General features: G+C 41.5%; 4 protein-coding genes across 7 annotated transcripts; 2 read left to right on the plus strand and 2 right to left on the minus strand.

The window, feature by feature from the left end:
• Window positions 1–23672: 23672 nt before the first annotated feature.
• Window positions 23673–27187, plus strand: cryaa (crystallin, alpha A). The gene is made up of 3 exons (XM_047354738.1): window positions 23673–24052; window positions 24259–24381; window positions 26671–27187. Exons 1-3 carry the CDS (start codon window positions 23855–23857, stop codon window positions 26878–26880), a joined length of 531 nt encoding a protein of 176 aa, XP_047210694.1. The 5' UTR covers window positions 23673–23854; the 3' UTR covers window positions 26881–27187.
• Window positions 27188–27557: 370 nt separating this feature from the next.
• On the minus strand, window positions 27558–34565 carry LOC124861206 (heat shock transcription factor 2 binding protein). Of its 2 annotated transcripts, none has more exons than XM_047354736.1 (10): window positions 34424–34565; window positions 34152–34242; window positions 33906–34041; window positions 31419–31522; window positions 30070–30219; window positions 29654–29798; window positions 29424–29541; window positions 28204–28307; window positions 27870–28067; window positions 27558–27774 (listed from the first exon to the last, which is right to left on the minus strand). In XM_047354736.1, the coding sequence occupies exons 2-10, from the start codon at window positions 34200–34202 to the stop codon at window positions 27761–27763; spliced, it is 1020 nt and encodes a 339-aa protein (XP_047210692.1). In that variant the 5' UTR covers window positions 34203–34242; window positions 34424–34565; the 3' UTR covers window positions 27558–27760. The 2 variants fall into 2 exon arrangements, with proteins under 2 accessions (XP_047210692.1, XP_047210693.1); XM_047354737.1 differs by having other exon boundaries at window positions 34152–34210; window positions 34424–34521.
• Window positions 34566–34703: 138 nt separating this feature from the next.
• On the plus strand, window positions 34704–41990 carry ankrd10a (ankyrin repeat domain 10a). Its single transcript, XM_047355609.1, has 6 exons — window positions 34704–35239; window positions 39017–39169; window positions 39246–39337; window positions 40101–40312; window positions 40426–40485; window positions 40607–41990. The coding sequence occupies exons 1-6, from the start codon at window positions 35042–35044 to the stop codon at window positions 40948–40950; spliced, it is 1059 nt and encodes a 352-aa protein (XP_047211565.1). The 5' UTR covers window positions 34704–35041; the 3' UTR covers window positions 40951–41990.
• A 3542-nt stretch (window positions 41991–45532) lies between these two features.
• ccdc14 (coiled-coil domain containing 14) lies at window positions 45533–58114 on the minus strand. 3 transcript variants are annotated; one of them, XM_047355608.1, is made up of 13 exons: window positions 57861–58114; window positions 57716–57759; window positions 57562–57637; window positions 57202–57274; window positions 54926–55027; window positions 54525–54629; window positions 52799–53266; window positions 52592–52688; window positions 52427–52494; window positions 48449–48592; window positions 47855–47957; window positions 46260–46383; window positions 45924–46163 (listed from the first exon to the last, which is right to left on the minus strand). In XM_047355608.1, the coding sequence occupies exons 1-13, from the start codon at window positions 57882–57884 to the stop codon at window positions 46062–46064; spliced, it is 1530 nt and encodes a 509-aa protein (XP_047211564.1). In that variant the 5' UTR covers window positions 57885–58114; the 3' UTR covers window positions 45924–46061. The 3 variants fall into 3 exon arrangements, with proteins under 3 accessions (XP_047211563.1, XP_047211562.1, XP_047211564.1); XM_047355607.1 differs by lacking the exon at window positions 46260–46383 and having other exon boundaries at window positions 45533–46163; window positions 54926–55018; window positions 57861–58107; XM_047355606.1 differs by lacking the exon at window positions 46260–46383 and having other exon boundaries at window positions 45533–46163; window positions 57861–58105.
• Window positions 58115–60948: the final 2834 nt, after the last annotated feature.

Below are 60948 nucleotides of genomic sequence, written 5' to 3' on the forward strand. Positions count from 1 at the left end.
TGGAGGCGCTACCAGGAGACAGGCCAGTACACCAGGAGACGTGGAAGAGGCCGTAGGAGGTCAACAACCCAGCAGCGACGAAGTAGCCAGCGAAGTGGTCGATGGTATGGAGGCCTGCATCACAAGAACCCACAAAGTCCAAAATGTCACTCCATATTCTTTGGCACCTTAGAGCAGCCGCTTGGGCGGATGGAACATTAGCCTCTCTCTCCTGAACCGAAAACATGGGTGGCTGGAAACCAAACACAACATGAAAAGGGGACAAACCAGTGGCACTCAGACTCACATAAGATACGAAGTTTGGTTTCTACTTCTTGGTTGGCTTTCTCAGTTTGGCCATCAGACTGAGGATGAAACCCTGAAGAGAGACTAACAGAAATTCCCAACAAAGAATTAAACTCCTTCCAAAAACGTGACACAAACTGAGGTCCTCTATCAGAAACAATGTCATTAGGGATTCCATGGAGCCTGAAAACTTCTCCGGTCGATATTTCACCCATCTCCTTAGCAGATGGAAGCTTCTCCAAGGGCACCAAATGAACCATCTTTGAAAATCTGTCAATTATGGTTAGTAGTACAGAGTTACCATTTGAAACCGGTAGACCTGTCACAAAATCCATCGCAATGTGCGACCATTGGCGAGGGGGAATGGGCAATGGGTGCAACAACCCCGCAGGAGGGCGACGAGAAGGCTTGGTTCGATTACATTGAGTGCATTCAGAAACAAAGTCTTTGACATCCTTGACCAGCGATGGCCACCAAAACTGAGACTGAACTGTCTGAATAGTTCTGCTGATTCCAGGATGACAAACGAGGCGAGAGCAATGACAAGACTCCAATACCTTTGGCACAAGGCGTTTAGGAACAAAACAGCGGTCCGGTGGGCATGATGGTGGGATAGGCAGATCCCTAATGGCCTCCTGGACCTCTCTTTCCACCTCAACTCGGGATACAGACAACCTGACGGTTTCAGGAAGGATTAACACCTCTTCACCCGCACACTGAGATTCTGCGGGCTTTTGAATCCGGGATAGGGCGTCAGGTTTGCCATTTTTACTCCCTGGCCTGTAAGACAGGGAGAAATTAAAACGACCAAAAAACAGAGCCCACCTTGCCTGCCTGGAGTTCAGCCGTTTTGCTGATTTCAGGTACTCCAAGTTTTTATGGTCAGTCCACACCATAAACGGCTCCTTAGTCCCCTCCAGCCAATGTCCCCACTCTGTCAATGCCAACTTGATGGCCAGTAACTCTCTGTTTCCCACGTCGTAATTCTGCTCAGCCTGAGACAGAGTCCTTGAGAAAAAGGCACATGGGTGAACACGATCATCCTCACCTCTTTGGCTTAATACGGCTCCGACCCCAGTACTTGAGGCATCCACCTCGACGATAAAGTGTCTCTCTGGGTCAGGAGACCGTAACACTGGAGCTGACGTGAAGAGCTCCTTCAACTTATTGAAGGCCTTCTCTGCATCCTTATTCCACAAAAATGTTGTCTTGGAAGAGGTAAGAGCGTTCAGGGGAGTAGCAACCAGTCTGTAATTTCTAAAAAACCTTCTATAGAAGTTTGCGAAGCCCAGAAATCTTTGAAGTTGCTTGCGATCAGTTGGAACAGGCCATTCCAAAACGGCCTTTACTTTGGAGGGATCGACAAGCACTTGATCTGGGGAAATGATGAAGCCCAAAAAGGAAGTGGTAGTTATGTGGAACTCACATTTCTCTGCCGTGACGAACAACTGGTTTTGGAAAAGACGCAGGAGAACAGCTCTAACATGTTTTCTGTGGGTTTCCAGATCTTGAGAATAAATCAGTATGTCATCAAGATAAACAAATACGAATTAACCCACCATGTCTCTTAGAACGTCATTGACCAATGACTGTAAAACTGCAGGAGCATTAGTAAGTCCAAATGGCATGAGCTTGTATTCATAATGGCCCGTAGGCGTGTTGAAAGCCGTTTTCCACTCATCTCCTTCTCTGATTCAGACCAGATGATATGAATTCCTTAGATCTAGTTTAGAAAATATCTTGGCTCCCTGGATCTGATTAAAAGCTGTGTTCATGAGTGGTATGGGATATCTATTTTTAACTGTTATCTCATTAAGGCCTCTATAATCAATGCATGGTCTCAATGAACCATCCTTCTTCCCAACAAAAAAGAAACCAGCACCTGCAGGAGAGGAAGAAGGTTGAATGTGCCCTGCCTTTAATGCCTCATCAATATAATTCTTCATGGCCCTGTGCTCTGGACCAGACAATGAAAAGGTTCTGCCTTTAGGGGGTGATGTGCCAGGAAGCAAATCAATAGCACAATCATATGGTCTGTGGGGTGGCAGAGCTGTGGCCTTGACCTTATTAAATACTTCCTTTAAATCATGGTATTCTTGCGGTACCTTGGATAAATCTGGATAGGTTTCCTCAACCTCATTCTCCACACTGACCTCCGTAGCAGCAGACAAAAGACAGTCAGCGGAACATGACTCAGACCAACCTAGAACTTCTTTTTTCTTCCAGTCAATGTGAGGGTTGTGTTTCTGCAACCAGGAGGCCCCTAGGACAACAGAAAGTTCAGGTGAATTAATCATGAAAGTTACTTTTTCTTGATGATTACCTCCAACTGTTAAGGTAATCTCCTCTGTCCTGAGATGTGAATTGTTCATGCTGTGACCATCCAAAGCTAGCACGTTTCTTGTGTCAGCTGACGGAATAAGTTTTATGCCGTTCTTATTTGCGAAGGTTTCGTCCATGAATTCAGTGTCTGCTCCTGAATCAATAAACACGGCCCCCTGGAGAGACATGGAAGAGGTTTGAAAACGAGCAGGAAACAAGAAGGAGGAGGCAGTTAGTTGACTTCAGCTCAGCAGAGACTTCCCTTCCTCTGCTGAGCCTGTCCTTTTAGTTGACACCTGAGTGCTAAATGTCCCTTCTCTCCACAATAAAAACAGAGCTTGAATCTTCTCCGACGATCTTTCTCCCTCCTTCTCTCTGCCAGCCGAGCATCAATGCAAGCAGCCAGATCCTCGAGTTGTTCCAGCGAAGAAGGATAGTCATGGGTCGCTAACTCATCCTTGATGTCTGCATTTAGTCCTTTCATGAATGCATCCATCTGTGCTGCCTCATTCCAACGGCTCTCTGCAGCCAACAAATGAAAGTCAATTATATAGGACGAGACAGGCTGATCACCCTGTTTGAGGGACAGTAATCCTCTTGCGGCCTCACAACTTGGAATAATAGGGTCAAAAACTCGAATGAGTTCCTTAGAAAAAGTTTCATAGAAGTTACAAGATGTAGACCTGTTTTGCCATTCAGCAGTCCCCCACTGTTTTGCCTTTCCTGCCAGCAGAGATATAACAAAAGCCACCTTGGAACATTCAGTGGGAAAGGATGACGGCTGAAGCTCAAAATGAATTTCACACTAAGTTAGAAAAGCTCGACATTGGTCTGAGTCTCCCCTGAACATCTCAGGCGGAGAGAGGTGTGGCTCCCTTACCTCTGCTGTTGTCCGTGTCACTTGGGCGTGGTTTCTTTGTGACGGTGGCGGCTCGAAGACAAGATTGATAGAACGTAATGTGGAAATTATTTCCTCCAAGCCGGAACCCAACCAGGAAAGGGTCTCATCAACATGGGTACGCCACTGTTGTGCTGGCGATGGGTCCATTTTTGGCCAGATTTTTCTGCTATGAATCAGAAAAAGGCCGACCCAAGATTCAGCCAGACACAGTACTGAAAGTTTAAAAGGTTTATTCAGCCACAGAAAAACGTCACACAGGTAACACTCCTCACAGCTTCCAGGAATCACTGAGGCAGAAAGAGGGATTAGTGACTTGTAGTCTCTCCAGATTTTGCAGGGATCAGAAAAGTCACTAACCTGCTTTTGTCTTGAGTAGAACTTTGAAACCCGGAGGGGAAACCTCAGTGGGCAGCAGGCGGTGATCTCCACAGCTCAGGTAAGAAGTGACTCCAGGCTGAATAATCCGAGGGCTAGGCTGGCTCAATAATCCAAGGACAGAAACAGGGTCAACGATCGGAACAAGAGGCGTCAGGCAAGGGGCAAGCAGAGTCATAAAGCAGATGCAGGAAATTACTAGCAAAACCTAACCCAACATTGTAGAAGAACCCTAAATTGAAGTTGCACCTTGAAAATAACTTTATTTAAACAAGACAACAGAGTGAAATCATTTATAACAAACTAAAAGACTATAAAATGTTAGGCTTAGAGCAACGGAGGAACCCAGAATGCAGACTAACAGGCAGCATGACAGTAAGTGCAAAAGGATTTAACAGGCAGATGAGGCCAACAAGAAAGGCATGACATGATCGAGAAAAACAAGACATGAGCATGATTGAGACAACTATGAGCATGATCCAGAAAGCAAGACATGAGCATGATTTGAAAAATGTTTCCGCGAGGAATAAACAGAACAGGTGTGTATATATGGAGAGTGAACCAGGTGAAGCAAGACAGATTAACTAGGTGCAGGTGAACGTGGCTGGAGCAAAACAGACTCTTGAATACAAACAAACAGAAACTAGAACAAAATGAAACTAAAGCATGACCAGATCCAAAAACCAAACTTGACAAAACATGAACAAGACTAAAACATGACCAGAAAAATAAAACAGAAACATGATTCAAAACTTCAACTGTGAAAAAACATATAAAGAAAAAACCCGAAACTAAACACCCCAAATTATAACATAAAAGGCTTTAAAAACATATAAACATAATTATCCAAATGACTTTTTATGAACAACTCCTCATATGGTTAAATAAATCAGAAGCAGCATTACACCCTTCACAATCCCAACCATACACAGACACAGACACACGATTGTCTTATATGATTTATATAGTGCTGTTAAAAAGGTTTTTGGCCCCTTAAAGATCTCTTCTGTTTTTTTCTGTTTTTCACACATTTTCACACATTTAAATATTTCAGATCATCAAACAAACTTTAATATCAGGCAAAGACAGCATGAATAAATGCAATATGCAGTTTGCAAATGTTAGTATAAACATTTAGGTCATCTCTGTGCTTGTTTCATAATCCATCACGTCTAGTTTCTTTGCTGCCATTTGATTTTGTTTGCTTTAGGGCCCAACCTTAGACATAGCTGAAGGAATCTGGGATTAATTTAACCATTAGAGGACTCCTGCGGAATACTTTGGGTGACAGTAAATTACTGTCATTGGTTAACACACAGAGGTATAGGAAAAGATTCTTCCATGTGTGTGAGTTAGTTCAAATCACAATCTAGATGCTGCTTCCACCTCTCTGCCTGTTCAGACGCTTTTCTCCTAAGCTCCCTGCTTGCTTGCACTCTTTTACTCCTAACTTTTTATCTCTTAGCCAAAATTACGGAAATATTGGACTAAAACTACTTCTTACCAGCGACTCCCAAGGATTATTATTATTTGTTTTTTAAAGGATTTTGATGTTTTTATAATCGAACTCGAAAGCAGGAGAAGTTGATGCCAGCTAATCAGCACAACATGCCTCCTTTCACCACAGAGGACAAAGTTTTACAGAAATTGGCTGTTTTGGAGATGAAAATCCACCAACTAGCAGTGAATGTGGAGGTGAATATGGGGTAAAGCGATGATTCAACTCTGCCTGTGATCCCAAACATTGACAGCCAGCTCAACAACTCTGCCAGCAATCAGAACACTGAGAATAAACCTACCGGGAGACCCCCCCTGGCATGTTTTAGGGGCATGCCCAAAAAATCAAGGTGGACGACTCACTGGAAGATCTCAGCAATTAAATAAATTAGAATGGCCAGAATTACAGAGAAATGCCCCCATTTCCCCTGGGAAAAGGAGACTTCGACAGCGAGCTGCTGTCACAACAACTGATAGGAGTGAGACAGCTGGAAATAATGGAGTTCCCTCCAAAACAGATTTGCTCCACTACAGAATGAAATCCAGGACAATGATCCATCTTCTGAGAACAATAAATGGGTTGAGAACAACATTCATTCTAAAACAGTCTTCTCTTAAATTGCCAGAGAAAAAGCACCCCACCAGACCAAGACCCCTAATAGTGGGCAACACAGCTGTGGATGGGATTAAAAACTTCTGCAACAAGAAAATCACAGAAGTTATGATTGGTACCAGTAACGTGGTCTCTGATATCTCAGAGAATATTCTTGCAATCACAGAAAAGCGCCTGTCTCTAGAAAACCTTATTATACACTGTGGAGCCATGGATGACGTGGCTAAGAAAAAATCAGAAGGACTGAAGGAGGATTTCACTCGTCTTCTGAATATTGTTGGAGGTCTCAATATCAAGGTGTTTCTCAGCGGACCCTTTGCACCGATTTTCTGTGGAGATGAGGTTTTTCCAGACTTCTGATGATTAATAAGTGGTTGAAAAAAACATGTGCCACTACATCTGTGAACTTCATCAACAACTTTAAGATTTTTTGGGAAAAAAGACAACTCTTTAAGCAAGATGGTTTCTGCTAGAATAATCCAGGAGCCAGACATCTCACATCTAATCTCTTCTATTCAGTAAATAATTAACCAGCAGCTTCGACCTTCAGCAGAAAACATGGAGTATCAACAACAATGATAACACTGCCTCCAACAGTTCCAACAGAAACAACCGGCCAGTTGGCTGAGAAAGAGAGGTCATCACAAAAGGTCTCCCCGTCAAAATCCACAGGAGAAGTGGACCCCCCCATTATACCACCATCCCCCCAAACCCAGACCCACACCAACACCCCCGGTAAACCCCCTCACCCCAGACCCCGACCCAGACCGCACAGAACTCTCCCATCTCCCCACTGAGCCGCTTTTTGCTTTACTGGATTCTGATAACATGAAAGGAGCTCTGAAAATCGGGACCCAAATGGTTCTGACATCTTCTCCATTCAATACCCCCCGTGGCCGAGGCCCTGCTACTAAACAAACATCTTCCAAATGCCGCAGACCTCCACCACCTCCTAATCTATCTCCTCCTCATCAGGACCTTTAAATCACTTCTCTGTGATACAGTCTGGGCCCCAGTGGTAACTCTATCAGAAATGATCATCTCCAGGAAAAACTTGGGCCCCTAATAGGAGATAGTTGTAAAATCTCTGTGCTTATACGTGACAGAAAGAACAATGCCAAAAGGATAAGAGACAGTAATAAACAATCAATGAAAGCCATAAACTGTCAGGTACAACCAGACACAGAGTTAATATCAGCAACTAAGTCATATAAACTGACTTTATTGAACATTAGATCTCTCCCATTCTGATAGAGGCGACGCCTCTGAACTACAATTTTCTTTGTGAGAGCAGACAACAAAGAAAAGGTGGAGGGGGGGCCACTTTGTTTAAAGATTTATTAGAGTGTAAAAAAGTATTTCTGGGCAAATTTGACTCTCCAGGTAAAGAGCCCGGTCCGAACCATGTTCTTGAATATTTACAGGCCTCCTAAGTCCAAAACAAACTTTCTCAGTGATTTTAATGAGCTTTTATCTGTGATATGTGTTGATTATGACTGTTTAATTATTGTAGGAGACTTCAACATTCAGATGGACAATCCTGAAGACAGAAGTCCAATAGATCTATGTGACACTCTTAGAAATGTTGGTTTGACTCAACATGTTAAACAGCAAACGCACAAACAGGGACATATTTTGGACTTGATCATCACTAAGGGTCTAAACATTTCCAAGGTGTCTGTAACTGATGTTGCTCTATCTGACCACTTTTCTGTTATTTTTGAAAGCATCATCTGCAATGACTCAGTTTACCAAAGAGACATGATAAGAAAACGCATCTTTAAGGACGGTGCTGCTGAAACCTTTAACCAGATTTACTCTTCTACCTCCACTTTGCCCTGTAACACTGTAGATGAGCTGGTAGATAACTTTCATTCTAAAATCTCAGACATCATTGATTCAATTGCTCCAATTAAAGTGAAAGTCGTTTCTGGGAAGAAAATGTCTCCATGGAGAAGTGCTCCACCAGTCAGAAGTGAAAGAAAGGAGTGTCGAAAAGCTGAACGCAGATGGCGAAAGACTGGACTCCAGGTTCACTATATTATCTATAAAGAGAGACTATACAGATATAACCTACACCTGAAAAATGCAAGAGAATCTTTCTTTTCTGAGATCATCAGAAACATGTTTTTCTTTTCTGCTACAGTATTGATTGTTTAGTGGCCTTATTGCAGGCTGCACGGTGGCGCAGTTGGTAGCACTGTTGCCTTGCAGCAAGAAGGTCCTGGGTTCAATTCCCAACTGGGGGTCTTTCTGCATGGAGTTTGCATGTTCTCCCCCGTGCATGCGTGGAGAACATGCTCCATGCTCCCTCCCACAGTCCAAAGACATGCCTGTTAGGTTAATTGGTCTCTAAATTGCCCTTAGGTGTGTGTGAATGAGTGTGTGCATGGTTGGTTGTGTGTTGCCCTGTGATGGACTGGCGACTTGTCCAGGGTGTACCCTGCCTCTTGCCCATAGACTGCTGGAGATAGGCACCAGCTCCCCCGTGACCCACTATGGAATAAGCAGTAGAAAATGACTGACTGACTGGCCTTATTGCTTTCATAATGATGTTTGGGTGATTGTATCTCTTATGGAGATTTATGTACATTAAAAACATTGCTGCTTTGTACAGCTGGGATTCATACTACAAAAATAATGGATGGCTTGCAGCTGGAGCTGAAACAGAAGTCCTTCCTAACAGGAGTTAGATGTTTTGAGAAGGAGATGACTTATACAGTCCATACGTATATGGAGAAAGTTGAGAGGTAGGGCATATCCTGGACATTTTACCGATCTAGGACGGGGCCTTAATAATAATTGAAATCTTACAAAATGTTGGAATAATCTTCAGATATGTCACCAAATCTTCAATCTTTAATCCCCCTCATCTCAACAACTAATTTGATATAATCTGATCTTTGAATCTTCACATAAATCATGCCTGACTGTATAATGTTTGTCTATATGTTAAACAGATAACTGTTCAGTGCTGTGTTTCCAGATTTAAGGTCTTCATACACACTGTACAGAAAAAAAGGATTTACAGCCATTCTGGGTTTTTTCATCTTTTTCTCAGTTTCAGATTATCAAACAACATTTAGTGTTAGACAAAGAAAAATACACTGCTCAATTCAGGTCAGTTTTATTTATATAGCCCCAATTTCCACATGTCTCAAGGCGCTTTACAAAGTAAATTCAATCTAATCATACAGATTTTTAAGTTGGGTACATACATTCCAGTTAATCCTAACTATCAAACAGTGCACTCAGATTCAGTTTATTATGCTCAAAAAACATAAATTTACATTTTTTAATCAGAGCATAATATCAAGTCAGTTAAACTTGGAATTTTTATCTAGTCAATTAAATAGTAAAGGGTGTTGTTAAGCAGTGTTTTGGTGTTAATAAAATTACCAACAGGTGCACTAAAGGGGCAACAATAAAATGACCCAAAAACAGAAATAAAACTATGCAGGTGGAGGCTCAACTAGCATTTGCCAGAGAATACCAGAATTGTCATGTTTGGCGCTGCTGCCCTGTTTGTTTTTTTCTCAGATGACAGCAGGTTCACTCTGAGGTCATGTGACAGATGTGAAAGGATCTGGAGACGCTGTGGTGAACGTTATGCTGCCTGCAACATTGTTTGGAGGTGGGTCAGTTCTGTCTGGGGAGGCATTTCCATGGAGGGACACACAGACCTGGACAGGATAAACAATGGCATCCTGGCTGCCATTAGGTATCGGGATGAAATTCTTAAACCCTTCGCTCATGTGGCAAGAGCATGCAGGCAGTTCCTGGAGGATGAATGAATTGTTACCACTGACTGGTCTACATGCTCCCCAGTCCCCCTGAGTCAACACCAACAGGTTGCACCTCAGACTGTCCTCACTTATTCCTTTATCAGGATTTCGATGGAGGTATCCCTGGAAACCATCCATCATCTCATAAGTAGTATGCCCTGATGTTGTCAGGCATGCATACAAGCATGTGGAGGCCATACAAACTACTGAGAACCATTTTAAATTGCTACAATGACATTTCAGCAAATTGGACTAGCCTGCCCCATCAGTTTTTCAGTTAAAATTTCTGGGTGACTTCAGATTAAGCCCTCTGTGGGTGGATAGTTTTCATTTTCATCAAATAATGTGGCATCCTTTTGTTTCTTACACATTACCCATTCCATATTAATGTGGATATCCAGGATTTTCTTCTTCTAATTGAGATCTGATGCGTTTTCAAAGTTTTCCTTAAATTTTTTGAGCAGTGTACAAAAAGCAGTTAAATTATTATTTTATTTATTAATGGTTAAAAGCTATCCAAACCAACCTGACCCTATGTGAAAACATTAGTACCCCCATTGACAAATTATTTATCAACTGTAATTGGTCACAGATTTTGGATCACTTTTACTGAGCACACCCAGGTCTAATTACTACCGCACCCATAGAATCAAGAAATGTAAACTTAAATCAAACCTATCTGACAACATGAAGCAGGCTAAAGATCTTAAAAAGCAACACATCAAGATGCAAATAAATTTAAGAACAGACAAGAAACTAAGTAAGTGATATTAGTCTTTACAGGATTACAAAAGCCCTTTTTAAGGCTTTGGGACTTCAGCCAACCACAAACAAGCCATTCGCAAATGGAGAAACCATGGAACAGTTGTAAACCTAATTTGGTGACCAAAGATACGCCAAGAGCACATAAACGGCTTGTCCAGTGGTCACAAATGAACCAAGAAGGAAAATGTTTGGCCAACCATGTATAACCATCAAAGGTTCATTTGGATTTTTTCAAGTGAGGTTGTGTGAAGGTGTTATTGGTAACAGTTCCTTTACCTGTAGTAGAATAATTTCATACCATGGTGATCTTGTTGTAAAAGCAAGTACATCCTCAACGTGGTGGAAGCTAACTAGCTAAGCAGACGTATACTGCATCAATCTGCCTTATTGTCTGATTTAGCGAATCAACTGATAAGGCAGATAAGCAGACAAGTTCTGAGCCAGTTTTCAAGTCCAGAGTTTAAAAGAGAACACATAGAGTTAGTCACAGTAGAAGCTCTGCCAGTAGCCATGTCTAGGAGAGAGAAAGGGTTAAACACTGAAAGATAGGGCCAAGTGTATCATCTGTAGAAGGTGAAGTAAGAATTATGATTATTGATTAATTAATATTTATCAAGAATTATAATTTGAAATCATAATTTGAAAAAAAATTATAATTTCTGGACCAAAAATCATTACTTACGAAATAGAAATCAGAGATGTCCTCTGGTGTTGTGATTATGGGCTCAAAGCTCTTTAATAATTACAATTAGCTATTCATCATTAATAATTGCTAATTAACCAAAACCACCAACTGTCACTGTTTATTCAACCTCTTCACCAAAGGTGGAGGAACTTCGACCTTGTTTTGACAGATAAATCTCTCTTGTACGAAATAAACACAAATGCTTCTCTTAATTATATAAATAAGGATTTATTGAAGCCAAATAATCCTGATATACCATTATTCTGATCCAAAAAGCATCACCTAACTAACAAGCACTATTCTACTCAAAGGGAATAAAAATGACTACCTAACAATAATAATAAAAGAAAAATATATGCGCATTTAGTGTCTATGAAGATCAAACCAGTAGTTTTATGGACAAAATGTGCAATTTGGGTTAAATGGAAAGAAATCCTCCTGGGTGTTGATGTCTCGATTGCAGTGATCAGCTGATAAAACAGAGGGGCCACGCCCCTTTAGCCACTATCAGCTGATGGCCTGAAATCTTGAACAAAGAGACACAAATTCTGAGGCAGGAACTCAGTGGAAAAACTCCAGCAATAAAACTGGAACAAAGGAATGGTCAGACCACGATGCCCAGACCGCAGTTGCTTCAAATGAAAAACTTTTAAAAGTCCAACTTCTAACTCCTGGCTGATTTGGGATCAGCCGGACAAAACATGAACACATATGATTCAGCAGCATTTGCCCTATATCCCTACACCCTATATCACCCTATATCAAAACACCACTCAGCATAAAACACTTCAATCAGTATTGCATGCAACAAGTTAATACCTTAGATTAACTACTGGTGATTCTAAATCACCCTAACTATTCCTCATCCTGCCCAGACCTCTAAATGCACCTCTCCGGTTTAATATGAAAAGAACAAAATTACTTTGACGTTGATTTCTTCTCTTGTCTGGTTGAGGATGGATCAAGTCTGAAGAAAAACGAGGAGGGGATCATGCGTCCATGATCACCTCAAGGAAAAAACAGTAAACTTCTCGTCCATCCAGGAGGGGAAAATATGAAGAACCGTTAGTTGACTGAATCAACAAGGAGGAAACTCATCTCCTTGGAAATAAAACCTTTGATTCAATTCAGTTCAGTTTTATTTATATAGCGCCAATTCACAACACATGTTGTCTCAAGGTTCTTCACAACAGTCAGGTTCATACATTCCAATTAATCGTAACCATTGAACAGTTCAGTCAGATTCAGTTATTTATTCAAATTGGATAAAAAGTTTTTCTATCTAAGGAAACCCAGCAGATTGCATCCAGTCAGTGACTTGCAGCATTCACTCCTCCTGGATGAGCATGTAGAGACAGTGGACAGTAACTGGCATTGACTTTGCAGCAATCCCTCATACTGAGCATGCATGTAGCGACAGTGGAGAGGAAAAACTCCCTTTTAACTGGAAGAAACCTCCAGCAGAACCAGAACCAGGCTCAGTGTGAGCGCCCATCTGCCACGACTGACTGGAGGTTTGAGAGAACAGAGCAGAGACACAAAGAGAACAAAGAAGCACTGATCCAGGAGTACCTTCTATGGGAAGGAAAAGTAAATGTTAATGGATGTAGCTCCTTTAGTCGTTTCATCTAGAAAGAAAGAACAGATAAACTCTGATCCAGTTTTCAAGGTTAGAGTCTGAAAGAGAGCACATAGAGTTAGTTACAGTAGAAGCTCAGTCAATCGCCATGTCTAGGAGAGAGAAAGGGTTAAACACTGAAAGACAGGGCCATGTGGATCATTGGTAGAGGGTGAGCATTAAGTTGTTGCCAGCAGAAGCTCGGACAATTCCCCTCTCCAGAAAGGTGTCACAGGTAGAAACAGGGCCAGGCCAGGTGTAGCTTCTAGGAAGAGAAAAGAGAGAACAAAGTTAAATGCTGAAATAACAGCAAATAATGCAGAATTGGAGAGTAGTGTGAGAATGTAGCAAAGAGGGTGAAAGTGGTCGTTATGTCCTCCAGCAGCCTAAGCCTATAGCAGCATAGCTACAGAGATAGTTTCAGTTCAGATTATTTAGTTAAACGGCGCTTATTTACAACAATGTCGTCTCAAGGAACCCCACAAAGGGTCCCACTGATGGTCATTGTTATACTGAAAACCACAAGGATTGGGATACCTCCCTCTGTCAGACTGATTATAACCATTGGAAAAGAGAAGGGGTCACACAGGTAGCAGAAATGGAGGGTGTGTTTGCACCTCAACCATAACTGAGCCGGTTTAGGCTAAACCTGACTCCCCTTTACTCCAACCAACATGGAGGGAAGAAGGCTCCCTCCCTGATAAACTAAGCCACTCTAACTATAAGCTTTATCAAAAAGGAAAGTTTTAAGCCTAGCCTTAAAAGTAGACAGGGTGTCTGCCTCACGGACTAAAACTGGGAGCTGGTTCCACAGGAGAGGAGCCTGATAACTAAAAGATCTGCCTCCCATTCTACTTCTAGAGACTCTAGGAACCACCAGTAAACCTGCAGTCTGAGAACAAAGTGCTCTGTTAGGAACATATGGACCAATCAGATCTCTGATGTATGATGGAGCTAGATCATTAAGGGCTTTATATGTGAGGAGGAGAATTTTAAATTCTATTCTGGATTTAACAGGGAGCCAATGAAGAGAAGCTAAAATAGGAGAAATATGATCTGTCTTTTTAATTTTCATCAGAACTCTTGCTGCAGCATTTTGAATCAGCTGAAGGCTTTTAACTGCATTTTGTGGACATCCTAATAATAAGGAATTATTATAAACAGGAATCTGTCAGACAAATAAGATTTAAACCAGCCTAGTGCTGTTCCCCTGATCCCTACAGCATATTCCAGCCTTTCTAAGAGAATATTGTGATCGACTGGATCAAATGCAGCACTGAGATCTAACAGGACAAGGGCAGACACAAGTCTATTATCCGAGACCATGAGTATATCATTAGTGAAGGGAAGAAGTTTGAAAAAAGTCACAAATTGGCACTAAAGTAGCTTTGTTCCAGTTTTTCTAAAGCCAAAGGCTGGATCTGCTAACCGAAGGTGTCTAAGTGACTTCTACCAGATCCTGTCCCACAGGAATGTCAGAGTTACAGAGGAACAGGCCAATTATCCAACAGCACTTTGATATCTACTTATACACCGGTGTTCAAGCAGGATTCAGGACCACGAAAGGACTAATTAAAGTTTTGGTCATCTAAGGGTGCCTCGAAGATCTTCTATTCATAAATCATGTTGATGTATTGCAGAATGACAATGAAGGACCAAAATTAGGCACTCTGGCATGCAGAGAGTCTGGAGATCAAATCGCAGACTGACCGAATGATGACATTGTTCTTAGAACTGAAAAAGGTTATTTTAACTTGACTGAAAAATAAAATAGAGGGGAAAAGACTGCCCATAGATGAAGCCCATAGCAGCCAATGCAGTAAATTATCTTCTTTGTAGTAGAGCAGGAAAATACATCAAGGTTCTACAGCCAGAGTTTGTGATTATTCCAGAGTGGTTCTATCCATCCATCCATCCATCCATCCATCCTCTATACCCTCTTATCAGTGCAGGGTGTCAGGTGGGCTGGTGTCTATCTTCAGCTGTCATTGGGCAGGTCACCAGTCCATCACAGGGCTTTACAGACCAACACAAAAAATCTTGCAAGCCCACTCTCATACCTGAGGTCTATTTAGAGTGACCAGTTTCCCTAACAGTCAGGATTTTGAACTGTTGGAAGAAGCTGGAGTAACCAGAGAGAACCCACACCTGCACATGGAGAACATGCGAACTCCATCCCCACTGGCCAGCTTTCGAACCCAGGACCTTCTACCTGCTGCAAGGCAACATTGTCAACACCTGCTCCACCGTATAGCCCGACTGGGTAGATGTGAAACATAATTAAAATCACTCTAAAGACTTTATATATTTTTTATATCCGTGACTGTGAGTGGTTTTTTAACGGACTCCCTACACAAAACAGCAGCTGATTCCTGCCATGTGCCAACGGGCTTCATTTATTTGGTTTTATTAATATTTCTGAAAATATTAGCTTCATTTGTATGTATACTGTATTTGAATGTAAACAGCAATTACTGCTGCATCATTTAAAGTTAACAGAAAAAAAATCAACTTTCAAGGAATTTAAACTGGGAGATAATGGAAACAACAGAAATGTTTTACACCTTAAGATCAAAAATCTCCACCTTTAGTTTAAGGTCCATGCAAAAATCACCTAAAGGCCACCAGGCCCATTTTCTGGTGTACATTTTTACCCTGGTAATCTGATTTGGTCTTGGATTCTGCAGGAAATGACAAGGTTAGTAAAACAGTCTCAGAAAACCATCCTGAGTCCTGGAATAGGCTCCTGCTGTGGAAACACACCTTGTTCTGTTTGTGTTTTCTATGACTAGGTAAAATGCCCTTTAAATACATGTTTTAGAATCATCTTTCACCTGTACAATATATCCAAAAGTACAAACATCCTGTTCCAAAGTGATGCAGAGAAATGCATGATTTTGTAGACTAGACATTTTTTATAGGAGGATGTTAAATAGAAAGACAATATCTCTCAAATCATTACTTCTCTTTGTTGTAAGAATGTGAAATCATTCTCCTTACATATACAAATAGGAGAAAGTGTGCTATCTTCCAATTCTAGGGTTTTATGTGTCAGGACATAATAAACATTATTTAATATTTACCAGGAACTGAAGTCATTCAAATGTAATCTCAGGTATACAAAGACAGATTCCACACTTTCTAAAACAAAGAGATCTGTGGTAAAGCTTCAGAAAATACTTTACAAGAATTGTAAAATACCAATAAACACATGTCCAGATTTTCACCTTTTTTGTTGCTTTGATATAACAAGTGATTAGTCACCTGTTATGTAAAATGAATGACCACATTCTCGAAGACTATAGATTAAATAAGGGGCCAATTTTTAGTTGCATTAATAATCTCTCAGATCCCAGATCTTATGTAATTCTGCTCAAAAATGGTGCAGTTATAAAAGATGAATCCAAGTCTGGATCAGATAGTGAGTGTTCAGGGCAGAACCCAGGCAGAACCAACGCTCTGTGCATCAGGGTAGGAAACATATTTTTATCATTTCCCAAAGGCAGCTGAAACAGAGAAGTTGACAGTGCTTGACTGTTTTGCATAAACTAGCTTGTACTTCCCAATCCCAATAACAAAGGATGGGGTAGAACCCATGTGGTTACATAAACATGTTGGAATTATGCTGTAAATAGAGGGGAAAAAACACAGATGTAGTGTACAATGTTTGTCTATTTGAAACCAGAATCAAATAAAAAGTATTTTTTATTGAATATTAAATAATATTCAAAGCAGACACAAGAAGCGTTTGAATAATATTTATACACATATGTACTAATATTCTTTCAATCATATGATTGAAAGCATTTTAAATGCTGAGAGCACCACCTTGTGTATGACCTCCGTACTCCGCTTGTTTGTGCTGCTGTAGATCATCTGGGTTCAGCTGTTCCAGAAGAGAAACACAGCAGGTGGAGAATTATCTGTTATTATTCCTGAATATCATCCCTGATATAAGCACTGCTCACTGACGTTTGCAAGTGGAAATGATCTAGCACCAAATAGACAACTGATTCCTGGGATAAAGCTAACTCTCCAGCCTCTTGGCCCTGGAGACACTTCATGTTTATAAACAGCTGTGAACATTGTTTCAAGAAGTTCAACTTATAACTTTTAGGACCGTTTTGAGACCATTATGATTTTAATAAGCTAACTTACTGCATATCTTTGAAAAATCAAATATAACCTGTCACCTCAGCTCTAAGTGATACTGCAGCTTACCTTTCTTCCACTCCATCCTACAGTAAAGAGAACACTTCATTGACAATAGTTTTTTTCTCTTAAAATCTTTAGTGTGCAGCCAAACCCCCTTAAAGGTATGCTCTACTGCCATGAGGAAGCTACTTTTGAATAACCTAGTAAATGAGTATTTAATCATCAAGTAAAACATTCGTTAGTGAAGCCGAGAGGCCACCTGGTTGGTGCACTCATCAGGAGGGATTCTTGTCCATTCTTCTTTGCACATATTCTGCTGAAGGTTTTAAAGTTGTTGCTTGGCAACCTGAAGTTTCAGCTCTCTTCATAGATTTCCTATGAAAAGATGGATTAGGTGACTTCAGGACTTCCTATTGATCTCACCTTTGTTACCTTGGCTGTGAGTTATAAGTCAAGATCTATCTTCAGTCTTTAGACTCATTTCAGGAGGTTCTCATACAAGATTCTACAGAACATGGTCCTCGTTTATTGTTCCTGCAATGCAGCAGAGTTCCTGGAGATGTTTCCATCTCCATGATGTCCCAGCTCTCTTGAGATCATTCACAAGTTCCTTCTATGTAATTCTGGACTGATCCCTGACCTTTCTCAGGCTTCTCCTTACCCCATGAGGTGAGATGTTACATGAAGCTCCAGAGTAGGGGCTTTAGACTCTTGTACTTCTTTTTCTTCTTCTTACTGATGGTAAATGATTCAATACTTTTTTCACTCAATCAAAATTTATTTATAGCTCTTATTTAAACTTTTCTGGATTTGTGTCACAGTTAAAATCAAACTACAATAAATGTTCCAGCTGCACAATACATCAAACTGCAGTCACCACTGTAAAATCAGTGCATGCAATTTGACAATTTCAAAGGATTGCTTGGATGCAATATTTGGTAGGCTGCAATATTTCAGGTGCCATGCGTTAAAACCTAATATACTTGGCCAGTTAAATGGACCTTGACCTATGGTCCTGAAGCTCAGGGAGAGTAATGAAAACATCATGATGATGGAAACAAATGAGAATATCATGTTTTTCTAACATTCTGCATTTCTAACATTAGATCATTCAATCCTCTATAATGGGGCAACCTTACTAATTTAACAGGTCAAGCAAAAATTGACTGAAATGATGCCATCAACTGAATGTAGCTGTATTGCATTATAAATAAACGGTATGCCATTTGATCTGAATCTGACTGAACTGGATGAATGGGAAGTAACTGAACCAGTTTTTCTCTAATGCAAATGAGGACATTTGTAATGAATGGCACTATTTAAACACAGCTACCCAAAACTGATTTAAATTTAAAAAAAGTGTATAGGCAAAAAAAACCTGCACAGTTATCAAAGAAGTGACTTGGCTCATTTCTGCATCTTCAGTTAACTCATGAACAAAAACGACCGACAAAATGGATTTCTTTGCTTCCATCAGGATTCTCAACAACCTCCTGCGAAACCTCATGTTCTTAAATGTTTGCGTCACTGAACATCCAAAAAATCTTTGAATACTAGAAATGCCTTTCTGCTAGGTTTCCACATTGTTGGCTAAAACAGCCTTTCAGAGCTGGGCCAGGACAGAGCATACAGGCATTGTCTGTCTCGTTGATAAAAAGGGAGAATGCTGACTATGCCTAACTGCATCCACACCCAGTCTGTAGCTGCTAAAAGCCCGGAACCCAAACAAACTCCCCAAGCTACCCCTAAAACACCCCAGCCCTTTGCTGCCTGGCCCAGCCAATCTTGGCCTGTGACTGCATGGTGCCACTAAGCCCCTGTGTTGGTTAGCCAAAGCCCAGTGGGATTACACTAATGAATACAACGGGAAACCAGTGGTGGTGAAACAAGAGGCTTGGGACAATCCCCAAACATCTTACTTCTAACACACTACAACTGAGAGCATGAATGCATATATTGTATTGGACACTAAGCAATATGCTCCCCAGATTTACAGTATGTGTGAGCTTCTTCCTGTTATTTATCCACAAACACAGGTTTCCTTCATGCATTGTTTTTTACTCAGGAATTTTGTTTGAATACCATAGTAAATAACATGTTGAATGCAGTTGTGAAGCAATTTGATATTATCCAGTAATACTGAATATCTCTCCAAGTCCAGGAGAAGGAGCAAGACAGATCCCAGTCAAATCACCAGTACCATTTCTATGACGACCACCTGCAGGACTCCATCTTTGAGGACCCCTTTGTGTTACACAAGTTGCCTCATCTTTTTAGAGAAACCAGTTGAATTGTGGATGCCACTAAGGGACACTGGGAGAGGTGTCCCTTAGTGGGACACTGGGAGCTAGTTCTTTTCCTTATCTAGAGCAAGTGAAGATCAACACAAGGATCTTCACTTGCTCTAGATCCTTGTATTTGGAGGGTTGAGATATTCCATTTGCTAACATGGAACTTTATAAATGGAAGTTGTGTTATCATGTTGCTTATTAAAGAAATTGCTTTCTCCTTGTAATCATTTATCTATGGCTTTTTGTATTTCTTTCTGGAAATTGTTCAATCATACCTCTACAAGTACTTCAACTCAGTTCAGTCAGGAAAGATTGACCCACTTTGAAATCTTCTTCTCATGGGTTGTTCCAAAATACATGTACAGCACAGACTAGGTCTCTAAGATCATCCTCAATATTTCTCCCCTGGTATCTCCTTACCTTTTAGTTACACGTTCTATATGTATTTGTGTTCTCACAAGTTTAATGTTCTCGCAAACCCAACCTCAAAATCTAAAATGGCTACTACTCACATAATGCCCAAATCATACCTCCTAGTCCTCTCTGCTTACAACTTACAAAGCCATTCCTAAGGCTTTGGGACTTCAGAGAACCACAGTGAGAACCATTATCCACATACGGAGGAAACATGGACCAGTGGAGAACCTTCCCAGGAGTAGCGGACTTACCAAAATTACTCCAAAAGCAAATTAACAACTCATCCAGGAGGTCAAAAATAACCCAGAACAACAACTGAAGCTCTGCAAGCCTCACTGCCTTAGTTAAGGTTAGTCCATGATTCAAAAGAGAATCAAACCAAACCAGTTTGAATAAGACAGGGCAAAAATGACTACAGAGGTCCTTGGTCAAAACCATTGCTTACCAAAAGCCAAACCCCCTCTGACATTTACCAAATACATCTTGAGGATCCCCCAGGACACACAGGAAATTATTTTATGAACTAATGATACAAAAGAGAAACCATTTACAAGGTGTGCTTCTGCAGAACCTGGGCAACTTGTCATAACTATTAGACCCATAGATTCTTCTCTCTACCAGGAAATACTGAAAGAGAATGCCTGGCCATAAGTTTGTGGACCCGAAGCTCAAGCTCACTTGGGTTATGAAGCAGGACAGCGAATGTAACGCACACCAACGAATCCACCTCTGTATGGCAAAAAAATAAAGTTTTAAAGAATTCTAGACAAAGCCTAGTCTTACATCTGATATAGGTGTTGTGGGATGACTTTAAACAGGCCATTCATGGTAAAAACCCTACAATGTGGTTAATTAACACAATTCTTCAAAATCCCTCCACACCGATTAAAACAACTGATTTCTGTATTTTCTCAGGTATCTGACATTTAAGTGTGGTAAACAAGCAAAGTCAGAATAAGTCTTTTTGAGGGCAAACAAACAATGAGTGTTCATATTGTCTGAATCCATAAATGCATAAAAATACAAATTTGGGAACTTGTATTCCAAAAAGGAATTAGCCTAAATTAAGAGGTTTCTATCCATTTCTCCAGGATTTGGTGGAATTGCCTTTTAAATTGTGTGATTTGGGTAAAATTGTTTGGGTTTCTTTCCATGAATTTTGGCCCATTCCTCCTGACAAAACTGGGTCAGATTTGTAGACGTCCTTGCTCGCAGACCTTTTTAGTACACTTGAAAACATTGACATTGTTGTTCTTAAGCCTCTTTGTAACTAATTTGTTGGTATACTGAGGGGCAATGTCGATTTGAAAGACCTATTTATGTCTTAATGGGAAACAAATTGGCCCTGGATGATGTCTTGAGATGTTGCTTCAGTATCTAGACAGAACGTTCTTTCCTCATGATACTATCTATTTTGTGAAGGGTGCCAGCCCCTCCTGCAGCAAAATACTCCTTCAACATGATGCTACCACCACTGTACTATATAGTTAAGAAGGTATTTTCAAGCTTCCCCTTTTCCTCCATATGTAACGATGGTCATTATTATATAAACACTTCAATTTTAGTTTCATCAGACCACAGGAGATGTCTCCAAATTTTTTGCTATTTGTTCCTGAAGACATTTGCAAACCATAATGTGGTTTTATTATGTTGTATTTGGAGTATGGCTTCTTCCTCTCTAAAAAGCCTTTCAGCCCATGTTGATACAGCAATGCTTCACTGTAGATAATGAGTTTCTCTTAGCAGCTTCAGCAACATCTTCCCAAGGCCATTTTCTGTTTCTGCAGGTTGATTCTCATATTTCACACCAAAACCCATTTATCTCTGGGACACAGAACCCATCTTCTTCAACACTATGATGGCTAGACATTCTCATGCTATTTATACCTGCATCAAATTGAACAGATGAACCAGACTTGTGGAGGTCCTCAGTTCTGTTCCTGATATCTTGTCTGACTTCATTGAGTTTTTCCTTGATGTCACACAATGAAGCAAAGTGTTTTAGATGTTGCCTTAAAATACACTGCCTGGCCAAAAAAAAAGTCGACACCAGAAAAAAAAGGTCACACACTCTAATATTTCATTGGACCACTTTTAGCTTTGATTACAGCATGCATTCGCTGTGGCATTGTTTCGATAAGCTTCTGCAGTGTCACAAGATTTATTTTCACCCAGTGTTGCATTCATTTTTCACCAAGATCTTGCATTGATGATGGTAAAGTCTGACCGCTGCGCAAAGCCTTCTCCAGCACATCCCAAAGATTCTCAATGGGGTTAAGGTCTGGACTCTGTGGTGGCCAATCCATGTGTGAGAATGAGCATGTGTCTCATGCTCCCTGAACCACTCTTTCACAATTCTAGCCCGATGAATCCTGGCATTGTCATCTTGGAATAAGCCCGTGCCATCAGGGAAGATAAAATCCATTGATGGAATAACCTGGTCATTCAGTGTATTCAGGTAGTCGGCTGACCTCATTCTTTGAACACATACTGTTGCTGAACCCAGACTTGACCACCTGCAGCAACCCCAGATCATAGCACTGCCCCCACAGGCTTGTACAGTATTCACTAGGCATGATGGGTGGATCACTTCAACTGCCTCTCTTCTCACCCTGATGCCCGCATCACTCTGGATCAGTGTAAGTCTGGACTCATCAGACCTTATGACCTTCTTCCATTGCTCCAGAGTCCAATCTTTATGCTTCCTAGCACATTGATGCCCTTTTTTTCTGGTTATCCTCACTGATTAGTGGTTTTCTTAAGGCTACACAACTGTTCAGTCCCAATCCCATGAGTTCCCTTTGCATTGTGAGTGTGGAAATGCTCTTACTTTCACTATTACACAGAGCCAGGAGTTCTACTGGACTTTTTTCCAGCCACATTTCTTCCTCGAAGACGATGGGTCCTCACTATCCTTCCAGTTTTTAATAACACGTTGGACAGTTCTTAAACCAGTTTTGGTAGTTTTTGCAATCTCCTCAGATGTTTTCTCTGCTTGATGCATGCCAATGATTTGACCCGTCTAAAACACACCGACATCTTTTCCACAACCACGGGATGGAGCTTTCTACGTGGTTGTTGAAGAAATAAGAAGCAACTCATTGCACCAGTTGGGGTTAAATAACTTGTTGCCAGCTGAAAAAGAATCGCCCATGCAGTAATTATCCAATGGGAGACTCGTACCTATTTGCTCAGTTAAATCCAGGTGGTGACTTTTTTTTGGCCAGGCAGTGTATATCCAAATATATCCAGGTGTGACTTTAGTTACCTTAAATGTTGTAAATTAAGAAACTTACAGAGCCATGACAGCATTGTCTGACCCCTCCCAAATGTTCCTTCTCATTTTTCTGGCATTAATATCTGGATTTAATGTCAGACAGAAAAAAGAAGCCATGTGCGTTTTTATTCAGTATTTGTAAATACCTGGTTTTGACCATATATCAATCCTCTGGGGATTCGTCATGTTTACCTTTGGTAGGTCCCACTAGATTTTTCAGTGTGCCTTGATATTTACACCTCAGTGATAGGTTCTACTTCCTGTTCACCATGACGGACTCTATGTTGGCTGTTGCTGCATTGATCCTGGAAAGCATTGTATCTAAATCTGCTCTGCGTCCACCCAGGCAACAGTGCAATCCAGCAGCATTATGTCACTGACTGATGGAACAGATGTGTGTGTATCTGCTTCAGGCAGGTAAAGTTGTTCAGTGTGTCTTTTAGCTTCCTGGGCTTTTGTCCCTCATGTAGAATTTCTCCGTTGACCACAGTTTGTTTTGGCAGCCACATACGTCTGGTGTGTTTGGAGGGCATCGGGTCACCCCAGGTTCTGGTAGTCCCCCGCCCCCATTCAGTCACCTCTGATTCTGCTGACAGGGCCCAACCTACCATGAGATAATGCCATTCCAGAGGGATTGTTGTTAAAGCCTGTCTTTCTGGTACTCAGGTATATAAAGAGTTGTCAGTTGTGGAGCAAGTCACGAAGCACTGTGGAAACATTCTTCACTCACAGCTTCTTTTTCGCCCATCTTGTTCTTCTATTTCTGCTCCAACTCCAATCTCAGACCTACTGGACTCTGAGCACTGCAGGTAAACCTGCCAACCTGAGCCAAACCGAGTGAATCTAGACCAAACTGTCTCCAGTCACTATGGACATTGCCATCCAGCACCCCTGGTTTAGACGTGCCATGGGCTCCATCTACCCTACCCGACTCTTTGACCAGTTTTTTGGAGAGGGAATTTTTGACTACGACTTTTTCCCCTACACCTCCTCCACCATCAGCCCCTATTACAGACACTCACTGTTCCGCAACCTTTTGGATTCCTCCAACTCCGGGATCTCTGAGGTAAACACAGTCATGATCCTAACGCATTTTCAACACACATTCAGAAGACAACAGATTAACATTATTTAAGCTCATTTTAGTCCTCTTCATTTTAGCTGGAGTGAAATGGATCTTCTGCTGTGCTACAGAAAACATAGTTATGATATGCATAATAAGGTCTTTTGACTGTGCCAGCTGACCCTCGCTACGCTGGTGTATTTCTTCAGGTGAGGTCTGACAGGGACAAGTTTACAGTCTACCTGGATGTCAAGCACTTCTCCCCTGATGAGCTCAGCGTGAAGGTGACTGATGACTACCTGGAGATCCAGGGCAAGCATGGAGAAAGACAGGTGATGCTCTTAATTTTCCTTGAATAACAACTAACATTTGGTGAGAATGACAGAGAGGATTTAAACCCAAAGGTGATCTGTAGTGTAATGTTACCAACTAGTAGAATTGTAGGGTACCTGCACATTTGGACAATTCCAGATTTGTCTTAATGCAAATTTCCAGAGTTTTCAGTCCTTTATTTCCATTTTCAAATAAAAAAAAACACTAATGTTTACCTAGAATTTATATCAGATAATTTTACAGTGGGTAGGCTTTAAATATGGACCCTGCAAAAATACAGACATAAGAAATTTGGATAGAAGAAAGGCAGGTAGGACACAAGGAAAGAAGTAAGGAAATAAAGAACAGAAGAATAGACATGGGGAAAATGTGAGGATGAAAAAAGACAAGAAAAACACCATGAAAGTGGGAGAAAAACAGACAAGAAAGGTAAAAAGGAAGGACACAAAGAGAGAAACGAGGTAGGACATAAGGAAGAAATTATAGAATGAACACAAGGACACAAAGAAAGCGTTAATGAAGGACATGGAATGAAAGAAGAAATGACAAGTAAAAAAGAAGAAAGGACACAAGAAGTATAGAAACAGGGTAAGAAGGATGGTAGGGAGGAAGGAAGGAATGACAGAAGGATACAAAGAAGAGCAGAAGTAGGAAAGACAAGCAAACAAGGAGGGTCACAAGGAAGAAAGGAGAATACAATGAAGAAATTACAGAAGGACAGAAGGTCATTTGGGGTGAGGGCTGAAGCAATAGAGGAAGAACACAAGATAGGAAGAAAGAAAGAATGCAACGAAGAACAGTTCACAAGAAAGAAAGAAAGAAAGAACAGACCTGGAAAATACTTCAGTCTTCCATGCTTTTCCAGACTGCCTCCTGGATTTGATCTGTGAGTTGGTTCTCTAAAGGTTCTAATGAGCAACATTAAGAGTGAATACTTTGTAGTTCTAAGAAAACACAGTAGTGCAAAAAATGTGTTCATTTATAAAGTAATGAAAGTATATTGAACACTATTGCCAAAAGTATTGGGTCACTCCACCAAATCAATGAATTCTGGTGTTCCAATCACTTCCATGACTGCAGGTGTGGAGAAACTTGACTGGCCTACACAGAGTCCTGACCTCATCCTTCTTCAACACCTGGGATGAATTATAGCAGAGGCTGCAGTCATGGTTTTCTCATCTAACTATGAACACACCTAAAGCTTGTGGAAGATGTTTACAGAATAGTTAAAGTTCCTATGGCTGGGAAGGGGGGTCCATCAACAAATTGAACGTATTAAGAATAGCATGCCATCAGAGTTTAAGTACATGTAAAAATCGCAAATACTTTTGGTAATGTAGTGTATCTTATGTTCTTGTATATGATGTAACAGCATCTAAAGCACCAGATTTTGCATGGATTGTCCTGTCCCAACGTCAAACCTTTTCCTTTAGTCTGCAGCTGGATGAAGCAGATTCCTTCCACAAAACAGAACCATGCATGTTAGGTTAACTGGCACTAGTAATGTGCTCTTAGAGAAAATGATGGATGGGAGAGCAGGAAAACCCCTGTTCCTGCTGTGATTGAGAGCATCATACGCTAGTCCACCTTTAAGTGAGCCCACTCTGTTTTGTAGCCACAAATGTCATCAGCAGTCGTCAGTATGTTCAATTCAAGTTTATTCCAGTAAGAATGAAATTGAATTCTAACTCATTCCACAGAAATCCAACAGTTCCCCATATGAATAAATTAGATGCACTGTATGGTTCAACAGTGTAACTGTATCCCATTTCATTTACCTCTTTGGTGCCAAAACCCAGCAAAAGGTAATCTTAGGACCATTTACAGAAAAACAAACAGACCAACAACAATCAGACATTCACATTCTGAGTCCGAATGCAGTCAGGAAAAAAGAGACCTCCAGCAGAACCACAGGCAGGCTTAGCATGCCTGGACCAGCTGGGATGCCAATCAGATTCTTTACGGTCCAATGCTATTCAATACAAGTTAAAAACTGCATTTCATGGGAAGCCATCTATTTAGAAAACCAGTTGAACTCATGGGATCTTTACTTTGACTGAGGAAAACCATCAACCAGAACCAGATTCTGGGAATGTTGTTATGGCTTGTATTCAGATCTGGTAAATCACAAACTTTGAGACTCTTTACAAATACTAATTTACTCTAGTTTAAACTTTTGAGGTTGAGCTGGAGTAAAGCCTGGTCCAAATCATCTCTTAAAACATTAAAGATTTGTCTTTGGTAACCCTTGACCCATACTTCATGGCAACAACCACTTTGTATTTCAGGATGACCACGGTTACATCTCTCGCGAGTTTCATCGCCGGTACCGCCTCCCCTCCGCCATCGACCAATCGGCCATCACCTGCACCCTGTCGGCTGACGGTCTGCTGACTCTGACTGGTCCAAAGGTATCTGGGGGGAGTGAATCTGGTCGTGGTGAGCGCAGCATCCCTGTCAGCCGTGACGATAAGACCAATGCTGCTTCATCCTCCTAGAGGGCAATGGGTTCAGGTCCCAAAAAATCTGCTAGTCTGGGATGGACCAGAGATTTCTTCTTCTACCCTTCCCTAAGAGGACCCACTTGTTCTTCTTCACTTGATCTAGTTCTTATATAGCGCCCTCATGAAGAACTATAGTATCGTTGTTTTTAGGTATAACATAGATCAACCCATCAGGGTTGTTAGGTAAGGGCCTCTAAACCCTTTCTTCTTTTGTCCTATCCTGTAATGTAGTGTACACCTTGTTCACTCTTAAGATGTTAATACTGAAATAACATATAATAAAGCTGTATAATCAACAAAATTCAACTCATCTGTTGATTTATTCCCAAGACTAAGTGGTCTGTAATAATTTGCTCTTCATGGTAAAGTAAGCACGTAACATCTGTTTAACATTTGGTCCTTTCTTGTTTTGGTAAGTTCACTATGAGATTTATGACAAGAGAGCTTCTAGAACCACCTCCTTCATCAGGAAACACCATCTATTAGACCTTATGGGTCCTTTACATCATTGAAAAGGAACTGGTGCCCAGTCTTTAAAGGTTGCTACAGTTTCACGGTATTTTTAGCTTTGATTTCTGCACAAAGTCCAACCACAGCATTATTGAGGTCTGGTGTTAACTCAATGGAAGAGAAACACCACATCTACTGGTAGCAGAAAGCAACACTCTGAGTGTAAGCATCATCTTTATGTCTCATAAATCTGACTGACTAAATCATGAACAGTTTAACAGTGAAACAATAACAGTGTAAAATAATTAGACTTTAAGAACACTGTCAGGTCTCTATTTTCTGTTCATCTTCCACATGGAGCTCAGATCTGACAGAAGGACATCAGCGGATGAAAATGCAGAATCCACACTTCACACTTCTGGGTTTATCTCCCTGGTCCTGGAAACATACAAGTTTTTAGACACACTTATAAGAGAATAATATTAGACAACATTTAAAAATAGCTATTCCATCTTCAAGACAGAGATAGTTACCTTGGAGGGCCTGCAGGTCCTCCAAGGTCTGCTGAGCAGTTGCTCTTAGGCTCGGCTGCATACTGGAGGTGAGCCGGCTGACCCGAGCCCGGAGTTCTGGATTGAGCAAAGAAGAGCCGAGAAGGAGCAGCACGTCCTCCTCCAGCAGCACCGACTGGAGGAGACGTAGACAATGGAGACTCACCTCCCAGTGCTCAGCTGGCAGGGGAGCAAATCAGAGAGCGGGATATTAACCGTTTATTCTTCTGTTCCTTGCTTATCCTGCTACCTGTTCAAGCTATGTTACTGCATGTGTCTTTTATACAGAGGATGGAAATATCTAAAGCCACCCTACCATCCAACAGCATCCAGATGAGGGGAATGAAGTCTTTATTTTCAGTGATGTACTTCAGTCCTTTGACGCTGATGCTCACATTATACAACGTCATCAGCATCAACCTGCAGGAGAACAACACAGGTTCCTTAAAGTTTACTGCAGCGATGACAACATCGGATCAAATGGATAATGTAGCTGACAGAACCGATACACTGATGGTCAGTAGGCCTGCGTACAACCCCATTAGAACCACAAACATCGGTGTAATTTATTGGGGTTTATGTGGCAGGCCGACACAAAGTCTGCTGTGTGCTCATAAAGACTGAAACTTTTGCCCTTTTTGCTTTTCAAGCTCAGTTAGATTGGATGGACAGCATCTGTAAACATCAACCCTTGCCACAGATTCTCATTTAGTTTTGGGTCAGGACTTTGGCTAGGCCATTCTAATAAATGAATCTGCTTTGATCTAAACCATCCCATTGTAGGTCTGGTTGTATGTTTAGGGTGCTTGTCCTGCTGGAAGGTGAACCTCCACCTCAGTCTCCAGCCTCTGACATGTTTTCCTCCAGATTGTACTGGATTTAACTCCATTAAACTCCATCCATCTTCCCATCATCTTTCTCAGGAGTGGTTCCTCAGGTAATAAAATTAAAGTAGCTTGATGTCCACACAGGATGTGAGAAACATCTAATATAAAGGGGGAAAAATCTTGTGAAGGTGATTCTGAGTCTCCTGGCTGGAGTGGTGCTACACAACTTGGATTAGGTGGTATAATGATGCCCCCTGCAGATAAAAACTGGCACATGCTTAGTATGTTCACTTCAGAAACATTTTCACCATAGATACAGAAATACAGGAAAACATATGCAGCTATCAACAGTCCAGCTGAACTCAACATATATGTATGTGCAGTTGAATCCAGATATTTAAATGCAAAGTGTAAAACAGATGATATGACATCATCATCTGGGCTTTCCCAGTTTGTTTAAAGGCAAAATAAAGTGTAGTGTATGTAAACTTCTGAATTTCAAGAAAGTAATGGAACTTTCCCTTTCTTATTATTTTGGCAAACAGGAATAATTACAATAATCTGCACTGTTTTGTGTCTTTTGAACAATGTATGAAAATATCTGGTTTCACATCAACATTTTGATGCATACTTTAAATGATAACTACAGAACAACTCAATAAAAATATTCTTCATGCGTGGACCTGTGTTATATCACAGTGCAACATACACTTTGAGTTTAGGGCAGACACTGGGCTTCATCTGCTGCAGCAGTTTCATCAGCAAGTCCAGCAAGATGTTTCCTGAGCTAGACAGGAAGTCCCGCCCGCATGTTACTGCCGCTATATCTGGTCAGAGGAGAAAAACAGGACTGATGTGCAGAGAAATGACCCGGTGGTAGCGTAGTATTCAGTCAACCATATTTATAAACCAAACAATATTCAAACATAACGGACTCACTTGTGATCGTCCCAACCAGAGCCAACACAAACTGGTACTCATGGGATTTGTGGTCCTCAGGCTGAATTTTTATCTCGTCCTCCAGAGACTTGACAAAGCTCTCCAGAGTCTGGACAGCTACAGCCAGGAAGGAGGGAAGCTTCCCCTGTGCCAGACAGACCCAATAATATGTAGATATGAACACATTAAACAGCACCATACCTGTCTATTATAAGCTACTTTTTCCACTTCATCTGTAGGTGATCGTTATGTTATTTTCTCTACACTCACAAACCGGTGAGCATCGCTGAGGCAATAAGGGGTTCAGTGTTTTGCACAGGGAGCCTTCAACAAGTATAAATACAGTGATCATTAAGACATCAATCAGCACTTCTTGGCTGCTTGTCACAGGGATGAGTGCGCAGTGACGGACTCACATCAGCGAGCCAGGTGGTCACCGTCTCCTCCCTGGACGAGCAGCTCCACAGCAGGCCGCAGGCTGCAGATCCCATGGTGGAGCAGAAGTCTGCCTGCTGCTGCATCTCTGCTCCACTCTGCCACAGCTGCTCACGCAGCAGCAGCTTCTCCTGCACACACATCGGACAGAGAAGGTATGGTGCTGAGACACAGTAACAGGTTAAACACTGCAGACATAAAGAACAGGAACTCTTTATTACACACAGGAACTATAAGGTCCTAGATTCTTTTATTGATTTATTTAAAACTGTAACATCTAAAGTCTTATATTTGGTACAGGAACAGAAATCCTAGATAAAACTTTTCATATGGTGTCTTGCAAAGGTTTTTATACCCTTCCAAATTTCCCTGTTAGATTGTTCATGTTATTGGAATTTTATGTGACAGACTAAGACAAGGAACTGCAAGGTTTTTAACATGTTTGATACGCTTGCATTTGTGTTTCACCTGCCACCTAAACTTGCAGGCTGAGAGAGTACAGCATTATCAGGACAACAGCCCATGGTAGCTCAGGAGGAGCTCCGAGGTCCACAGCTCAGGTGGAAAATCTGTTGATAGGACAGCTGTTAGTTGTGCACTCCTTTAGGGGACACAGGAAACACGTGGAAGAAGGTGCTCTGGTCAAATAAGACCAGAATACAACATTTTGGCCTCCATACAAAAGACAATGTGTGGAGAAAAACTAATACTCCACCCTGAACACATAAAAAAAACATGGTGGTGGCAGCATCATGCTGTTGGGATGCTTTTCTTCAAGGACAGGGAAGCTGGAGTTAAATCCAGGACAATCCTGGAGGAAAGACTGTTGCAGAAGACCTGATCCTGCAGAAGACCTAATGAGGTTTACCTTCCAGCAGGAGAACCACCCTAAGCATCCAGCCAGAGATACAATGGAATGGTTTAGATTAAAGCATATGTTAGAATGGTCTAATCAAAGTACAGACCTAAAGCCAACTGAGAATCTGACTGAGCTTGAACTATTTTGATAGAAAAACAGGTTAAGATTTCAGTCACTAGATGTACAAAACTACTAAAAACGTACCTGGTTCTACAAAGTAGAACGTAGCAGAACCGGACTCAGAGGCTGAATAGAAATGTGTGCAAGTTTTCCAATTAGCATTTGGAAATAAATGAAAAACCCTGCGTCATTCTAACAATGTTTGGCATTGCCCTGTGATCACTATAAAAACTACAATAAAATACACAAAAGCTTGTGGTTTAAGAGGACAAAAAGTGAAAAAGCTCATGGGTGTGAATACTTTTTTGAAGCAGTGCACATAGTGTGACGAAGTGGCTGCCCTTGTCTCACCTCTCTCTCTTTCTGGCATTCAGTCTGTGCTGCATCCAGCCGGGACTGAAGATGTGAGCATTCCTGTCTCAGCCGATTCTGTTCCTGCTCAAGGTGTTCCTTCTCTAAACACAAACCCACATTTCCAGCTCTATGGATTACCGAGCTCCACTCATGGTACACAGTACTCACAAAACAACCTGTTTGTTGTCATATCAAGATGCTCTGAGACTATATTGTTCTAACCTGGAGCTCATTCCTCCTACTTACCGCAGTTTTTATCTTGGTGGTTGGAATGCAGATGAATATTTGTAAAAAGAGCTCAGTATGACTTAATATATTATTGAAATAAGTCATATTAGCCACAGTGTGGCTAAGATTCTGGCCATGGACCAGATCTTTGACCTTGCTAAGTGGGTGAGTGGGTTTGGTTTTGTGGATCTGTTGGATGCTTCTCACAGTGTCCCTCAAGGTACTTTAATCATTGCATTTTGGGGATGATGATTGTTTTATTGGCTTCTTCAAGTCATGACCTGACTCAGTCTTAGATGTAAGGTGAGGAGTTCCATCATCTGGGGGAGTTCACAGTAGGGTCGCTGCTTCTCTGTTATAAAAGGAGTCATTTGAGGTAGTTTGGATGTTTGATCAGGATGCTTCCTGGACGCCTTCCTTTGGGTACTTCCCAGTCAGAGGAGACCCTTGGGCAGACACAGAACCCGCTAGAGGTACCACATATCCCTTTTAGAGCATCCTTCAAGATGCTGAAGGGTCGGGCAATTCTGGGCTCTCATGGTTGACATGCCACTTTATTGTTTCAAGGGAGACTAGAACTCCGATGAAGGGGCAGACCTCGGTATTGGTCCAAACATTTAGTAGAGAGGGCCACTTGCCTCATGGAACAGCTGAGAGGGACCTGGAAGTTTGGTTCTCTGGTCTACAAGTGTTTTATTGACCTGGAGAAGACTTAGGACTGTGTCCTTTCAGGCTTTTTTGGGAATGCTGGCAAAGCTCTTAAGGACTTTCTTGTTCTTGTAAAACCAAAACAAGACTTGTGTCTGCATTCTCGGCACAAAGTCCAACTTGTTCCAGGGCAGGTTGGACTCCGCCAGGACTGCCGGTTGTCCAAGATTTAGATTGTGGGGTTTCGGGTCTCTGGTTTGGGAACCTAAGGGTCTCATCTTTGGTTTTGGCAGATGATGTGGTTTTGTTGGCATGTGTAGCCCCTTACCTTCTGCATGTAACTGAGCAGTTTGAAGCACAGTGTAAAGCAGCGGGAATGAGAGTGAGCTCCTCTGAGTTTTAGCCCATGGTTCTCAACCAGAAAAGTTTAACTGTTCCCTCTTGTTTAGGAAAAAGCCATGCGTCAGGTGAAGAAGATTCAGTATCTTTGTGTCTTGCTCACAAGAGATGGTAGGATGGAGCTGATACACAGTAATTATGTAAGTGTTGCTCCACTTTGTGGAGCAAACAATTAGCTCTCAAGTTAACAATCTGCCTAAAGCCATTACCTATGGTCACAAGACAAGGGCCATGGCTGAAAGAAAGAGATCCCGGATTCAAACCATTTCTAGGGGATCCCTTCTGATCCAGGAACCTTGGGCTCCTCCAGAATGAGCTGGAAAGTGTTGCCAGGACAGAAGGGAACTGAACGCAAGTGATTAATTACCACAGACGAACATGGGGTGCATAGAGGTAACAGAAAACATCTAAGTGAACTGAAATAAGTAAGCAATGACACTACCACAAGAACATAAACATGAAGCAATTAGATCTACAAGGAAATATAAACCAAAACATCCAACATAGGAATCCAGGGAAGTCATCTAAATAACAGGAGTGGAATGATGAATCTGAACATGAACTAGAATAACAGCAACTGAAGAAAGTAAGAGGAAACAGACTCAGCACCTAGTACAGTCAGATTATGACAATGGATGGATGTGTGGACATAATGGTCAAATAAACTTTTATGAGATCACAGAATATGTCTGCAACATTTAAGGTCTTTCCATAATCTCATTTTTTATGTTGCTTCTGGAGTAATGGCTTCTTCCTCCCTGAGTGGGCTTTCAGTCCATGTTGGTACAGGAGTTTTTCAATGTGGATGATCTCTCTAACTGGCTTCAGCCAAACACACATTTCTCACCAGAACCCGTTCATCTCTGGGTCACAGAACCCGTCGGCTTCCTGAACAGCATGATGGCTGGACATTTGCATGCTGTTTATACTTGCAGATCATTGTTAGAACAATTATGGTGGCACCTTCAGACATCTGGAAATTGGACCTAAGGATGACCCAGACTTCACTTCTGAGGTTCAAAGGTATAATAATCTTAATGTATGTAGACTTCTAAAGTACTGATGTGTCTATTATAATTCTTGCGTTTAGTGAATAATACCTTTGGTAAATATAACAGACCTAAAAAAGAAATGTTTAGTCTGATTTAAGGTCAGACAATGAGAAAAATAACTTTACATGTAGATTATTTTTGTTTCACAGCAGCATACTTGTCTCTGCTCTTCGAGCTTTGTGAAGCATCTCAGTCAGATCACCATTCAGAACTCTGGGCAGGAACTCCCTGAGCTGCATGACTTCTGTAATTAATTTCTCTAAATCCCTCTTACGCACTCTGACAAAAGCATCCTGTCAAGAAAAGAGAAATATTGAGTAAAAGCAACAGATACAACCTGGTTGACTGAACTCAGCTGAACTGAAAGAAGGATTTACAGGTTTTAATGGTTTCCTTCCCTTACCTTAGCCCTCTGGTTCTGGTCCATATATTTCCCACCAAATAAAGTTGACATCTTCAGTTCTGATGATTACGGATACCAGAGTTCTTCAATACTGTTCACATTTTTTACAACAGAATAATCAGATTTGTCTCAACAAATGTAGCTTTAACACTCAGGTTTGCTAACAGCTATCTTAACCAAGTACTAACTAAGTTATTAAACCCGGCATTACTTATTGAGTCAGAGATAATCATATACGTAATATACTAATATTAATAATAATAAATGTTCACCTGTAAATAAAATTCCAGCTGCTATCTCAGTAAATGTTACAGTGATGTCCCTGATCGAGTTTTTGCCAGAGCTTGTCCAACGCAGAGGGAATCCCGCGAGAAAACTCCAGTCCGGGTTTTGGGATTCTCCACACGTGCATTGAGGCTTATGCTGCATTCAATGTGTCTCGGATATGTGAGCTTTTGAGTTGAAATCATTTCCGTCCTTTTCGGCTTCGACGTAGGCTACAGAATAGAATATTGTTTACAGTGTTGCTTTGCGGTTAAATAAAAATATGCATTGGACAGTTCAGTGTAGTTCTCCCAGTTTAGGCTGCAGCATAGCTCAACTGCTAATAGTGTCATTTTATTTGTCGTTTATTTGTTTTTGAGTGTGTACGACTCTCTAAAAAAAGATTGCTTAAATCGTGGCTCAGAAACCATACAAACCCACTAATTAGGTATCCGCCTGTTTATAACAATTCTTCTGATTTTACTTCTCAGAGCGGGAAATCCTGAGTTTCCAGCACCCATTGAATGTAGCATTATCCCCTTTTTCTTTTGTGTTTGAAACTCTCTTCTGAGACCAGAAGTGCCCCAGAGAAACGCTGTTATCCACGCAGCGTGAACAGCTATCTTATGTCTGTGGGAGTGGGAGCCGAGCTGTCTCGTGATGAATGGTTTTTTAAACAGTTTCCCATCCACCGCGCGTGCCGGGATGGAGATCTTATAGCTTTGATGTCATTGTTGGAGCAGCTGTCAAACCAGGCTCATCTGACCGCTGAGGACTCCTGCTATGGATGGACTCCCATTCACTGGGCTGCTCACTATGGACAGGTGGGATTTAATTAGCCGACTCGAAACTCTTTCAGTCCATTTTTCTAAATTAAACCAAATAAATAACGCCCCTCTAATTAATAAAATATATTCAATTTAACTTTAGCCACAGCGTCCGTAACTGTGTTCGGAACTTCATTTAACTTCTGCGGGAACAGCAACATAAACCGTGTAAAGACGTGTTTGTATGAACTTAAATATGTGTGTTTTCTGCTCGTCACTTCTCAATAAAGTTTTGGTATGTGAAACGAAAAAAAGAAAGTAAGCGGTGCTGTGCTCTCGTTGGTCCCAGGTGAGCCAATCACTGCCCTGGCGCGAAGATGGAACCCGGAAATGCAGTTTCTGTTTTCACAAATGTATCTAGATAGGTTAGAGTGATCAACTATGATTAAAAATTGTATTAATTTAGTAATTAGTTTAAGATGTGATTCATAATTCCTGGTTCAATTTGATCTCAGCAGTTTCCAGTTCTTCACTTCATTTTTCACTTTATCCCCTATTCCATTTTCTAAATGTTTTGTCTTCTTTTCTTCTGTGTGTCCTTGATCTCACTCCCCCAGTTCTCTTTGTGTAGTGAAGGATAATCTCACATTAAATGGTGGATCACTGAACTGTAGCAACTGGTAATCTACTGAATTATATGCACCAAAAGTTTGTCACGATAAAAAAAAAATTTCTAATCGGTTTATCACAATCTAGCAGAGGGGTCATTTTGTTATTTAGTTCTGTTATTTACTCATAATGTATTGGATCTACTGAGTAATGAAATTAATAACTAGCTTTTTATTAACCCCACTAATGTGTTTTGAATGATAAATGAAAGAAACTCAGTTGAAGAGAATACCAGTGTTGGCTTTAATGGTAAACTTAGAGAGCATGAAGAAGAATGAGTGAACTCCACTTGGTTGCAGTATCTGTCTCTGGGAACCAGAGCTTGTGGACCTGCTACACTCTTGTCTGTGATGCTCCTGGTAGTTAATACAGTGCCTTGTGAAAGTATTCGGCCCCCTTGAACTTTTCAACCTCTTGCCACATTTCAGGATTCAAACATAAAGATATAAAATTCTAATTTTTTGTGAAGAATCAACAAGTGGGACACAATCATGAAGTGGAATTAAATTTATTGGATGTGTCAAACTTTTTTAACAAATAAAAAACTGAAAAGTGGGGCGTGCAATATTATTCAGCCCCTTTACTTTCAGTGCAGCAAACTCACTCCAGAAGTTCAGTGAGGATCTCTGAATGATCCAATGTTGTCCCAAATGACTGATGATGATAAATAGAATCCACCTGTGTGTAATCAAGTCTCCGTATAAATGCACCTGCTCTGTGATAGTCTCAGGGTTCTGTTCAAAGCGCAGAGAGCATCATGAAGACCAAGGAACACACCAGGCAGGTCAGAGATACTGTTGTGGAGAAGTTTAAAGCCGGATTTGGATACAAAAAGATTTCCCAAGCTATAAACTTCCGAAGGAGCACTGTGCAAGCAATCATATTGACATGGAAGGAGTATCAGACCACTGCAAATCTACCAAGACCCGGCCGTCCCTCTAAACTTTCATCTCGAACAAGGAGAAGACTGATCAGAGATGCAGCCAAGAGGTCCATGATCACTCTGGATGAACTGCAGAGATCTACAGCTGAGGTGGGAGAGTCTGTCCATAGGACAACAATCAGTTGTACACTGCACAAATCTGGCCTTTATGAAAGAGTGGCAAGAAGAAAGCCATTTCTCAAAGATATCCATAAAAAGTCTCATTTAAAGTTTACCACAAGCTACCTGGGAGACACACCAAACATGAGGAAGAAGGTGCTCTGGTCAGATGAAACCAAAATCCAACTGTTTGGCCACAATGCAAAACGATATGTTTGGAGTAAAAGCAACACAGCTCATCACCCTGAACACACCATCCTCACTGTCAAACATGGTGGTGGCAGCATCATGGTTTGGGCCTGCTTTTTGTCAGCAGAGACAGAGAAGATGGTCAAAATTGATGGGAAGATGGATGGGTCCAAATACAGGACCATTCTGGAAGAAAACCTGTTGGAGTCTGCAAGAGACCTGAGACTGAGACGGAGATTTATCTTCCAACAAGACAATGATCCAAAACATAAAACCAAATCTACAATGGAATGGTTCACAAATAAACGTATCCAGGTGTTGGAATGGCCTAGTCAAAGTCCAGACCTGAATCCAATCGAGAATCTGTAGAAAGAGCTGAAGACTGCTGTTCATGAACGCTCTCCATCCAACCTCACTGAGCTCCAGCTGTTTTACAAGGAAGAATAGACAAGAATTTCAGTCTCTTGATGTGCAAAACTGATAGAGACAAACCCCAAGAGACTTGCAGCTGTAATTGGAGCAAAGGGTGGCGCTACAAAGTATTAACGCAAGGGGGCCGAATAATATTGCACGCCCCACTTTTCAGTTTTTTATTTGTTAAAAAAGTTTGACACATCCAATAAATTTCATTCCACTTCACGATTGTGTCCCACTTGTTGATTCTTCACAAAAAATTTGAATTTTATATCTTTATGTTTGAAGCCTGAAATGTGTCAAGAGGTTGAAAAGTTCAAGGGGGCCGAATACTTTCACAAGGCACTGTATGTTAACCCACAGTTCTTCAGCTGGGATGGTCTCTCTCCAGAATCTCTGGCCCATAATGTCTTGTTGGGTTCCTCATTTAGACATGTGAACCATATTGCAACCACTTGAAGGTAGCTATTTTCCTGAACAAACTAAACGATCAAAGCTGGCTTTAACATAAGGATTGGATGATGAACAGAAACAAAATATTTTGGTCAATTAAAACATTGCAAACAAATTGTAATCAGGGTGATTCAGACTTGATGAGTTCACTTAGTCCTGCTTCTGAGTTTCTCTTCTCAGCGTCTTCCTCGCCCTGGCTCAGCATCGCGAGCCCAGAGACATCACCCCATCGTGATGTCATCATGCGAGGAGTTTTTCTTCACGTCTCAGAGAATAGTTTAAAAACAGACTTATTAGGGAACACTATGAACTATACAGAAATAAATGCTACGCAGGAACAGAGCAAAGAATGGATTCGGTTTAAATGCATTCTTGTATTTAAAGATTAGAACAGAAGGAACAAACATTCCTGACATACAGCATTTATTTCACCTCAGTGTAATGATGAAACCATGTCAACAGTCTGTTTGCATCTGGGTTTTAGAGTCTCTTTTCACCACACTTATGTACTTTTCTTCTTAACTTCCTTCATTTCTTTCCATCCTTGTGTCCTTCCTCCCTTTCCTCGTGTGCTTCCTGCATTTTCTTACTCATGTCCTTTCTTTCCATTGTTGTGTTTTACCTCCTTTCCTTTCTCCCTTTCCTTCTTCCTCGTTTTCTTGATTTCTGTCTTTCTTCTTCTTTTCCTTTTTCCTGATTTGCATCTTTTGTTCTTCCTTCCTTCCTGTTTCAGCTCTTTCCCCACTGTAGGAATATAGAAATTGCCAGTAAACATTAGTATTTTTATATATTCTAAAAGGACTGTAAAATATAGGAAAGTTGTGTCTGGAATGTTGATATGAGAAAGGTGCTGGAAACCCGGATGGTTGTGTATTTACACAGTTACTCTAACAAAATAATTGGGTTGAAGTCAACAACAGTTCTTCTTCCTCACTGACCCTCCAGGCGTCCCACATACATGCACACACTAAGACCAAATCTAAAAGCAGTAGCTGAGAACCAGCAGGCTGGTGTTTCGGTCATTTTGGGAACTCTACACGTTATTGTCTGATGTTCTCTTCAACCAGCTGGAGTGTGTGGTGCACCTGGTGCAGATGGGATGTGAGGTGAACACGGTGACGAGCCGCTTCAACCAGACGCCAACTCACACCGCTGCGTTTGGAGGACACCCTCGCTGTGTGGTGTGGCTCACTCAGGCCGGGGCCGACATCAACAAACAGGTCCGTCTGTGGATCTTCTGCAGCTCTTCCATGACCACCATCATAATTCTGATCATTGGTTGTTTTGTCTTTTCAGGACTGTGTTGGTGAGGCTCCCATACACAAGGCAGCTCGTTCTGGAAGCTTGGAGTGTGTCCAGGTCCTGTTGATAGCTGGAGCAGAACCACAGTGAGTAAGATGGGCCAACATTTTCTGGAACATCTAAGGTTATGGGTTGGTTCCAGAGAAACTTAACATAGTGTAAACAGGTTACTGAGGGGTCAGGACATATTTCTAAATGGGTGACAAGGGCCAGGGAGACAGTGGTGGGGTGTGTGGTAGGAGTGACAGATGGGTTTAATGTCACAGAAATGCTGACAGATGAGATCAGACAGGAGGCACCATAAACGATGTTTGTTGTGAGAGTAGGACACAGGTGGAGGAAGCAGAGGGATGTTCTGGAGGGAACCACCATGAGAGACAGGATCCAGTGACAGGGGAGCTGCAGGGAGTGGAGGTACTGAAGTGGTTTAAGTACCTGGGTTCAACCATCCACATAAAGAAGACAGAGGAGTCCGTGAGGCCTCTTGATTGGTCCAGAGTGTGACTGGAAACTTTCAGACTTATGTTTGGTCAGGAGCTGATGTCTTGTAGAACTTGAAGACATTGGTTTTGTTCCTACGTAGTCTTCAACAGTATGGTATTTCTGTATTTTCAGGTCTGGATAAACATGGAAGATTTTTTTTTTTTCAACACTTAGGTCCCTATTGCATGTTGTCCTTCCTTCCTTCCTTCCTCCCTCGCTCCGTTTCTTGTGTCTTATCTTCCTCCCAGCATTTGATATTTTAAAAGACACATGAAGGACTGAGAACTTAGAAAGTTGGGTTTGGAAAACCTTGGAATATGACCATGGAAAATGTACAGGAACCCTGTGTTCTCCTTTCTGTTCCAGTTTAAGGAACGCCAGCGGACAGACGCCTGCCGACTTGGCCCTAGCTCACGGCTTTCACGATTGCTTCTGCGTCATCTCCAACGCCCAGACACAGCTGTGCCAGCTCAGTGTGCTCCGAGACAGCGCCCCCTGGGGTCAGGGCCAGCACTGCAGGAAGAGACAGCTGACTGCCAAGGAGAACCTTTACATAAAGAAGGCCAGGAGAGCTGAGAGTAAGAGATGTGCCGACTATTTGAAGCCTTTGCCAAATGAGTAAAATCCAACCAGAAATGTTAGAACCATGCAGTACAGAACCGTCTGATGGGTCCTGTTGGAACTCTTTCAGTCTTGGTGCAGAGCAGCGGTGGTGAGGAAGAGGAGACCATGAACATGGAGCTCAGTTCAGGTGAGTCTAGAACGTGTTTAGATCTTATAGCCAACGATAGTTTAGGTCCTCCTTTGCAAACGGAGATTTCTTTTCCAACTTTGTACCTAAAATATTAGAGATCTACTTTTTCAATATACAGATCCAAACACCAAAGCTTTCCTCAGTGTACATCATCCCACCCCTCCCTCTGAGCTGGAGAACAAACTACCAGAGGAACGCTGTCTCACTCCTCCTTCACATCCGCCCAGTCCAGCTGAAATGTGCGGTTCGCTGCATCTGGGCGGCAGCCCTGGCAGTTCTGGCTCCAATCAGCCGGAATGCTGGAGGCTGACTGGAGCTGACTGTGGGGATTCCCTGCTTTACGGACACTACCATGGCTTTGGAGACACAGCCGAGGACCTGAGCGACAACATCGGCTTGCAGCCTGAGGGCAGCTGCAGGCCGCCTGTGGCCGGCACCGTCCACCTCTACCATGGCTCATAAATGGAGCTGCTGAGGCTCCGTTTGGGAAGTTCTCCTCTAACAGTGAGCTCAGAACCAGTGCTACAAAGATCCAGGAACTAATCAGTGTCTATAAGCAGCCGTGCAGCTGGATAAAGTTCACGAGGTGATCCACATCTGCTCCCTAAACCAAATCAGGAACTAAAACTTCTTCACTGCCCTGAAGTCTTAATTAAACCTCCATCTCTTTCTTTTTTCATCCAAGCACCCAGACTGTGGTTCAAGTAAATCACTTTCCAGACCTTTTGGCAAATAAGATCCGAGCAAAGTCTGGCAACTGTAGAGGTAGAATCTAGAGAAGAGAGGAGTGGTTTAAGACTTTTACACAGTGAAATTGGATATAATTTAAAAACTCTATTTTATCCAATCAGAAATGGAGTTTCACATCACAGATGGAGGCTCTTGGCTTTTTGTGTTGCAAAAACATTAGAGAAAGTTTTCCAACTTTCTGACCCATGTTCTGTTCAATCCAGCTTAAAAACAAACATCTGCATCAGTGAAGCTATAGTCTGCAGAGGGATTACAAACACTCCATAGAACTTCAACATATAAAGGTACCAGTGAGCAGAAAGGTACAAGAACAATCCACAGCCTTTTATACGCACCATGGTACAGTGAAGACTGTCAGAAACACTATGTAGGACAGGTGAGGTTTTCTTCATATGTCTGGACTATTAGATGTAAAACAGAAGCCATCCGGACCTGGCTAAAATCTTCTGAAACCCTGCAGGAGACTGTCATGGTCCGATGAAACCAAACTTGACCCGTTTAGTGATCATATGAAATAAGATCTTCCAGGTAACCAGCAAAAAGGCTATGTGCCATTTTGTTTCCCATCGCAGTTCCAGAACTTTGAAGACAGGGTGTTTTCCAGGCAGTTTGCTAACTGTCCTGAATACAGCAGTTAGGTGGTGTTAGTAAGAAGGAAACATGTCTTCATTCCCTTCATTTTGTTTTTGCTATAATCCCCACCTGATATACACTGTTCAAAAAAATAAAGGGAACACTCAAATAACATCTTAGATCTGAATGAATGAAATATTCTCATTGAATACTTTGTTCTGTACAAAGTTAAATGTTCTGACAACAAAATCACACAAAAATCATCAATGGAAATCAAATTTATGAACCAATGGAGGCCTGGATTTGGAGTCACACACAAAATTAAAGTGGAAAAACACACTAGAGGCTGATCCAACTTTGATGTAATGTCCTTAAAACAAGTCAAAATGAGGCTCAGTATTGTGTGTGACCTCCACGTGTCTGTATGACCTCCCTACAACGCCTGGACATGCTCCTGATGAGACGGTGGATGGTCTCCTGAAGGATCTCCTCCCAGACCTGGACTAAAGCATCCACCAAAGAAATGCCACCCCACACCATTACTGACCCACTGCCAAACCAGTCATGCTGAAGGATGTTGCAGGCAGCAGATCTCTCTCCACGGTGTCTCCAGACTCCATCATGTCTGTCACATGTGCTCAGTTTGAACCTGCTTTCATCTGTGAAGAACACAGGGCGCCAGTGATGAATTTACCAATCCTGGTGTTCTCTGGCAAATACCAAGCGTCCTGCACGGTGTTGGACTGTGACCACAACCCCCATTTGTGGACGTCGGGCCCTCATACCATCCTCATGGAGTCGGTTTCTAACCGTTTGTGCAGACACATGCACATTTGTGGCCTGCTGGAGGTCATTTTGCAGGGCTCTGGCAGTGCTCCTCCTGTTCCTCCTTGCACAAAGGTGGAGGTAGCGGTCCTGCTGCTGGGTTGTTGTCCTCCTACGTCCTCCTCCACGTCTCCTGGTGTACTGGCCTGTCTCCTGGTAGCACCTCCAGGCTCTGGACACTACGCTGACAGACACAGCAAACCTTCTTGCCACAGCTCACATTGATGTGCCATCCTGGATGAGCTGCACTACCTGAGCCACTTGTGTGGGTTGTAGAGTCCGTCTCATGCTACCACGAGTGTGAAAGCACCACCAACATTCAAAAGTGACCAAAACATCATCCAGAAATCATCGGTACTGAGAAGTGGTCTGTGGTCCCCACCTGCAGAACCACTCCTTTATTGAGTGTCTTGATAATCGCCAAAGATTTCCTCCTGTTGTCTTTTTCATTTGAACAACAAGATGTGAAATTGATTGTCAATCATTGTTGCTTCCTAAGTGGACAGTTTGATTTCACACAAGTTTGATTTACTTGGAGTTATATTGTGTTGTTTAAGTGTTCGTTTTATTTTTTTACCATTGTATATTTATTATATATACTTTATATAGATTCAAACAGACTAGGCTTTGTTTTAAAAATGGGGAAAATATCTTTGTCCACAGGTTTGAATGTGTTATTACCAAAGCTATACCAGTAGGTGGCGATAGCTTTAACATTACCAGCCTCAGAATTCAGCTGGAGACCATCCAGACCATGGCTAAAGTAGGGTGGGGCCAGAAATCCTCCCAGAACAACTGGCAGTCATGTGTGGTGGCTCTGAGGTTCTGTTCTCATGGACTGGTCTGCACTCTTAGAACTGACACACCTAGCCATGAGCTGGCATTGCTGGAAGACTGGTGTGTTGAGATGCTCCTCTCAGACCTTGGTGCTGCAGCAGCAGAACCTGATGATTCAGAATACAGTTACTAGGGCTCCTGTGCAGCCTGGGAAAGTAAGGAATTGGACTTTAATTTTTTTTCATATCTGGATACGGGTGAAGGAAAATGAGTATGGAAAAATATTTCAATTTCCAGATTTTATTCTCTATTCCATTGTTTAAAATTAATTATGTTATGCCTTCCGCTTCTGTATCTTCCTTCTTTCCTTATGTGTCCATTGTCCCTTCCTTCCTTCCTTCCTTTGTAACAAACATCTGTGCCATTAATCTCCGAGTCTTCTTTTAATCCTCCATTCCTTCCTTCTTCCATTTCTTCTCTATATCCATCCTTCCTAATATCCTCCCTTTGTTTCCTTCCTTGAGCCCTATGTCCAGTGCTTTCCCCTTTTTGTTCATACCTATGTTGGGTCCTTCCTCCCTTGTGTCCTTACCTTTCTGTCTTCTCTTGTTGTCCTTCCATCCTTTCTCTGGTTCTATATTTAAATAGGTTATGTTCATTTTAAAAAGTATGGAATATCGACATGAACAATGTGTAGGAACCTGGAATTACCAGGTTAGTCTCTTCACTCGCAGCCATGTAGCTCTATGAACCAACATTCTGTAAAACTGACGGTCCTTCTGGTTCCTGCCAGAACACCTTCTCTCGTGTCATTTCCTGTGCCGTGTGTTCATGTTTACACCATTTCTTTGCACTATGAAGGGCCGTCAGGTGAGCCTTCTCAGTCCATCAGCAGGAGGAACTGCTGCACTGAAACTGTAAACTTGATGTACCAAAGGGAACGTTTTGTACCACGTTATGTTTGTCTCCATGAAACTAATTATTGATGTTTTAGAGCAGGAGAGTGTCTTCTCTTGGAGCTGTGAAAGGGATTTAGTGTAGGTCCTCTGTTGTTCCTAATGAACCTTGTGTGGCCAAAACTGCCTTACACCAACCGGCATTAGTTCTCTTTAAAGCTAGTTTTCTACTTGGTCCCGACGTTTCCTAATAAAACATGTTTTACACATAGAACAAGACCTGGAATTGTTTTATTTTGTTTTATGTCTAATAATGAAGGACATTTTGAATGCTGTCTTTAGTGTGAAAGTCTTCTTACTGAGCATGTACTCACACCTACCTGGTGCCAAAGCTGGGCAAGCTCTGCACTGGTGGCAACTGTCTAATAAGCACACCAGGAAGATAAGTTCTTAGAACCATTCAAATAATTTCTAGAAACGTCATTCTTATACCAGGCATGTTCTGAAAAATAACCTGCAAGTTCCAGGAAGTTCTCTCCAAATTTTATTCAATACCGGGTTACGATTCACATCACGGTACAATCCAGGCTGCAGAAAGATTCTTCAAAATCCCGCAAAAGCAACCTGTAAAGTTATCTGAGCACCCTGTTGGTTCCCGTAACGTCTACAAAGGTACCCTGCAAGTAACCTGTAAGTTCCAGGAATTACCCTACAGGTTTCGGTAAATGACCTGTACATTCTGGGAACATTATGAATTCCAGGAATTATCAGGTAACAGGACAGGTCTAGGTCCCCCAAAAGATTTCTGTACTTCCTAAAGTACCCTGAAAGCACCAAAAAGTAACCTGAAGGTTCCAGAAACCTAGAAGTATCCACAAGGCTACAAGTCACATCATGATACCATCCACGTCCCCAAAAACACCCTGCAAATTCTTGGAAGCAACTTGTAGGTCCCTGAACCTTCTGTCAAAATAAACTGAACTCCAGGAATGATCCGTCATGTTTCAGTAAGTAATCTGCAAGTTCTGGGAATATGAAGTCTATATTTCGGACCCTGTAAGGATCCTGAAACGTCCAGAAAGTAATATGAAGGTTCCTGTAAAAAGTACGTACATGGTTACAAGTCGCGTCATGATGCCGCCCAGGTCTGGATGTACCCTGAAGCTCACCTAGTGAGCTGAGATCAGAGGTGAAAGGTTGGTTTGAAAAACTTCTTAAAAGAATAAGGTACAAAAAATGCTTTATTTGATTTTTTTCATTTTACTACACTGCTTGTAAAAAAGGTCAAACTCTAGGCTGTACAGATGGTAACAACATGGAGGCTGTCGGGTCAAGCTAATGTTGGATCATTTCTTCAGATCCAGTTGAATGGTTTTCTGCAGACTGGCTATGCTGGCATCCAGAGCTGCTAGGCCGTCTCTGAATGCTGCTTCATCTCTGGTGTTAAGAGTTGACTCGGACTTCATGCTCCAGCTGGACGACACAGATTCCACGTCACAGTGGGATGTGGAGTTCAACAGCTGCCGCCCACATGGCAGGACATCCCGTGAGCTGGACTGGTTGGGATGGTGATCTTGGTGACGAGTTAATGTCTCAGCAGGTTTGTCGCCTTGTTCAGGTCTGATGGGATAATGTGATGATCCGTCGTCTCTCCGCTCAGATGTGTTTTTGTCTCGTTCTGCAGTCACCCGCACAGTCTCAGTGTGTGTGGGCTCCACCTGGCTCAGGGACATCAGGTACGCCTTGATGCAGTCAGTGGAGGCTACTGCTGGATCCCGAAGGCCAAAATACTGCCTTGTGAGGGACAATGAACACTCCGTGTCCTGGTAATCTGATGGATGGTGTCTCTGACGTCTGACAGACAGAAAGCAGGAAGATAAGAAACATCAGCAGCTGCAGCGCTACACAGAGACGAGTCTGTGGAGTAGTTCTAAGCAGACATTATCTTACCTCCAAAATCAATCCAGAGAGAGTACCGTATGCTAATGTAGTGTGAGGCTTACTCCCAGTGATATGAACCCCTTTAGAACCTGGGCTTTTTGCAGACGTTTCACAATCTGAACAGATCTTCATCCTGACATTAAAATGAGTTTGAATAATCATTTATCCTGCAGATGATGCTCCTGAATTCCTAAAGAGACAAAGTCTACAACCCAGAATGTAATCTTTATTTAGATGTTCAGCAAATGATCTGACCAAGCAGTTCCTGAGCTGAGTGTCAGACAAACTAAGAAAAACTCAGAACCATTGAAGAAATCTGACCCAATTGGATTTAACAAGCCAGGCCAATTTGGGAGATTTCTGTTTCATGTGCTTTATTTTTTCAGCCTAATCTCCTTTAAAGTTCCAGTAAGCTTCATTTTGATTCCCTTTCCTTTATACAATTCGGTTCTGAAGTCCAAGTGAGACATTAAGAGACCAGAGAGAGCTTTGAGTGTGCATGGACTCCACACATACATCCACACAGCCAAGTAGTCTATGCCTGATTATGTTTTGCCCTTAAACCATAGGCCAAAAGAAAAAGTAAAAAAAACACACCACTCTTGAACAAAAACGGACTGTTGATGGGCTCAGCCTATCACCGATGGTGGGAAAATTCCTCCAATCACCCAACCGTAGTTTATTCCTCCATTTTGTCTCAACCAATCTTCTCCCTTTGACCAAAGTCAAGTATTTAGAACTCCAAATTAGAAATAAAACCTAACATTTCAAATTCTCTCTCAGAGAGACCGAGTGATTGAACTAGATAGTTAAACCTTTATTCGCTAATAACAATATTACCATTTATTCCCAGAAAAATTTGTATTAAATAGTTACAGGTTTGTTTGTTTTGATTTTCCTTTACTTTATAAATCATTGAAATGGATTATTGTGAATCCTGCCTGGTACCTCTAGGTTGTTAATGACTAGTTTCAGTGTGATCATTAAACTTTCATTGAAGTGTCAAGATTCTGAAAATCTAAATATTTTCATCAGTGTACAAATGTCATCCCTTTCAGCATGTAAACAGCTGAAAAACTAAGAACAACTGACCTTCAGACTGATTTGAAACGGATTGCTTTCATGAAATTGATTGGAATATTTAATACATTAATATCATTTAGTAGCTTTAAAATTACATTTTTTAACACAAATCTGCCTTTGTCTTTGTCGTACTGTGTTTTCAAGTTATAAAACTTGAATAAATATCTTTACAAATAACACTTCAGGAATATTATTACTGACTGGTTGATAAATATTTCAGTCTGATATTTCAGATATTTTGTAGTTGATAAAATAAAGCTTTAGCAGATGACTCAGCAACCTTTACAAGACATTTTTACCTTTGGTCCAGCTAAAACTAAACTTGTTTAGAGCCACAAAAGCAACATGACATCCAAACAAAATACCTTATTTTAAGAACAGCTATCACAGAAAATTAGTTTGGAATTTTTTAATAAAAGAACAACTATCTTTTTTTTTTTGGTTTAATACACCTTCCTCAATGGGACAATCATTTTTATAGAAAATGTCAAATAGTTTGCAACACCTCCACCTAGACTTACCTTCTAAGGTTTTCCATTTCCTTCAGTTGTTGCTGAGCAACCGAGGCTAGCTCGCTCTTCTCTCGCTCGCTTTCCAGCAGCCTGTTTCTAGCAGCCACCAACTCTACAGACACAGTAAATCAAATGCTGCTTGACAGAACACACTCCATCTGTGTAACTTCAGGAAACAAAACATTTTAGAAATCCAGCTTGAGCTTCATTGAACACATGCTTATTTTGCAATAAAATAAAAACTATTTGGTCTATATTCCCATCCCATATTTAACAGTAAGAGACTCTTAGCTGCTATGTTCCCCTAAGCAATAACACAATTATGATCTAATAACATGAGCAAAATCTTTCAAACTTTGACTGAAACTGCAAATTAGGGTGCCTCCCTCCTTCTTTAGGGGGCGCTATAGTGCATCAGTTGCCTCTCACCCTGTCCCCAGCACCTTCCTTAGTTATTTGGATGTAATCCCAGCCTTTACCTCACCGCTGTCTCACTGTCCTACACCACCCTCACATATTTTTTGGCTTCAGATGATGAATAAAAAGGTGTCTCCACAACACCATATTGTCTTGTTATGGAACTTGATTGCAGTAAATCTGAACCTGTCTTCATGAGTGCCTTCTCTGCCTCAGTGTCCCTCAGCTGGCTCTGTGTGTCCTGAAGAGCTTTCCGTAGTTCTGTGAGGTCATTCTGGAGTTCCTGAAGTCTAAATTGAGCGATGACCAGCTCCTTTTGTAGACTTGGTTCTGTAGGGAGAACAGGAAACTGTTGTGGTCACTTCATTTACCGGTCGGAGGTTGAGTCATGTCGGTAACCAGGTGGGTCACACGGTGCCGTGAAAACGTGTTTAGTTTCTTCTGATTCTAAACTAAATCATTAAACAAATGTTAACATCATTGAAAACTTGAGTAAATACAAAATCCAGTTTCCAAACAATTATTAAATTCATTCAAATAAACAAGTTATGCAACCTGCAAGGCCCGGTGGGAAGCAGTGTTTGGCTCCAAAACCAAGGAGCTGCTTGTCAAGCATTTGTGATACCTTGCAGTTAAATCAAAAGACCATCATTTACCATTTAATCTTTTGCATAAGTGTGGAGGAATTACGAACTAATGGCCGGATTTTTCTCTCCAAGGATGCTCTGCCAGAGAGCAGCAAGTCGCCCGGTCCTGAATCATTATACTGTCACTGTTTCTGACTGGTGCCAAGAGGCTTAGATGTTGTTATAACTCTCTACAGACTGATAGATGTCAGTGAGTTTTTTTCTTCTTACGCCATGATATGTTCCTAACCCTCAAGCCTACTTCATGTTGTCAGACAGGTTCTTTTTAAGTGATGTGTTTATTCTGTAGGTCTGGCAGTGATCAGGCCTGGATATGGTTGGTGAGATTGATCCAAGAATATACACTGGTCAAAAAAAATAAAACGAACACTTAAACAACACAATATAACTCCAAGTAAATCAAACTTGTGTGAAATCAAACTGTCCACTTAGGAAGCAACACTGATTGACAATTAATTTCACATCTTGTTGTTCAAATGGAAAAGACATCAGGAGGAAATATTTGGTGATTATCAAGACACTCAATAAAGGAGTGGTTCTGCAGGTGGGGACCACAGACCACTTCTCAGTACCTCTGCTTTCTGGCTGATGTTTTGGTCACTTTTGAATGTTGGTGGTGCTTTCACACTCGTGGTAGCATGAGACGGACTCTACAACCCACACAAGTGGCTGAGGTAGTGCAGCTCATCCAGGATGGCACATCAATGTGAGCTGTGGCAAGAAGGTTTGCTGTGTCTGTCAGCGTAGTGTCCAGAGCCTGGAGGCGCTACCAGGAGACAGGCCAGTACACCAGGAGACATGGAGGAGGCCGTAGGAGGACAACCCAGCAGCAGGACCGCTACCTCCACCTTTATGCAAGGAGGAACAGGAGGAGCACTGCCAGAACCCTGCAAAATGACCTCCAGCAGGCCACAAATGTGCATGTGTCTGCACAAACGGTTAGAAACCGACTCCATGAGGATGGTATGAGGGCCCGACGTCCACAAATGGGGGTTGTGGTCACAGTCCAACACCGTGCAGGACGCTTGGTATTTGCCAGAGAACACCAGGATTGGTAAATTCATCACTGGCGCCCTGTGGTCTTCACAGATGAAAGCAGGTTCAAACTGAGCACATGTGACAGACATGATGGAGTCTGGAGACACCGTGGAGAGAGATCTGCTGCCTGCAACATCCTTCAGCATGACTGGTTTGGCAGTGGGTCAGTAATGGTGTGGGGTGGCATTTCTTTGGTGGATGCTTTAGTCCAGGTCTGGGAGGAGATCCTTCAGGAGACCATCCACCGTCTCATCAGGAGCATGTCCAGGCGTTGTAGGGAGGTCATACAGACACGTGGAGGTCACACACAATACTGAGCCTCATTTTGACTTGTTTTAAGGACATTACATCAAAGTTGGATCAGCCTCTAGTGTGTTTTTACACGTTCATTTTGTGTGTGACTCCAAATCCAGGCCTCCATTGGTTCATAAATTTGATTTCCATTGATGATTTTTGTGTGATTTTGTCGTCAGAACATTTAACTTTGTACAGAACAAAGTATTCAATGAGAATATTTCATTCATTCAGATCTAAGATGTTATTTGACTGTTTCCTTTATTTTTTTGAGCAGTATATTATCAAAGTTAATTTAGAATTAAACAAGGGAGATAATTAGTATGAAGCTCATAATTATTCATACCCCATAACTACTTCAGGTTAATACACTATTTTCATTTGACCAACATGTCTCTTCTGACGAAGTAATATTAATGTTTTGGAGCAGCTGGCTTAACTTGAAGAATTGTGGAGGGACCTAAAGATTAGGGTGATGGCATGTGGGCCTTCCAACCTCAAAGACTTGGAGCTCATCACCAAAGATAAATCATCAAGGTATCAGAGAAAACATGGAAAAAGCTGCTTAGCTGTTACAGTTTGATTACTGTAATGGCAATAAGGATTTTACTGTTTATTATTGAGAAAGGTACAAATCATTTTTGACATGTCCTTTTTTAATTAAAATGTAGGTTAAACATGTTTTAATTGATCTTCCTCTTGAGTTCTAGTCAAGGCATTCTGAGTTTCAGGTTCAGAAGGAGTTAACAGGGCAATCACACTAATGAGGTCGTTGGGGACAATCCAACTACAGGCACTTAAAAGGTCAGCTAAAGTGCTCCACTTTACATTGTCACATTACAGCCACCTACTTCAGGGCATTTTATTGAGATTTGATTTTGTAGTCCAACATAAAATAGTGCATAATAATGCTGAAGAGGATAAAATAATGCATGGTTTTCAAAATGTTTTACAAATAAACAACAAAAATAAAACGTATTAACGCTCCGTTTCTGATACCCCTTAATAAGATTCCACCCCACCAACCGCCTTCAGATGTTATCTAATCACCTAACCAGAGTCCAGTTCAGTGTAGATGAATGCTCAGAGGTTAATTAGAGAACAAACAGCATCATGAAGACCAAGGAACCCAGCAGACAGATCAGGGAGAAGGTTGTTGAGATGTTTAAAGCAGCGTTAGGTCCTAGAAAAACATATCAAGCTTTGAACATCTCAGAGCTGTGTTCAATCCATCATCTGAAGATGGAGACTGGATGGACCAACTGCAGACCTACCAAGACATGGAAGTCCACCTAAACTGACAAGCTGGGCAAGGAGAGCATGAATCAGAAAAGCAGCTGATAGGTCCATGGTGACACCGGAGGAGCTGCAGAGATCCACAGCTCACTCCACCAATCCGGCCTTAAAACAAAAGTGACCATGCTGCATAATTATTGAGCGAAATCCAAAAGACGTTCTGTTTGCACTTTGCCACAATTCATGTAGGAAACACAGGAAACACAAGGAAGAAAGTGCTCTGGTCAGATGACAGCAAACTTGAACTTTTTAGCCTAAACACAAAGCAGAATGTGTGGTTTAACAGTAGCACCCTGAACACCCCATCGGCACCAGGAAACATGGTGGTGGCAGCATCATTCTGTGCGGAGGCTTTTTTTAGCAGGGACAGGGAAGCTAGTGAGAGTTGATGAGAAGACGGATGGAGTTAAATCCAGAACAATCCTGGAAGAAAACCTGTGAGAGACTGCAGAAGACCTGAGCCTGGGGTGGAGGTTCTCCTTCCAGCAGGACAATCACCCTAGGCATACAGCCAGAGCTACAATGGAATGGTTTAAATTAAAGCAGATTCATGTGTTAAGATGGCCTGGACCTAAATTTGTTTAAGAATCCACAGGGAATCCCGTCTAATCGGACTGAGCTGGAGCTGTTTTACAAAGAAGACAGCTGCTGGTTCTACAATGTACTGACTTTGTGAGGGTGAACAATAAAGCACGTCATTTTCAGATTTGTTTTTTAATCTTAAAAACCATGTACCATATCCTTCCCATCATGCACTACTTTGTGTTATTCATGTACATAAAATCCCAGTGAACCAGATTGACGTTTGTGGTTTTAAAGTGAAAAAATTAGGAAAAAGTTAAGGATACTTTTGGAGGGTTCTGTACACATGAACACACACAGACTTTACCTTCTGAGTAAAGAAGTATCTCCTGTTTCTGAGGTTCCTCCTCCTTCTCATGCTGATTTTTCACACACCTGAAACACAGACACACACTTAGTGTGACGTGTTGATCCAGGCAGAGGCTTTCTGAAGCCATCAGTGTGTAGAACATGGAGGGCAACGGCGGCTTACCTGCACAACTGAGGGTTCTGACCGACAGCTGCAGTCTGAACGTCTGAACCACCAAGGGTCTGCTCCAGACGGCTAAGCAGCCTTTCTGCTACGTTGCCTGCACACACACACACACACGGAAACACACATTTCAGGAGATGAAGAGCAGCTGATACCGGTACCTCTGGGATTCTAAGCTGAAAGACCAATCAGATATTATCCAAGCACCTTGTCCAGCGATCAGAGCTCTGAGTTCCTCCAGCAGGTTCTTAACAGTCTCTACTCTGGTTCCTCCCATGCAACAGCTCTCCTCCCTGCTCCATGAGTCCGGTCCAGGCTCCAGCTGCACACATGGCTCCTTCAGGGTACAGCTTTGTTCATGGTCAGTATCTCTCATAGGAACCGATTCATCCTTTCCATCACATGCTGCCCTACAGGACGTACGTGGCGCTTCAGAAGCAGAACGGGAGTGGTTCTGATTGTGCAGCAACACAGAGTTGGACCTCTGTGACGGAGGGACAGTGGTGGACAGGTTATGAAATGTTTGATGACTTGCAGACAGAGACGGTGACTGAAGAGGCAGAGTTGGTTTCTGAGGAGGATGCAGCTTCACTCCAGTGTGTGCAGGTGGAGGAGAGAATTTTTGGGCTGCTGCTGCTAAACTGGCTGGTTGGTGCCGTTCTGAACTGTGAAGGTCTGAAGGTTGAGAATCAGAACAAAGATGGCAGCATTAACAAACAGAGGTATATCTGTGCAGGTCAATGTATAAGAATATCATTCAAATGTTTACTGTAATTTGGGAATTCATATCAAAAGACAATATTTTATACAGTTGAAGCCAGATTTTCATCCACATAAGCTTTTGTTTCTCTCTGTCTGACATTTAATCAGATTAAACGTTTCCTGTTTTAGGTCAGTTAGGATTACCAGAGTTAGTTAATGCCAGAAATACGTTTTTCCTTTTTCAAATTGTGTAATTTAAAAAAACCAAGAAGGCTGTGTCTTTAAACAATAAGAGGTACGGCCAGATGATGATGTCATGGCTTTGTAAGCTTCTGATAGGTTAATTCACAACATCACAGTTAAACACCTGGATATATTTTGGAGCAACACCACGAACTGCTTTCTTGTGTGTCAAGATATCAAGGAGAGAAATGAGGACCCCCACAAATGAAATGAAATAAAATCAGCATCTCCACACAGCTTGTCAGCAGAAGTAAGCATGAAGTGCTCTAAAATGTCCTGCTAGATGGCTGCATTGGCTGTGGACTTCATAAAACCCAGTGGACCAATACCAGCAGATGACATGACACCCCAAATCCTCACAGAGTGTGAAAACCTCTCACTCAACGTCAAGAAAAGAGGATTCTGGGTCTCTCCACACTTCTTCCAGACTCTTGGACTTTGATGTTCTGGATATGTCTGTGTGTGGGGGGTTCTTGAAGCCCTCACTCCAGCTGGAGTCCACACATTGTAAATTGTTCCCCAAAATCTTACATGGGCTTTGTTTGTTTTGTAAATATCTCTGCTGCTTTGTGCACCTTTTTCCTTCCACTCAACTTTCCATCAATATGCTTACCTACAGCCTCATTATTTTGTAGGCTACAACTTAGCATTTCTGTGTTAAAAATCCTTTACTGTTCTTATGTTATACTCTAATTTTCTAAGAAACTGAATTTTGGGTTTTAGCTGTAAGCCACATCCATTAAAATTCAATAACTTCATGAAACTGAAATCACTGCTTGAAAAAGAACCCTCTGTGTGAATCTATATAATATATGGAGTTTCACTTCTTAAACTGAACTACTGGAATAAATGTACTTTTTAGGCTGATATTGGGATTCATTGAGATGCAACTGAAAACCCTTACAATTAAATACAAAGATGGACTTATTCCCACATTCATTCCCAGTCTGTTGCCATCAGGGATTTAATGAGCTCATTAAACACTCACCACCAACTTTTGTGGGCACTTTCCTGGCGACCATCTTTCCCTGTGAGGTGGATGCTCTTGATTTGGCCACTCCACCCTTCATAGTTCTGGAAAGCCCTGGGGAGGCTTACACACACACACACACACGTGTCTTTTTCAGAAATTAATACTGAAAATTGTGACATGCATTTGTATTCAACAGAGATCTACAGCTCAGGCGGGACAATCTGTCCACTTCACTATCACTTATGGACTCTACAAATATTGGAGGAGTAATAGGAAGAAAGCCCTTGCTGAGTGCTGATTTCAGTGGGACTGAATACAGATGCATGCCACACCTTTCAGATTTTTTCATATGTAAAATCCTGAGTCTATCTGTGTTGGTCTATCACCTAAAACGTGTTTCTAAACACACCAAGTACCTGGTTTTGTTGGTAATTTCTTAAGGGTCTTCTTTCCTTGGAAAGTGGAGGGTCTTGGTTTGGTTGTTACTCTCTTAGAGGTTTTCTGAAGACCTGTTGATGCTTAAACACACAGGTCATCTCACTGTTTTTGTGCTCAAACTTTATGTTGTGTTCAGATTATTATGTAGAGTGATTCTTACAGCCTTTATGCTCTATGTTTTTTGCAACAACATGATGGGATAAGTTCATGTCAGTAAAGTCATTCATAGCATCAGTACAGGTCAAGCTGTGAAAGCATCCAACAGAAATCCCTTTAGAAATCGAATCAGCAGACTGGTTACTATAAAATGCAGGCAGATGGGCTAAAATCATCGTCTTATCCAGTTAGCAATGGTTACCTTCCAAAAAGATGCGCCCATCATCACTTTGTATCAAAATAGCTTTAGAAGCAGGACACTGCTGATGATTAGAGGTTCAACAACAGAGAAGAGGGTTTTCAGAACTACCAAGAAGATCCAGAAAGCTCCAGGGATGTCTTCTGAGGAGGATGCTCAAAGAAATACTGCCACCAGAGCAGAGCTTGTTAGATATCGGCAACAGGTGGGTATGAGTGCCTCTGCAATCACAGTCACTAGAAGACTGAAGTCAGGGTATCTGCAGGACATGTTAGGATGGGTAGCAGAAATCATGTGGATCGTTGTTTTCTCTGATGAATGCTCCATCTGATAGTTTGGGCCATCTGGAGAAGACGCTGTGAGAGCTACAGAGCAGTTAAAAATTGTTTCCCTCCTGAAACATTTCTCCTGTTTTTGCTCTCTGGTCAAACTATAGACAAGTTATAATATCAAAGGTCATCTCAGCAGATCCAAAATAGTTTTCAAACAAGGATCATTTAATAAGGGAAACACTTTGATGATCCCAAAGGCTTCTGGGAAAATATTTTGTGGACTGATGAGATAAAAGTGGACCTGTTTTGGAAGGTTGTGTCTGGTGTGAAACTAACGCAGCATTCCAGAAAAAGAACATCATACCTACAGGAGAATAAGTTTGTGACCGTAAGCTCAAAACACGATTCGGTTCTGTAGCAGGACAATAATCCAAAGCACATCAGCAAGTCCATCTTTGAATACACCCACCACCTACCCCTAACCTTAGGGGGTAATTCCTTTTCCACATATGGCCAGCTTGTTTTTTCCCTAAACAAATTAAAGCATTTAAAATCTGCTTTTTGTATTGAGTCTGGTTACGTTTGTCTGATTTAAAACTTGTTTAATGAACCGGAAACCTGTAAGGTGGCTTTTCACAGAACCTTTAGCAGTCACGAGTTGCTTCCTCCCAAATCTGCCCGTGATCACTGCTGAGCAACTTCTTCCAACAACACTGGAACAATCTGGTGATGATTTGCGAATTTTCCAGCAGGTCACAAGGCAGAAGAGATAAAGTCTCTCAAATATTTGTTTCTTTTGTGCTCGTTATTTTTTTTGACTATTGTAATTCTTTACTATCAGGATGTCCACAAAATGCAGTTAAAAACCTTCAGCTGATTCAAAATGCTGCAGCAAGAGTTCTGATGAAAATTAAAAAGAGAGATCATATTTCTCCTATTTTAGCTTCCCTTCATTGGCTCCCTGTTAAATCCAGAATAGAATTTAAAATTCTCCTCCTCACATATAAAGCCCTTAATGATCTAGCTCCATCATACATCAGAGATCTGATTGGTCCATATGTTCCTAACAGAGCACTTTGTTCTCAGACTGCAGGTTTACTGGTGGTTCCTAGAGTCTCTAGAAGTAGAATGGGAGGCAGATCCTTTAGTTATCAGGCTCCTCTCCTGTGGAACCAGCTCCCAGTTTTAGTCCGTGAGGCAGACACCCTGTCTGCTTTTAAGGCTGGGCTTAAAACTTTCCTTTTTGATAAAGCTTATAGTTAGAGTGGCTTAGTTTATCCTGAACTATCTCTGTAGTTATGCTGCTATAGACTTAGGCTGCTGGAGGACTGCTTAAGACGGAGCGCTACAGGAGATCCTTCCTGCCCACAGCCATCAGCATCTACATCAGACTCTCCTGATCTGAATCCCAGCGAGAACCTGTGGTCTGTTCTCAAAGAGCAGAGAGAAACAGACACCGACAACTTTTATGTGTCACCATCAGTCAGGATGTGGTGTGATTCTGGATGTACATGTAAAAAGAGGCCCAGCAGTTCTTCAGCTCAAACAGACACAAAGATAGAAGATAAAAGTGCCGATTTAGTTTTTTTTCATCTTTGAGTCCAGTTAGTAAGGAAACTCATCTGACCTGCCTCGTCTGCCTGAAGAATGCCACTCAGCAAAGCAGCACACTGGTCCAAACCCCTGTGTAGACTGGTGACCTGATGGTAGAACACAGACATGATCAACCAATCAGCTGCCAGTTCCAAATCCATGTTACAATGTTATAACATCTCGAGGTCAGAAACTCTTAGCCAACTGAAATCTGGGAAATGCAGAGGATTTACTACACAGACTTGTATTGTCAACTCAGAACATGTGCACTGAGTTTAGGGACTCCATGAGGAGATAAACACCAAATCTGGTTATGGGCTAGGATCATCGACTCAGCATCAACATTAGAGTCAGACATCATGTTCACTGTGTGAAATTCTCAGATGATCATTACCTTGTCCTCAGAGTCTGTGGAGTACAAAGAGTAATCAGGCTGAGGCCAGGGTGGAGGTCCTGGATCTGGAGGCGCTCTGAACACAGAACAAATACAACATAACGATACAGCAGAGATGATTCCTTTAAAATGAGCTCTGACAGTTCAGACTCACCGGCTTCCTTTAACTTTCCCTGTCAGTCTTCCTGATGTCACTACCTGTCGGTTATAATGAGAAGAACACACTTAGATGTAGTGTAGAAAGATAGTCTTCACCACAAGCTTCACACTAACAGCTTATAAAACACCGGAAGTCATACTTTATCTCTGGCTTTTCCACTCATGGTTCCCCACAGCTTCGGTCAGTCTTTGAGAAGAACAGCCCGACAACCAAGTGCTCATGTCTCTAAGCATACAAGAGGAAAAACAACTTTGAAACAAGTCTCTTCCGCTTGATACACGACTTATAACTGACCAATGGCGTGATGGTGCGTTCAGGTTCTACTCGAAAGTCAGACAATTTAGAATTCCAACCTCGAGAAATGAACTAAAGCGACACATGAAGATGGAATTCTGGTCGAAACGTCGAGGTTCCTAAACCTTAACTTCAAAACCCAAGATGGCGTCCAATTAAGAAACTTTCTGTATGAAATTCATAAAATGTCGTACATATAAAGAATACATCTTAGATACAGCAAATGCATCATTGTAGATGATCCCTTCCTTTTATTTATGAGCTATATCATTTTCTTTCAGCCGATCACTGACGACTTAAATCGATGACGTCTATTGTCTACACTGGACATCATCACCACAAAGCAAGCTGTTATTCATTTCGTGTTTTTCTTTCATCATGCAAGTTAAATTGTGTTTTTATCCGATGTTGTAAAATGTATGCCTTGTTATATTGTTTTGCAATTTATTCCTTAATAAAAATTATGAAACTTTTTTGGTCTCAAAGAAATTTGCTTTAAATGTCTACTAAGTCACCAATACATTTAACTTTCTACACCGTAATTCAATATTATCCTCTCACAAATGAGGAAAAAAACCTCACATTCCTTGCCCAAATCCTGACATGGTCTGCGACCACTATGATGTAACGTTTATAATTTCATTAACTGTTCTGTTATAACTGTGTTTTTTAAAGGTGGTTTTAATCATCTAATTCAGCTCGTGTACGCAGGACAAAAACGGAAGTGCGAGTAGGTCATTGGCTCAAAGTTCATCTAACCAAGTAATTTACTTTTTGTTTAAATGAAATTAAAAAATGCATCAAGCATTAATTTCTAATTTCTGACATTAAATATAAGAATTTTTAAAGAGCATTGAGCGTTTGGCAACTTTCATATATGAAGTTCTCACGCAATGTCAAAGGGATTGGCTCCACCCACGTATTGACCCCCACCACAGTGAGCCAGTGATCTTGTTTTGGCGGTCATTTAAAGTTCCCGTTCAAAATTTTCCAATGACCAGTAGCTTTTAAGACATCAAATAGTGTATTTTTATGAAAAATGTAGGCTACATCCTTAGAATTTTTACTACACTGTTAAATTTGAAGGTAAGTAAACTAATCATGTTGAGGTTTTAGATAAAACACTGTTGCCACTCCAATCCAGCCCCCGATTAGCAGAGAGGGATGCATGGTTGCATGCCTTGCATATATATTTCTGTAAACCTGCAATTCAATTACATTTTAAGTCCAGACTTTAAAAAAAAAACAAAGATTCTGCAAGGTATTATTTTGCAGCTATTCCATTCATTTTCAGTCATCGATGTTTAGGCACATCAGTAGACTCCACAGAACTAAGACACATTTTTAAAGTTGAACAGATACTTCAATTGAAAATTCACAAGACAAGTAGTAGTAAAAAATGCATCATTTAAAATAAAATAAAAACATACTATAATTACAACACAACATAAATGGCATACAGATTTGAGGGAACAATTTAAACAGAATTTTTGAGTTGTGATAGAATGCTGAAATATCAATATTTTGTGGTTTCTGGGAGATTATATAGGCCAGAATAATATTTTGATTAATGCTAATCAAAGCCTTTTCATTCTTTAACTAGATGCCTCGACAGCCATCAATAGACAGGGATTCCCTTATTGCAGTTATCTGCAGTTCAAAAGAGGATATCCTTCTAAATGGGAAAATAGCCACTCCAGCTGCCACTATTTGGACAGAATGAAGTCAGCAGCTGGAAAACAAGATGTCTCCAAAAGCCCTGTACACTTTTGTAAAATCTAACAGACACAACATCTGGTCATGTTTGGAGATCAGTGAGCAGGAAAGTGATCGTGAGAGCAGTGTGGACACAGAGTTTGACTCTGGCTCCATTTCTCCTGGACAAGACGACTGCTCAGGTTTTCAGCTTGAAGTTCCTTTTGAGGAATGGATCAAATTTGTACCTGAGAAAGTGGAATATAATGACAAGTTTTCATCATCTGGCAAAAGGGAATACATGATTTTGAAGCCTCGCACTTGGAGTCATGTAATTAACCATCTGATTTGGAAAAAGATCAAAAGCACATGTACATTTGTGTTCCAGAGAGCAAAAGTTTATCCAACTGTCACAAGCAACTACATAGATATCAAAGGCTTCTGTAAAGAGTGTCAAGGCCATATTCAAATGACTTGTGCTAGAGAGCCAACGGTAAACAGCCCAATGCTGCTTCAGTGGTCCATCGAAGACACTGATATCTCCTTGCACACTGGGCAATCCAAGAGGTTCATGTCTGGAAACCTTCGTGCACAGACTTCAAAAGAGCTGTGTGAGGGCAGGATGGAGCCGGCTGTATGGAGGTCAGCGAAGGCATCAGATTTGATGGATATTGGAGATGATGAGCCAAGTCACTTTCCAAATTTCATTCATTCGACTTGATCGCTTTATTTCTCGTCAGCAAAAGCGAAAAATGATGAGGAAACATCTGGATTAGCCAAAGTTACCGAAACAAACTGTATCCATGACTACCCACAGTGCTGAAGCCAAGAGAAGAATGGATTCTCAGCATTCTGTAGAATCTGATGAAACCACAAACATTCCTCCAACAGATGAAGACGTGGTTGAAAACTGGAGGGGACTAATTCTTCCACCCAAAAAAGGAAGAGGACTTCTTATCTCACTTCCTGCACTGAAAAGCTCCATGCAGATCCATCTTTTGGGAGAAAAAGAGCAAAAGTGGGACTATTAAAAAATGGAAACCTGCATCAACCGATTAGAGTTGGGGAAATCAACAATCTCTGTTCTGAACACGTGCATTTGATACGTTTTGTCAGTGCTTATGCTGTGCTTTCTGTGACAACTCAGCATTTCAAAATGTTGTCAGGAACAACAGTGACAACCCCATCTTGCTGCTGGTAAAAGCCATTCCTACAGATGGTGTGACCCCAAAGATCTA

Source organism: Girardinichthys multiradiatus, chromosome 24 (assembly GCF_021462225.1).
Source record: "Girardinichthys multiradiatus isolate DD_20200921_A chromosome 24, DD_fGirMul_XY1, whole genome shotgun sequence".
Taxonomy (NCBI): Eukaryota; Metazoa; Chordata; class Actinopteri; order Cyprinodontiformes; family Goodeidae; genus Girardinichthys; species Girardinichthys multiradiatus.

Coding starts and splice junctions, on each gene's coding strand:
- cryaa (XM_047354738.1), top strand. CDS start 23,855: ATGGACATTGCCATCCAGCACCCCTGGTTTAGACGTGCCATGGGCTCC. Junction 24,053..24,258: donor CCAACTCCGGGATCTCTGAG/GTAAACACAGTC, acceptor GTATTTCTTCAG/GTGAGGTCTGACAGGGACAA. Junction 24,382..26,670: donor GCAAGCATGGAGAAAGACAG/GTGATGCTCTTA, acceptor TTTGTATTTCAG/GATGACCACGGTTACATCTC.
- LOC124861206 (XM_047354736.1), bottom strand. CDS start 34,202: ATGTCAACTTTATTTGGTGGGAAATATATGGACCAGAACCAGAGGGCT. Junction 34,042..34,151: donor ACCAGAACCAGAGGGCTAAG/GTAAGGGAAGGA, acceptor TTTTCTTGACAG/GATGCTTTTGTCAGAGTGCG. Junction 28,068..28,203: donor CATCTGGATGCTGTTGGATG/GTAGGGTGGCTT, acceptor CTCCCCTGCCAG/CTGAGCACTGGGAGGTGAGT.
- ankrd10a (XM_047355609.1), top strand. CDS start 35,042: ATGTCTGTGGGAGTGGGAGCCGAGCTGTCTCGTGATGAATGGTTTTTT. Junction 35,240..39,016: donor GGGCTGCTCACTATGGACAG/GTGGGATTTAAT, acceptor CTCTTCAACCAG/CTGGAGTGTGTGGTGCACCT. Junction 40,486..40,606: donor GAACATGGAGCTCAGTTCAG/GTGAGTCTAGAA, acceptor TTCAATATACAG/ATCCAAACACCAAAGCTTTC.
- ccdc14 (XM_047355606.1), bottom strand. CDS start 57,884: ATGAGTGGAAAAGCCAGAGATAAA. Junction 57,275..57,561: donor CCACAGACTCTGAGGACAAG/GTAATGATCATC, acceptor TTCTACCATCAG/GTCACCAGTCTACACAGGGG. Junction 47,958..48,448: donor GAAGGCACTCATGAAGACAG/GTTCAGATTTAC, acceptor CTGTGTCTGTAG/AGTTGGTGGCTGCTAGAAAC.